At 35.6% G+C, this 72089-nt stretch overlaps 5 protein-coding genes across 5 annotated transcripts; 4 read left to right on the top strand and 1 right to left on the bottom strand.

Moving 5' to 3' along the window:
* Window positions 1-31374: 31374 nt before the first annotated feature.
* On the top strand, window positions 31375-33552 carry LOC130935490 (serine/threonine-protein phosphatase 7 long form homolog). Its single transcript, XM_057865258.1, has 3 exons — window positions 31375-31437; window positions 32413-33137; window positions 33468-33552. The coding sequence occupies exons 1-3, from the start codon at window positions 31375-31377 to the stop codon at window positions 33550-33552; spliced, it is 873 nt and encodes a 290-aa protein (XP_057721241.1).
* Window positions 33553-35119: 1567 nt separating this feature from the next.
* On the bottom strand, window positions 35120-37716 carry LOC130935482 (uncharacterized). The gene is made up of 3 exons (XM_057865248.1): window positions 37101-37716; window positions 36019-37017; window positions 35120-35940 (listed from the first exon to the last, which is right to left on the bottom strand). Exons 1-3 carry the CDS (start codon window positions 37714-37716, stop codon window positions 35120-35122), a joined length of 2436 nt encoding a protein of 811 aa, XP_057721231.1.
* A 692-nt stretch (window positions 37717-38408) lies between these two features.
* On the top strand, window positions 38409-41350 carry LOC130979931 (uncharacterized). Its single transcript, XM_057903521.1, has 4 exons — window positions 38409-38608; window positions 39183-39860; window positions 39945-40043; window positions 40611-41350. The coding sequence occupies exons 1-4, from the start codon at window positions 38453-38455 to the stop codon at window positions 40968-40970; spliced, it is 1293 nt and encodes a 430-aa protein (XP_057759504.1). The 5' UTR covers window positions 38409-38452; the 3' UTR covers window positions 40971-41350.
* Window positions 41351-43531: 2181 nt separating this feature from the next.
* Window positions 43532-46065, top strand: LOC130939056 (probable methyltransferase PMT2). The gene is made up of 6 exons (XM_057867201.1): window positions 43532-44109; window positions 44197-44398; window positions 44492-44780; window positions 44960-45313; window positions 45396-45473; window positions 45553-46065. Exons 1-6 carry the CDS (start codon window positions 43594-43596, stop codon window positions 45782-45784), a joined length of 1671 nt encoding a protein of 556 aa, XP_057723184.1. The 5' UTR covers window positions 43532-43593; the 3' UTR covers window positions 45785-46065.
* A 13633-nt stretch (window positions 46066-59698) lies between these two features.
* On the top strand, window positions 59699-62662 carry LOC130980310 (NAP1-related protein 2-like). The gene is made up of 10 exons (XM_057904025.1): window positions 59699-59892; window positions 59987-60109; window positions 60221-60271; window positions 60381-60452; window positions 60608-60721; window positions 60827-60888; window positions 61136-61196; window positions 61359-61415; window positions 61591-61635; window positions 62367-62662. The coding sequence occupies exons 1-10, from the start codon at window positions 59770-59772 to the stop codon at window positions 62454-62456; spliced, it is 798 nt and encodes a 265-aa protein (XP_057760008.1). The 5' UTR covers window positions 59699-59769; the 3' UTR covers window positions 62457-62662.
* Window positions 62663-72089: the final 9427 nt, after the last annotated feature.

Raw genomic sequence — 72089 nt, 5'->3', positions numbered from 1 at the left:
TAAACTTAACTTAAATAAAACTCATAATCACCCGCAGCTTCAACTGAGTCTCCGAACCTACGTCACTGAAAGAGTGGAAGATTTTGGGGTAAGAACAAACCACACGTTCTCAGTATGGAATGAGAATGCCGTAAAAGTAATGAATTTAATGCAAATAATTAACTTAGTAAAACTATTTTGTTAAACCTTTGAAAATTCTTTTATTTCTACTTTAGATAAATAATTACTTTTCTTTAAATTTCAAAACTCAAAACAGATTTAATCACAAAATTAGTCATACTAACCATCTCTTGGCCACATAATCATATTTCAACCACAACATCTCACCTCAATACATCCATGAACTAACAGCACAAGTAAGGGATTCAAACCAACATACAAACAAGTCAAACAGCACAATCACAGAGAAGTAATACAAACAAACACAATCAAATACAAATGTGCAAACAACATGATGCATGTCTATTCCTAATGTAGGCCATGAGCTCATGTGTTGGTTGTCTACCCGCTCCCGACATTACCCGGGTACAAGTCCCAGATATGACTTTCAAGATACATACAGTGTGCTTATAAGTCGTACGACTAGGGTGCATATAGTGTGACTTTAAGTCGTACGGCTAGGCCGCATACAGTGTGACTTTCCAAATCAGTAAGCATACATCTGGAAAACAGTTCTCAGTGTGTGGGCGTCCCTACTTTACATTTGGCACTAAGGCTCAAACAATGTCACATCTGCTCTCCTGTGGCAAAGATCATTTTAGTTAATATATTCTTTAATCTTTATTCTCTGCTCTCCTGTGGCAGAGATTCCTTTAATTATCTTTCTTTCCTTTACTTTTCGTTCTTATTCTTCTTTTCTTTCTTATCAAACCGAATTCAAAACATAACTTAAAGCAAAATCCCTTCTCAAAAGATTGAGTTTAAAACATCATACTTTTCTTAATAAATCGGTTTGAAAACAAAACTCTTTTCGTAATAAATCGAAATTAAGTAATATTCTTAAATTAGATTTGCTTTTAAATAACACTTTAAATAAAGTCTTAGAGTTTTATAAAAATTTGGCAGCATTTTCTTTAAAATTCGAATTTTGCCATCCTTCAAGGGTTCCAACCTAACCACCTTTCAAACCATTTTCAAAACATTTTTAAGTAACAAATCATTTTCAATATTCACACCGTTCAAAATATCAAATAGAATCAAATCATTTTCTTTAAAACTAAGCCTCTTTCTATTTCAATAAAATTAGCCCGTTTCAAATCTTTTGCTTTTGAAATTAAAGGAAATTCATTTCTTCATTCAGACTTTACAAATTCCTCCGACCATACTCGTTTAACATTTAATACAACCAAAATCACATTCTTGCGTATTTTTACCAGCCCTTCATCAGCACCTATTCACCATCATACTAATACCAAAATCAGTTACCATCCACGTCCATAACCATAAATTCCAGCATCGAACACAGTCTCAATTCATAAACTCAAATCACATTTCAATTTAAGAAGCAATACCAAATTGACCAACACTCACAATTACAACCAATTCTTATCAATTAGACACACAAAATACGTGTAAATTATTTGCAATTACTCAATAAGTTTTTTGGCATTTTTAAATTAAAAATTTGTAATTTTAAAAACAGAACCCCCTACCTCTATATGAAATTAAAATCAACGAAAGCTCCTAAAAAACTTTTTGATCGAGCTGCTGAAGAGGAAAGCGTCAGAAATCATTTGTGCCTCCTAGAACTCCAGTTAGCCAAACTCAAGGGAAGGAGAATTTACGTCACCGTCAACTTCTACTGGATAAAAGTAACGCCAATATGTAGAGAAGAAGGATACAAACACTTTTATCGAATTAGATTTTTTTATTGGAGTTACAAATTTAAAGAAATTGAAGTCAAAAGGTTTAAGGGTTCCACGGTTTCTCTCTCACTCTCGGTCAGTATCTTCTCACCGTGCAAGAAAATGAAATCCAAAGAAGCTAGATGATGATGATTAATGTTATAAGAAAGGGTTAGGTGTCATGGTTATTTATATATATACACATATGTATATATGCCTTCAAGCCACGTTTCTCACTTCTTTTTTTTTTCTTTCCTAATGACTCCACTACAAGAAAAGAGAGCTATTTTAATATTTTATTTTTTAATATCATAATTAAATATCAAAATTAGTATATATTTTTGACAAATATTACAAATGTCAAATTCTTTATGTTTTTTTTATAAATAATTTGATCGTAGAAAATTACTTCTCAATTTTGACGCTCGTTTATTTTCAATTTACTTCACTATTTTTCTTCTTCTCGGGGCTCAATTTTGACATCACACTGCTTTCAATTTGAGATCATACTACTCATTCTTTATCTTCAAAATCTCAATTTATTCTTCAGTTTCAAGATTTCATCTCATTCTTTGTTAAAAATTTTTGTTGAGAATATTTTATCGTCAATAAGTGTCAAAATAAATAGTATTTTTGACGGTTAATAAGTATCACAGAAAATATATTCTCAAATATTTTTAACAAATTATTTTTGACAGCCAATATTTATCAAAATAAATAAGATTTAAACTTTTTTCACAATTACTTATATGTTAAAAATACTATTTTTGACAAAACTTTTATTAACATATTTTGATAGTTAAAATAGTGTCAAAATTTATTTTTTGACAAATTTTAATTCTTTTTTTACATATATAACCCTAAAAAAATAATCTATATTGTTGTAGTGTAAAAAAAGTTACATTATAAGTTATTTTTAGTCCAAACAACACAAATCAAAATAAGGTGTAATTTGTCCATTACATATAATACTGAGTAAAATATTTTAAAAAAAATACAGAAGAAATTAAAATATGACATTTAGATAAACTTATCCTATTAGATATGCTTTATCATCACTGTATCCTACTTGCTTCAGATTTGTGATATCAATTTACCTTGCTTCATCATTACTATAGCAACTGGAGTGTCAAATGTCATATTGGATTAGATGATGATTCATGTGAACCATTCGATGCATTTTTGACACGAGTGATCATAGATGAGCTTGACCAAGGATTTGCAGTTGTGATTCTTTTTACCTGAAATACATATAAAAAATTGTAAATTATTATGAATTATTGTAAAATCCGGCTAATTAACGGTTAATTAACCCATAAATGAGAATTTATTCTAGAAATCCAAAAATATGATTTTTATGGCTAAATATGATAGAGGAGATTGAGACGAGAATTTTGGTACAAATTTTATAGAAATCGGACAAAGATTGGACCGTACGGGCCAAACCGGGCCAACTAGACCCAAAGTGGGCCCTTGGCCCAACTAAACTAAATCTAATACACTCATTTCAGCACTCTCTCCTTACTACACTCAAGAAACACGCTGAAATGGAGGCCATGGAGGGAAGAACACTCTCTCAAGTTCTTTCTCTCATTTGATCTTCAAACCACCATAACTTTTGATCTAGAGCTCCGATTGCCACACCGTTTGCGGCCATGCTTTCACTGCAGAGAGCTCTATAAAACCCATACAATCAATCTTGAGGTAAGCCACGTTTTGCTCTTCAAAATTCCAGCCCTTATTTTCGAGTTTCATTGGTGAAATATTGAGATTTTGGGTTCTTTGATGTTATAGGACCCAACTCTCTTGAAGGAGAAGATTAATCTTGTCTCCTTGAACCTTGGGTAAGGTAAGATATCTCAAACCCTAGTGAGAATATTGAACTTGTGGTTCTAGGTATTGAGCTCTTGTGTTTTGGTATGATATTGTGGCTTAGGCATTTTATATATGTGTATTGGAGCTTGATTGGTGATTTTGGAAAGCTTGTATGAGGGTTTTGTATGCAAAAATCTGTTCTTGGAGGTGTTGAGACCTTGAGAGCTTGAGAAAAAGTTGTTTGGAAGTGCTCCGGTTGAGCTTGGGAAATCGGCTAAGGTATGGTCTCGGTTTCTCGTATCTAATATATAATGTGGTAGAAAATACTTAGGCTAGAGGCCCTAAGATAGGCATTGAATTGTTGATGTTGTTGAATGATTGAGATATATGATGTAGTCATATATGTGATTAAGATTATTGATGCCTTGATGGTATGAAGTATGAGAAATATGCATGTTGTGATATATGCTTGATTATTGATTGAGGTTGAATTGTGGGTAAAACCATGTAGATGGTGAATATGATATTTGTTATATGCAATGATGGTTAATTAGAAATGGTGTTGTTGAAAATTAGCATGAGGAAGAGTATATGATATGTAAATGTGTTTGACTTTGAGCCACTTGGGTGAAGTGGGTTAAAATGGTGGGATGATGTTTTGGGGATTATGATAAAGCGTTAAAGTGTGAGTTGAGGAGGCTTGATGTTGTTTTTGGTATATTTTGATTGATTTCAAAAAGGGATGAAATTGGCATGTTTTGGTTGATTTTAAAAAGGGGTTGAAAATGGCTTGTTTTGAAAATGGCACTTTGTAGTTTTGTATGAAAATATAGTTTTTGGGAAACTTTGATGGGACATAACTTGGACTCTGGATCCTCGTTTTGAGTCAAATTCATTTAGAAATGAAATTAGATCCGGGATGTTCATGCCGTTTGAAGAACGGACGAAAAATGTTTTGAAATGAAGGAGTTATGTCCGTTGAAAGATTGGGGGTTTTATATGTGGGTTATGCAGCTTTTAACTTAGAAAAATTTTAAGCAGATTACCCACCCACGCGTAGGCGTGCTTGACGCATACGTGGTGTTTTTCAAAAAGGCACCATCCATGCGTGCGCATGGCGTGCGAGTGCGCGTCGATGATTTTGCACCCAATGCCCAGCCATTTTTCCGAGAGTTGTGCCAAAGTTGTGCCGGTTTTGTGTCCGTGGCACAAATGTACCCGCGCATACGTGTGGCTGATGCGTACGCGTCGTTTGGATGTTTTTCAACCCACGCGTCCGCGTGAATGACGCATACGCGTCGATGAGCTTTGTGGCCATCCACGCGTGCGCTTGAAGTACACGTACGTGTGGACCTGTTTTCATCCCAAAGTTGATTTTTGAGTTTTAAAAGTCAAATTTCACACTTCTAAGCCTCCGATCTCATCACCTATGTCTTAAATCATTATGATATGCCTAGCAATGAGGAAAGGAGCTAGTGAATGTGGTAACTTGCGAGTGAAGCAAGGGAAAAATGAATGATCAATGAGGATCAAAGATGATTATGTGAGATGCGGAGGATGGCGGTGGAAGTGCTTGTTATGCCATGGGCCGAAGGGCCGTAATTGTTAATGAATTGGCTGGTTATGGATTTAACCGTGAGCCAGATGGCTAGATTATTGCCGTGTTACTGCGGAACCATGAATATGGCTAAGAATAAATGCATATATGTTGTTGAATGAATTGTGAATGTTACACTTTCACTATCAGAGATAAGAGTTTTCCTGGGAGAAAGCAGTGGCTAGTCACCACGTGCTCCAGGTTGAGACTCAAAGCTCTTTTGACCCTATGTCGTCAGGGTGGCCGGGCACTGTGAAAGTCCCGGATGAGCTCACCCCCGTAAATATTCGCCAGTGAGGGTGATGGATATGGATCATGATTATGATCACATTTATATTGAGTATAACTTGAGTTGGGGAGACACGACAGAGGGACAATCCAATGGTTAGCTACCAGGACTTGTCGGGTTGGCTCTATAACCGACAGATGATATCATCAGCCATTAGGGACAGGCATTCATCATATGCATACTATGTAAATTGTGTGAGATTGCCTATTTGACTTCATATTACTTGCTATTTGTCTAAATACTTTATCTGTTCCTACTTGTATATCTCTTGCCTGAAATAATTGTGTTTGCTATATTATACTTCTGCTGGTGGTTGGGAGGTCTGAAGGAATTGGAAAGGAAAGTATTAGTTAGACTGAAGGATCTTTAGTTAGTTGCCATTTATGGTTTAGCTTGTTTATAAGCTTTGATTTTATCTGGAGGAAGATCTAGGATTGCCTTCGGCATTCCTCTAATATTTCATGTTATATATGTGGGGGCTGTTACCATGCTAGAAATCTCTGGTTCTCACTCATGCAGATTTTGTGGTTTTCAGATGCAGGGCGTGAGGTTTCTTCCTGAGGCATGCTGGAGACTTCCGGATTAGCAAAGATCTTTTGTTCTCGGGACTATATCTTGGTTTTATGTTTTCTCTTGGATACTTTTATCTCCATTAAATAATACAAACTGTGATGACTCCTCTTATAGGAGGTTTGGAGAATAGGTTTTCTGTATTTGTGTCCCTTTGGATTTTCTTTGGGGTTTCCTTATCCTATTATATGTATATATTGCTATGCTCGGACCAGTTATCTTCGTAATCGGATTTTGAGTCTTGATATTTCTGTTTTTGACACTCTTGTATATATATATATATAACTTACGTTATTTTATTCTTGTTCGCTATGTTATCGATCGGAGTGTTACGCTTTTCGAGTTACGATTTTTTTGTTGTACCCCTTTTTTTCAAAGGCTCCTAGTTATAAACATCATTCATACTACTATACGTACTAAAATTTTATTTTAGAGGTCGTAATACCTTGCCATTTCTGAATTATGACTTAAGCATAAGACTCTGTATGGTAGGATGTTACAATTATTATGTATATACAAAGGAATGATGTATGAGAGAGCACATGGCACAATTCTCAAATTATCATATTCTTGAAAGTCTATGCAATCTAAACTGTTATAATACTATGATCAAACAAAAAATAGACTAGCAAAATAGAAAAGTCGTGCCTACCTTTACTTTCATGTTGAGGTGATTATGTATGCAATCAATAAAGTGAAATGGAATCACATCAAAATTTGAACACCCACATCAATGGATGATTGCAGCAACAAGGACAAACATTATTGTATTATACCAAAACACAGAGTTGAAATATGTTGAACTATAATTTAAAATTAGTAGCAAAAAGTCAGATGGGTTAAATTTATCATCAGAATATCATACAAGAGGCACAACAAGTCATAAGAACTAAATTTTAAGAACCGCTATCACTACAATAATATAGATTATTTTTTAGGATTATATGTGTCAAAAAAGAATTAAAAATCGTCAAAAAAATAATTTTTGACACTATTTTAATTATGAAAATATGTTGATAAAAATTTTGTCAAAAATAGCATTTTTAACATATAAGTAATTGTAAAAAAAGCTTAATCTTATTTTGATAAATATTGGTCGTCAAAAATAATGTTAGAAAAATTTGAGAATATATTTTTTGTGATATTTATTAACCGTAAAAAATACTATTTATTTTGACACTTATTGACCATAAAAAATTCTCAACAACAATTTTTTACAATTATTAACTGTGAAATATACTATATCATGGATATTTTTTGACAATTTTTTACCATAAAAAAAACTCAATCATATTTTTTTTTGGCATTCATTATTATAAAAGTTAAGGTTTCACCTATTATTTGTTTTTTAAATAAAAATTACTATAACAATAGACAACAAAAATTCTACCACTATGACATAAATATGCTTTCACTTTATCATACATAATCATTGTATAAAATCAAACAAGAACTTTGTAATTTTGATCATTGATCATGATTCAAAACTAGTACAAATAGCATTCCTTATTTAGCATTTGACAAGTATATCAACAACAATTAACACTAAGTACCAAAACCAATAGTCAATATCATAATATCATATTAATGTTCTTTTTTGTATAGTGCTATATGAATCACACATAAACTCATCAAAGTCTTGAGCATTAATCAAGTGAAGTAGGATTGTTATCACTTTGAATTATAGGCAACCTTCCATCCAATAGTTGCTCAAGTATTCCTGCCACATGATCTACCTTTTTCTTTAAATCTTTCACCTCTATTTTAGAGTCTTCATATTTTTTTTCTGCACATTGAAGTTTTGTTTGGAGATAAGAAAATATGAATGATCTAGAACCCCATAACTGTGTAGGTGTCACGCCAGCCCCATAACCACGAACTCGTCCATGTTGTTCAGTTCCAAATACTTCTACCATCACCTCATGTTCATTCATCTCTAATGTTCCTTCATTTACAAGAGATGATAATTCCTTAAGTAAATTCTAAAAGGGATCAAATCAACCTAATAAAATCAATAAAAATATATGTAAACATAAATATAAAATGCTTTTAAAACATAAATATAAATATCGACATTCACCAGAACATTTTAGCATTAAAATTACTTTTGACTGAGTAGTGAGAACCAGAGGATAATTTTGTGTGAGAACCATGATAATACCAAGACCACATTTAAATGTAATAAAATTGTCCTTAAATTTTGGTTAAAAAATAAAATTAATTAGCATAAAAATATAGGTATTCTGATCTTTTTTCTCTTAAAATAAACATAAAAATAAAAATGAATATTACATTCCATAGCTTTTAATCACACTTATTTTCTTTTGAACAAAGCTACAAAATCAACGTGTAACTCTAGCTTTATTATCAGACATGCAAATGTAACTTTAGTCTCACTTAATCAATGGGATCTACCTAGTGAATTAGAAACTTGTTGTATTTTTAAAACAATTTTTCTTTTGAATACAGTTAGAGTGATACTTTAAATTAATTAATCAGTTACTATTTTCTAGAAAAGAACACTAAAGGAAAAAAAGAAAACACGGCTGCGCTTATTAACTGAAGATGAGTTAATTAAGTAATTAACAAAACCTTCTCCATTGAAGCAAGAAGTATACTACTATTTTTTTTAAATAGAAAAATTTCTCTGATTAACTGCAGTAACAACAATAACAAATTTGATTACAAAAAATAACAGAGGCAAAGAGATAGAGCAAAAAAGAAAGAATGCGTAACAGGAGCACAAGTAAAAACCTATTTGTTATAGAACACTATTTAAACAAGTCATGAAAAATATTCTAATTAATCCTAATATTTTACATTATATTGTAGTGACATTGTAATCGTATACTCTTATTATATCACATAAATTACAGTTGAGGGAACAAATGTGATCATGAATATGCTAAAAATTCTTTAAGTTTAACAAAGAGTAAGTTTCAATAATAAAAAATACTTGCCTCAACTGGTTGACTTTGTTTCTTTAATAGCAATTTGGAAGCCATTGATAAAATTAATTGACCTACATTAAGCAACTATACAAATAAGTAATATCACTAATGAAAACTAATATATTATAGAAATTCAAACTCTCAAAGTAAAGCTAGATACTCCTATTTGATATGAACCTGTGGTTTAGAAAAAAGAACAAACACATGGTGTGCAAAAATTAGAAAGAAAAAAAAATGAAGGATTAAAAGTCAAATTAGATAAAATATAAAATGAATAGAACTCTGAAACAGAACAAACAATAGCATTGCATCACCAAGTAACAATTATCTTTCTCTCATTTTTTTATTATGAATAAAAAAATAGAAAAATCAAATGAAAAAGAGCAAAAACTTTACCAAAATTACAGATCAATTTACACAAATTAGATATGAGGAACAAATTCAAGAGCAATTAGATATGACGAACAAATAAAAAGTACGAATTATAGAACAGCTCAATAAGAAGCCAAATCAAAAAATATAAATTAGGGAATAGATCTGAGAATCTGAACTTACCTTAATACGTATTAGTAATAAGAAGTTTGAATAAAAAAATTTTGACTGAAGCATCAAAACTTAAATTAAATCAGATTTATGAAAGAATAACAAATTTTGAGAGAGGAAAAAGAAATATCTAACAAGACCAGGTTGATTTTGGAGCTAAAAAATGAGATGAGATATTAAAACTGAAGAGTAAATTGAGATTTTGAATATGAAGAATAAGTAGTGGAATCCAAAACTGAGAGCCTGAGCCAAAGAAAGAAGAAGAGCCCGCTGATCCCAAATTTGACAGAAGAGAAAAAGAGGAGCAGGGTCGTCGACTAGAGAAGAAGAGGAATGTGGTAAGTTAAAAATAAAGACCGTCAAAAATGAGAAATAATTCTTTACGGTCAAATTAAATATCAAAACAAATATGATAATTTGATATTTGTAGTGTATAACAATGAGCTGTAAGTATCTTGAACTGATGAAGTAACAAGGCCATTGAAATAATATAAAATCTATAACATGTCATATTCTCTCAACTGAAGCCAATCAACTAAATGCATAAAATCACAACCATATAATTGATATTACCAGTTATACTAGAAAAAAGATCTCACCTCAGAAAATAACGTATGATAAAAGGAGAAGCTTGATAATGCCAAAAGAATAAATTAAAATGTACTAATATGAATGTATTATCACCAGTAACTAGCTAAAGATAACCAACATTAGAAGAGACTATACAATCTTAGTTGAGTAATTGCACCTAACATACTATCGTGTTATAATAAAATTGATCTAATACAGAAGAGATACCTATAGAAGAGAATGAAATGCAAATTTAATGGATATTGAGCATTAAGTAGATTAAGGGAATCACATTAGAGCATTCAACATTCAAAATAAATTCAATTGCCATATAGGACCAACACGGTTATTCTAAACTTTCGTACTCACAACACTCAAAACTTAATGCCATGCACGGGGCTCCCGGATGGTGACTTCCACACCTAGCACAAGCTTGCTCATTCTATGGCTGCTTCCCAAACCTTTTCCCTTGGGAGTTGTTGTTGTTGGGCCTCCTAAAAGAACCTTCCCGCTTGAAAGGAGGACCTCTAGGTGCAAAGCTCTTCCCTCGATTCTGTAGGAATGATCCCTTGTCACTCTCTCTCTTAGCAGCTGCCTTCTTCGCACACTCTTCAGCAACCCTACACTTATTCACCAACACAATGAAAGTTCTGATCTCCATTGGTTCCTGAGCTCCATTTCCATCATTGCCATGGTTGTTCATCTGTTGTTCAAGAGCCTCTGCAGTGGCATGCATAGCCGCATCTATGTTTTCCAATGCTGCCATAAGGTCTACCGGGTCATTTGAGTTGGTGCTCGATCCCGGAGGGTTAGTACGACCTTTCTCACGGCCTTTACCGCGTCCACGAAGTGCCATCTGGTCTCTATACACACCAAACAAACGATATTAAGTTGATTAGTCTCAATATCGGCAGTTTAGTGCTTCAAAGTCCCAAATGCTTGCTCATGAACGTTTATGCCAGTTATATAGAGTAGATATACTAATAGCACATAACACACACACAGAGAGAATATACAGAAGCATAGTCAGTCCGTCCCTCAGGCTCTACATGAACAAACTGCTCTGATACCATAATGTAACACCCTACCATACAGAGTCTTATGCTTAAGTCATAATTCAGAGATGGCAAGGTATTACGACCTCTAAAATAAAAATTTAGTACGTATAGTAGTATGAATGATGTTTATAACTAGGAGCCTTTGAAGAAAAGGGGTACAACAAAAAAATTATAACTCAAAAAGCGCAACACTCCGATTGATAACGTAGCGAACAAGAATAAACTAATGTGAGATTTTATATATATATATATATATATATATATATATATATACACAAGAGTGTCAAAAACAGGAATATCAAGACTCGAAATCTGGTTGCGAAGATAACCGGTTCGAGCATAGCAATATATACATATAATAGGATAAGGAAACCCAAAGGGACACAAATACAGAAAACCTATTCTCCAAACTTCCTATAAGAGGAGTCATCACAGTTTGTATTATTTAATGGTGATAAAAGTATCCAAGAGAAAATATAAAACCAAGACAGAGTCTCGAGAACAAAAGATCTTCACTAATCCGGAAGACTCCAGCATGTCTCAGCAAGAAACCTCACGTCCTGCATCTGAAAACTACAAAATTCGCATGGGTGAGAACCAGAGGTTCCTAGCATGGTAACAGCTCCCACATATATAACATGTAATATTAGAGGAAAGCCGAAGGCAATCCTAGGTCTTCCTCCAGATAAAATCAAAGCTTATAAACAAGCTAAATTATAAATGGCAACTGACTAAAGATCCTTCAGTCTAACTAATACTTCCCTTTCCAATTCCTTCAGACTTCCCAACCACCAGCAGAAGTATAATATAGCAACACAATTATTTCAGGCAAGAGATATACAAGTAGGAACAGATAAGGCATTTAGACAAATGGCAAGTAATATGCAGTCAAATAGGCAATCTCACACAATTCACATAGTATGCATATGATGAATGCCTGTCCCTAATGACTGATGATATCATCTGTCGGTTATAGAGCCAACTCGACAAGTCCTGGTAGCTAACCATTGGACTGTCCCTCTGTCGTGTCTCCCCAACTCGAGTTATACTCAATATAAATTTGATCATAATCATGATCCATATCCATCACCCTCACTGGTGAATATTTATGGGGGTGAGCTCATCCGGGGCTTTCACAGTGCCCGGCCACCCTAACGACATAGGGTCAAAAGAGTTTCGAGTCTCAACCTGGAGCACATAGTGGCTAGCCACTGCTTTCTCCCAGGGAAACTCTTATCTCCGATAGTAGAAGTGCAACATCCACAATTCATTCAACAGCATATATACATTTATTCTTAGCCATAATCATGGGTCCGCCGTAACACGGCAATAATCTAGTCATCCGGCTCACAGTTAAATCTATAACCAGCCAATTCATTAACAATTACGGCCCTTCGGCCCATGGCATAACAAGCACTTCCACCGCCATCCTCCGCATCTCACATAATCATCTTTGATCCTCATTGATCATTCATTTTTCCCTTGCTTCACTCACAAGTTACCACATTCACTAGTACTGTTCCTCATTGCTAGGCATATCATAATGATTTAAGACATAGGTGGTGAGATCGGAGGCTTAGAAGTGTGAAATTTGGCTTTTAAAACTCAAAAATCAACTTTGGGTTGAAAACAGGGCCACACGCACTTGTGGATGGCCACAAAACTCATCGACGTGTATGCATCATTCATGCGGACACGTGGGTTGAAAAATATCCAAACGATGCGTACATGTTAGCCACGCATACGCACGGGTACATTTGTGCCCAGGCACAAAATCGGCACAACCCTAGCACAACTATCGGGAAAATGGCTGGGCATTGGGTACATCACATCGACGCGCACGCGCACGCCACGCACACGCGTGGATGGTGCCTTTTTGAAAAACAACGCGTACGCGTCAAGCACGCCTACGCATGGGTGGGTAATCTGCTTAAAATCTTTCTAAGTTAAAAGCTGCAGAACCCACATATAAAACCCCCAATCTTCCAACGGACATAACTCCTTCATTTCAAAATATTTTTCCCCCGTTCTTCGAACGGCATGAACATCTCGGATCCAATTTCATTTCTAAATAAATTTGACTCAAAATGGAGATCCAGAGTCCAGGTTATGTCCCATCAAAGTATGCCCAAAAACCATATTTTCATACAAAACCACAAAATACCATTTTCAAAACAAGCCATTTTCAATCCTTTTTAAAATCAACCAAAACATGCCAATTTCATCCCTTTTTGAAGTCAATCAAAATATATGAAAAACAACATCAAGCCTCCTCAACTCACACTTTAATGCTTTACCATAATCCCCAAAACATCATCCCACCATTTTAACCCACTTCACCCAAGTGGCTCAAACTCAAACACATTTACATATCATATACTCTTCTTCATACCAATTTTTAACAACACCATTTCCAATTAACCATCATTGCACATAAAAAATATTATTCTCACCATCAACATGGTTTCACCCACAATTCAACCTCAATCAATAATCAAGCATATATCACAACATGCATATTTCTCATACTTCATACCATCAAGGCATCAATAATCATAATCACATATATGACTACATCATATATCTCAATCATTCAACAACATCAACAATTCAATGCCTATCTTAGGGCTTCTAGTCTAAGTATTTCCTACCACATTACATATTAGATACGAGAAACCGAGATCAAACCTTAGCCGATTTTCCAAACTCAACCGGAGCACTTCTAAACCACTTTTTCTCAAGCTCTCAAGGTCTCAACACCTCCAAGAATAGATTTTTGCATACAAAACCCTCTTTCAAGCTTTCCAAAATCACCAACCAACTCCAATACAAATATATAAAATGCCTAAGCCACAATATCATACTAAAACACAAGAGCTCAATACCCAAAATCACAAGTTCAATATTCTCACTAAGGTTTGAGATATCTTACCTTACCCAAGGTTCAAGGAGACAAGATTAATCTTCTCCTTCAAGAGAGTTGGGTCCTATAACATCAAAGAACACAAAATCTCAACATTTCACCAATGAAACTTGAAAACAAGGGCTGGAATCTCGAAGAGCAAAATGTAACTTAGCTTAAGATTGATTGTATGGGTTTTGTAGAGCTCTCCGCGATGAACGCGTGGCTGCAAACGGTGCGACAATCGGAACTCTAGATCAAAAGTTATGGTGGTCTGAAAATCAAATGAGAGAAAGAACTTGAGAGAGTATTCTTCCCTCCATGGCCTCTATTTCAGCGTGTTTCTTGAGTGTAGTGAGGAGAGAGAGTACTGAAATGAGTGTATTAGGTTTAGTTTAGTTGGACCAAGGGCCCACTTTGGGTCCGATTGGCCCGGTTTGGCTCATTCGGTCCAATCTTGGTCCGATTTCTATAAAATTGGTATCGAAATTCTCGTCTCAATCTCCTCTATCATATTTAGCCATAAAAATCATATTTTTGGCTTTCTAGAATAAATTCTTATTTATGGGTTAATTAACCGTTAATTAGCCGGATTTTACAATAATTCATAATAATTTACAATTTTTTATATGTATTTCAGGCAAAAAGAATCACAACTGCAAATCCTTGGTCAAGCTCATCTTTGATCACTCATGTCAAAAATGCATCGAATGGTTCACATGAATCGTCATCTAATTCAATATGACATTTGACACTCCAGTTGCTATAATGATGATGAAGCAAGGTAAATTGATATGACAAATCTAAAGCAAGTAGGATACAGTGATGATGAAGCATACCTAGTAGGATAAGTTTATCTAAATGTCATATTTTAATTTCTTATGTACTTTTTTTAAAAGATTTTACTCGGTATTATATGTAATGGACAAATTACACCCTATTTTGATTTGTGTTGTTTGGACTAAAAATAATTTATAATGTAAATTTTTTTACACTACAACAATATAGATTATTTTTTTAGGGTTATATATGTAAAAAAAGAATTAAAATTTGTCAAAAAAAATAAATTTTGACACTATTTTAACTATCAAAATATGTTAATAAAAGTTTTGTCAAAAATAGTATTTTTAACATATAAGTAATTGTGAAAAAAGTTTAAATCTTATTTTGATAAATACTGGCTGTCAAAAATAATTTGTTAAAAATATTTGAGAATATATTTTCTGTGATACTTATTAACCGTAAAAAATACTATTTATTTTGACACTTATTGACCATAAAATATTCTTAACAGAAATTTTTAACAAAGAATGAGATGAGATCTTGAAACTAAAGAATAAATTGAGATTTTGAAGATAAAGAATGAGTTGTATGATCCCAAATTGAAAGCAGTGTGATGTCAAAATTGAGCCCAGAGAAGAAGAAAAATAGTGGAGTAAATTGAAAACAAACAAGTGTCAAAATTGAGAAGTAATTTTCTACGGTCATATTATTCATAAAAAAAAACATAGAGAATTTGACATTTGTAATATTTGTCAAAAATATATACTAATTTTGATATTTAATTATGGTGTTAAAAAATAAAGTGTTAAAATATCTCTCTTTTTTGTAGTGTTTATTTAGATTTTTTGAATTTCTCCTTTTTAGACTTATTTTGTGATTATGCTTTAAAAAACAAATCTCAAAAAACAGAGTAAGCTATGGTAATAGTTTTAAAGTAGGGTGTCCATAGATAAGCTATGGTCATGTTAAAACCGTAATGATAGATAAGGTTATGGTCACATTTTAAAATAGAGTAATCATAGATGAGCTATGGTCACGCTAAAAACTATGATCATAGATAAGGCTGTAGTCACAATTTTTCAAAAGAGTGACCATAGAGTGAGCTATGGTCATGATTTTTCAAAAAGATGACCATATAGTGAGCTTTGGTCATAGTTTTAAAATAGAGTGTCTATATATAAGGCTATGGTCATGCTAAAACCGTGACCACATATCAGCCTATGGTCACTGCTTAAAATAGGGGTGACCATAGATCAGCTTATGGTCACGATTTTAAAATACGGTGACCATAGATAAGTTATCGTCATGCTAAAACCATGACCACAAATAAGCTATGGTCCCGGTAAAAAAATGTGGCCTAAAATATCAGAATTTAAAAATTATAACTATGACCAGAGTTAAAAAAAAATTGTGACCATAAATCTATAACTACGGCAAAATAGGTCTAGGTGAAAAATTAGTGATTATAGGTCAAAAAGTGTGACTCATAGACCATTTTTTTGTTAGTAGTATAACATAATATATAATATATTTTTAAATTCAATTAATTTTGGAATAAAGGTATAAAAAAAATACTATAAATGCTGGGTTTTCAAAATGCAATTTGCTATTTATTGTTGATATAGCATTAAGTAGTAGATGCGTGTGTGAATTTGAATGGTATCAACTAAAAATAATAATTTTTATTCTTAATTAATATGGATAAGTAAGCTTTTCATAAAAAATGTTTGGATTTAATAAAATCTGAATGTTATTTATTTTAATTTTGTAATTAATATGCTCTATTAATGAATAACCTGATATTTAACCTTTCATATTATTACTTATTCAAATAAACTAATACTTGAAATTAAAATAACTAATTGTAAAATTTTGTTAGACTAAAACCAAAAATAACTTTTAAAGCCTTCATAAATTGGCAAAATATAAGAATGTGATCGGCAGCAAATTATAGCCGACTTGGAAACACTACTGATGTATGTTGACTTCATTTAGTTTGTTATATAACCCTTTTTTTTTTCGTTTTTATCACTTTTCACTTAGCATACCACATATCCTGGTGAATTCGAAAATGATAGAAAGAAAACGCCACAATTTGATCCGATGCTGTCTCTAAGTTAAAACGTGTGGTTCATATTAATAAAAACACGTGGGTCTTGTATGTTCCAGTTCATCCTTTCAATTATGTCTCTCCTTGTGTCTAAATCTATGAGTGAAATCAACAATAATATTATAAGTGTAGCAATAATATTACAAGAGGAGGCAAGTTTGCTAGCTAGCTACTACTAGCTAGTTATTATCTGAAAGTAACATCGAAACACTTAAAAAGACACTAGCATTGTTTGCGTTTTTCATTCAACATTGCTCGATGATGAGGTGAATATACAGCCACACGTACCATAATATCGAACATACTCCTAAAGAACCGACCAACTAAAAATTACAAAATCCTTTGATGATTTTGTGCATATTACAACACAAGTGGGTTAGTGAGTTTTTCTCAATTAATTGAGGAGGGACAGCTTGTAAAGCCTTGTCTTGCCAAGTACACCATATATTATAATAATAATATCTAGTATGTTTCCTTTGGGATTATTTTTTATTTAAGTGAAATAAATATAAAAATTACGGAAACGCATAAAATATAAAGTAATTTTTTAAATGTACAACATATCGCATCTCGGATATTAAGAGAAAAATTAAAAAATAAACAAATCTCGAATATTTAAACTCCGTTCTGTGACACAATGACAGTTGACACATTTAGGGTGCATGTTAAGCGGAGAAATGGGTACTAAACATTTGAGATAAGTGTAAACGTTGAATAAAGTCTCAGTATTCGAGATACGTGTAAACGCCTAATGCGGGTCTCAGTATCTGAGATACACTCAAACGTATAATGCGGATCTCAGCACCTGATATATGTGTATTATGATATAGGTGTTTCTGCATTCTGGATATTTTAGAAAAAAAACTCTATATATATCCTTCCATCCTCAACTATACCCTCATCATTCACAATTTAATCTTTTTCTTTCTCTTCTCTCTGTTTACCCTTTAACTTTGTTCTCGTGGAGAATAATCAGTTCTTTTTGTGGTAATTTATCCCGATGGAATAGTAAGAAACGGTGGTGAAAGAATAATTTTTATAACCACTCGCATTTTTGAAAATCTAAATAGAAAAAAAATTCCAACTTATTTTATTAATTTGGGCTCTTATTTTTAGAAACTAACTTATTAAAAATAATTAAATTGATTTTTTAGGAATATTTTGAATTCTAATTTTATTTTATAAAAAAAGATGATTAATTTGATTATTGTAGTTTTAAATTTAAAATAAATATTTAATTTGTATAGTCACCACCGTCGTCACCGCTAACTTCATCCTTGTCAAAAATGTAAAATCCTCTCCTTTTTATTAATTTCCTCTTTTTTTTATTAAGTGATTTTCAATCGATTTAGATCTTTCTTATTCAAAAGGATCAATTTTGATTCGTTTCTATGAAATTCGAAGCTGAATCATGATCTGAGTTCATAGAAATTTTTTAATTTTTTGTTTTGTTCGTGGCATTTTATGAGGTTTGTTTGTATAATTAAGACTAGCTTCTATTGTGCAATCTGCTATTAGCTATGATTTTGTATAGTTTTTGTGAATTAAACTGAAATTTTTTGTTCTTTCAATTTGATTTTGTGTTGTTCACATTTGTCCTGTAAATTTTGGGAAGTAATCATTTTATTTACCAGAAGATTAGAAATTTCTATAGTGAAATTGAAAAATATATATTGATAATGATAATTAAATCTGAGATGGAGAATCTGTTTCATATTGTTTGGTTAAGAACTTCTAGGAGAATCATTTATAAATTATAACTTATGCATTAGTTGTATCATCAATTAATTCAAATAAGTTGCTTGGTGGAAAATGTAGAATAAACAGTGATGGTGGGACTGCAGAATAAACAATAGTGAAATGAGATATCTTCATCTTTTAAAAAATTATTTTATTTAAAAAGATGATTTTAATACTTTTTTTTTTAAAATAAAGGAGCTCAACATACTAGGTAGAGCATTCAGCGTCAAACAACAAACAGAAGGTAATTCCAAAGGTACCAATCAAACTAAAGAAACTCACATGTCATTTCCAGCAACGCCATCAACAACACTTAGGAATGGGCATCTCTCCACTCGTTGTAGCTGAGCATGGTCATGTGGATGATATCTTCTACACCTTTCGTTTGATTCTGAAATATCCTCCTATTTCTCTCCGTTTAGATATGCCAAATGATCGCACAAAAGCACCTCAAACGCTGCTTGCAATTCTCTTTCCTACTCGGCTCATCTGTCCAATTTAGGAAGTGGTCCTTCATCAACCCCAGAAAAGACCAGAGCCGGCCAAAAACAGATAAAATATAGGAACCTAATTAAAAATTTTGCAAAATTATAGGGACCAACAGAATAATTAAACCTATTTACAACTCTAGTGTGACTTTATAAGTCATTGATTTTGTTATTTACAACTCCAGAATCTGTAGTGAATTTTTCGACAATGTTTTTGTTTTGTAGGTTTTTTGTAGAGACTTTGCAAAAGGAAATGATGAAGCTGTGTTTGGTTGTTGTCCAAGGTTAGTGGGCAAAGTAACGCGGTGGGACAAAAGACTCTTGGCTGCTCGGACAGGATGGGCATGGATTGAGAGGGAAGAACTGGTCTCATTCTTTTTTGGTATTGTACTATTGTCATTTTGCCCCTTTAAAATATAAACCTTAGAATGCCTCTCTTCCTATAACTAAAAAATATGCATAGACGCAAATTTGTGTCTCTGTTCCTACTTCCACTGTCCTCGCCCAAGAACCAAACACAGCTTGAATTCCACTGTTCATTCTTTTCTCAACTAAACATTGAATGAAAATAGGAAATGAAACCTTAAACCATTCAGATCTTTAAATTTGAAACGGTGTCACTGTCTTCCAAACGAGTTTCTAGGAAACACACGGCCTATATCATGTATAACTAAATCTTTTCATGGTATCTCTTCATCTCAAACTGCTTGCATACTCCAATAACTGAATCTTTTTGCATATGAGCTAAATGTTAAAGATTGTTTTCTTGGGAGTGTTTATGGGTTTTTGATTTTATGGGGAAAGGAAAGGAAAAGGAGGGAAGGGATTGAAATTGTAGGTAAAGTGAAGTCCATTTTACTTTTCAGACCCTTACATTCCTTCTCCTTCCCCTCCAAAACCCTTGTATCTGTTCACAATTTGTGTATGTGTCACAAGTCTTCATGAATCTTCTGCATTTCCAGGTGATAATTTTGAGAATTAGAATCTTATTCATTTTAACAATTTGTAATGACTTGAATTGCTCAAAATTGAAATTTTAATGGTATTATGGTAGCATTTTTCAGGCCTCGGAAATAAAGAGATTCTAGTTGTAGTTGGTATTTAATGATTTGTGGGACTGATTATTTGATTTAGATGGCAAAAGTTTATTTGAGTCTGAAGCCGGTTTTCTTTGCCCTTTTTCCTCCATTGTGTTTGATTGACAGCATCAACTCTCTGAGCTAGTATGCACATCGGAATTACTCATCCTTAGTGATCCTTAATATTAGCTTCTAGGTTATTATGTTCATTAGAAATGAACCAATGAATCAGGTTCTGATGTTCAAGGTAATGGTTGCAAGCACTAACACGTTTTAAATTGTGTGCCAATGTGCAGTTGTTGGGAGAATTGACTATTGGACTTGGTCATTCTCAAGTGATCTTTATGTTTTTATTTTACTAGTTACTTGCATGTTCCAATGTTGTGATCTTCTTGTTGGTGTATCATGTTTTTATTTAAACATGCATTTGTAGTTGCCTGACACATTTAAAAAAGGTAGCTACTCCAATGAAAATTTAATGATTGTCATTATGTGAAGATACATTATTTTGACTATTGGATGATAGATCGTAAGACTTGATTTTATTTGAAGTAAAAGTATTACTTTATTTAAAGTATTGCTAAATAAATAAGTTACACAATTTAAAGAAGAATCATCATAAAAAGATATTTTTGGTATTTTCATAGGAGTAGTTACCTTTAAAAAATGCATGTAACTAGTGCTGGTGAACCTACTTGATTTATTTGTTTTTATGATATTTGAAAAATTCGAAGTATACGGTGGAGTGTAAGATCTTGATACTTCTTTTATTATTGTTTTTGGGAAAAGCAAGTTTAAATGAAAAAAAATCAAATATAATGTTTGGAAGTAATTATACAAAATAAGCATGACATGAAATTAATAAGTAGGTACTTATTTTATGGAACTCAAATAAAACTAAATTTAATTTCGTTATTTTACTTATCTATATTCTTGTAATCTTGTTCGTGTAAGTTGGGTTTTGTAACTTTAGTCTATTTTAACTTCACTAAATCTAAAATTCAAATTCTGCTATTGTTCGAAGCGAGTTTACGAACTGATGAAGTGGAAGCTGGAACTGGAGATCCCAATTTCGTCACGCGTAGAACCAGACTAGGTGGACAACCTGCAAGATACTCCGATACTAAAGTCAGTAGGGTGTTAGGCAGTGAGAGTCTTTTTTCCTATACTTACCTATTGGTTGCCTTATCCTTTTAATTTTGCCCTTTAGAGCTTCCGTTTTTCCGGTATTTAGTGCTAATTGCAGCGTTTTACTATTGAGATTCAACGGTTATGAGCTTTAATAGTGTAGCCGTTATGGTGATTTTGTCGTTACCTCATGATGTCGATTACGAGTTAATTGCCTCGTCGGTTACGCCTTCTTTTGTCCATAACAGCTATATTTCAAAATCAGTGTTATGTTAAGGTATTAAAGAAATCAAATACTAACAATTCTAACTTTAGATTAGGGACGACAAAATGAGTCTAACTAATTAACCAGTCAAACTCGTCTTTGGCTTTTTAGATAAGGTAACATATTTGACAATCTTGAGTTTTTAATTTTTTTATTTTATATTTTTTTCGGCTTCTATTTCCGTTTTGAAATCCAATTTAAATTTTAAACGTTTTGCCCCTGATGATGACGATGAGGGTCCTCTGTTAGCTTCGGGTAGCTGTGAGAACTCTGTGCTTACTCTCCTTGCTTCAACCCTTGGCCGTTCACCTTTATTATAGAAGGGGAAGCTTCCAAGGTTGAAACCGGTTCAACCAAGCTATCAACATCTTCTCCAACACACAGCAGGTTCGGACACAGAGAAGAGAGAGGAAAAACCGAAATCAAATCAACATGCATGTACCTCTCTCAACCTTTTTCATCAAGCTTCTTCAATCTGAGCCTTTGATCTTGACTTTGGCTCCAAGAAAGAACACTGACCCTTGATGAACCTCTGATCTTTGACATCTCCTTCTTTTCCATATTTGCTTCTTCCTCTTCATAGCTCCAGTAGCTACCTTCTCTCTTGGATGAATAAAAATGGAAATGAGCTTTACCCACTGAGATCTTCTTCTCTGACCGAGATAGATCTTGTCTATTCTTGGCATGAAGATCTTGAAGCTTCTTCTTGAAATCTTGCCTTCAATAGTAAAGATCTTAGCCACACCATGCTTCGGATCTTCCTTCTTTAGAAACCATCATTAACCTAGCCTTTTTCTTCTTCATAGCTTCACTGTTTTCTCTGATAACTTGTTCACTCTTCTTTCCTGAGTGAAGTGACAACCGAAACAACAAAGAGAGAGAAGAGAGAGAAGAAAAAAAGCATTCAATGTAAAATTAAATGAAATTGAATTGTGGACTTCGGTTACCTATGTGAGCATTTAATCAAATTGAATTTTGTGTTCCAGTAACCAATGCATGCATTAAATTTATTTAAAATTTGAATTCCATCATCAAAAGAGAGTGGATAACTGAACCACTTCTCTTTTCATTCCTTCTTTCTTCAATTTCAGACCAAAGGCTTTGTTGTTCTATCAAAAAGATTGTTTTGTGCTGCACATTGGTTTCCTGGCCTAATTAGCTTTTGATTCAAAATGGATTTTCACAAGGCTGTTCATCATTGCTCCAATTTGGGCTTGATCAAATTCTGGCCCAATGCTAAAACTGCACACTAACCAAAATCCATTAGCTAAACAATTTGAGAATAATAATTTTATAATTTTTCTAATTAATATATTAATAATAATGTTTGATCATCACAAAGAATTCAAGTTTTTCAAACTCAACAGGTTGAACCTTGGATATTTTGATATTTAGAAGTATGCATGTTTGACTACTGTTTATTTTCATTTGCGCAATTGTTTGAAAGTAGAATAGGAACAAGAGATCGTTTATTCATACGTCAGTAAACTCTCTGTCCTTGTAATAATTGACAATTGACATATTGGGCGTCTAGCCTCATTAAAACCCTCCTTAGGTAAAATTCGTATTTGGGAAAAAATCTCTAAGGAAAAAAAAAAGAGTACCTTCATCTGCTGATTGAAAAGTTTACAATCTATACAACTTTAGTGAAGAAATATTCCAGTTTCCCGATAATGAGTCGCCTTTTGGTGTTTGTAGCTGGTAAGCCCCCATTCCAAGTACTTTTGCAACCCGGAATAGTCCTTCCCCATTTACTGCGAGTTTGCCATGTGATGGAGGTCGTCTTGCTTCCTCTATTCTTCTGAGGACGAGGTCTCCTTCATTGAATGTTCTGGGTACCACTTTCTTGTTATGTTGTCTTTCGATAAGTTGCTTCATTGCTCTTTGTTTTATAGCTGCAATTTCTCTATCTTCCTCCATGAGGTATAGTTCGGCTTTCCTTGTGTCAATATTGTGGCTTTGGCTGTATAGCTCGGCCCTTAAGGTAGTGATGCCGACCTTAATTGGTATTAGTGGTTTGTATTATTGTGTTATAGCTCCACAATATTTCTGGGATTAAGTCTGCGCATTCACCTTTCGCATCGGTGAGCCTTTTTCATTGCCTGCAAGATTACTCGTTAGCTGCTTCGGCCTGTCCATTTGTCTGTGGGTGCTCGACCGAGCTAAAATGATGTTGTATGTTAATTTTTTTCAAGAATGATGCAAGTTTGCTATCTGCAAATTGCCTACCGTTATCCGATATTATTTCTTTAGGTATTCCAAATCTACATATGATATTTTTTCATATGAAAGACTGTACCTTTTTTGCTGTTATTCTTGCTAATGGCTATGCTTTTGTCCATTTTGAGAAATAATATATTGAAATTAAAAAAAATTTACCTGTCCTGGTGCTTTTAGGAATAGGCCGAGGATATCGAGCCCCCATCTATAGAAAGGCCATCTTACCTCCATACTGTGTAACACTTCGGCAGGCTTTATTGAAATAGCGACATATTTTTGACAGTTGTCACATGTTTTTACCTTTGCTATGCAGTCCATTTTCATTGTTAATATCCTGTTCAGACAATTTTGGCCGCCAGTGCTCGTCCTCCTATATGGTTGCCACACACGCCCTCGTGGACCTCGGTCATGACTTCGTTGGCTTCGTCCTTGCCGAGGCATTTTAGTAGTGGTTGTGAGAAACCACATCTGTACATTTCTCCTGCCACAGTTGTATAAAAACTTGCTTTTCGTCTAAAGATTTAAGGATTAGTCTCGTTTCTGGGAATGGTCTCTGCACTAATATACTCAAGAAAAGGCATTCTCCAGTCATTTGTATGAGTGATGTTCATTATGCACAGTGATTCGATAGGATTTTCTAGTGTAAGTTGTGCTAGTGCCGACGTGTGTGTGTTTGCTCTAGTAGCGGTGAGTTTGGACAATATATCTGCTCTAGTGTTCTTCTCTCTATGCACATGCGATATAATGAATTCATCAAACTTTGAAATAAGATCCTTTGCTATGAGCCAATACCGCTCTAACAGAGGATCTTTTACCTGGAAGTCTCCTTTGATTTGCTGAACTACCAATAGGGAATCACAGTATACTGTTAGGCGGTGTACATGGAAACTGAGGGCGAGCTTTAGACTTGCTATGAGCACCTCATACTCAGCTTGGTTGTTGCTTGCCGAGAAGTGGAACTGAAGTGATTGTTAGGCCATTACTGTTTATCCTTCCTTTAGTACTATCCCAGCTCCACTTCCCTCGCGGTTTGATGCTCCATCCACCTGTAACTTCCAAACCTGTTCGTCATATTGCTCATTGGCGGTAAGTTCGAAAACAAAGTCTGCCAAGATCTATGATTTCAGAGTTGGTCTTGATTGAAACTGAATATCAAACTCAGAAAGTTCAATGGACCATTTGGTCAGCCGTCCTGCCAATTCTGGCTTTGTCAGTATCTGCCATAATGGTTGGTTCATCCTTACGACTATTGTGTGGCTCTGAAAGTATTGCCTTAGCCTCCTTGCTATTGTTACCAATGCTAGGGCCAATTGTTCTATTCTGGGATACCTTTTTTCGGTTGGTTGCATGACTCTACTAACGAAGTATACTGGTTTTTGTGCCTTTCCTGTCTCGATAACAAGAACTGGACTTACAGAATGATTAGAAAAAGATAAGTACAAATACAAAGGTTTGCCGATATCTGGACTTTGTAGTACTAGTGGTGAGGATAGGATAGCCTTAAGCTCAAAAAATGTTGTTTCACATTCTTTGGTCCATTTGAACTTTTTATTCTTGGAGATCGTCTGGAAGAAGTGGTATGATCGGTTTGATACTGCGGGCAGGAATCGTGACAGTGCGGCTACCCTTCTTGCTAATTGTTGTACTTCTTTGATTGTTTTTGAACTTGCCTTGTTGAGTATTGCCTCACATTTTTTAGGGTTCGCCTTAATCCCATGTGAAGTCAGCATAAACCCGAGGAATTTTCCTCTTTGTACCCCAAAAGGACATTTCTTTGGATTGAGTCTCATATTATATGCTCGGATCTGTTTGAATATTTTCTCTAGGTTGTCACAGTGCGATCCTTCTGATGAAGTCTTGGCTACCATGTCATCTACATAGATCTCCATATTTCGACCTATTTGCTGATGGAATACATTGTCCATTAGTCTTTGATATGTTGTACCTGCATTCTTTAGGCCAAATGGCCTTACCTTCTAACAAAAATTTCCATGTTCTGTTATGAAAGCTGTTTTGCTTTGGTCTTCTGGATGCATAAGAATCTGGTTATAACCAGAGTATGCATCCATGAAGCTTCAGCTTTTAAACCCAGAAGCGTTATCTACTAGTTTGTCAATACAAGGCAATGGGTAAGCATCTTTTGGACATGCCTTGTTAAGATTTGTAAAGTCAACGCACATGCGCCATTTACCTGAGTTCTTTCTTACCATTACCACATTTGAGAGCCATGTGGTGAAGCAGATCTCTTTGATGATGCTAGCATTAAGGAGCTTCGTTGTCTCTTCCAGGACTGCCTTCGCCTTTTCCACTCTGAGGTTTCTTTTCTTCTGAGCCATGGGTCGGATTGTTTTGTCGATGGCGAATTTGTGGCAAATGATGCTCAGGTCTATCCCTGGCATGTCTGATGGGGTCCAAGCGAACAAGTTGGCATTGTCTTATAGTACCTTTATTAGTTTTGATTTCTCCTCTCCTTCAAGAGCTCGGCCAATATACGTAAATTGTTCTGCCTTTGAGGTCAGAGGAACCCTTTGGAGTTCATTTGCTGGTTGAGGTCTTTCCTGGGAATCTTCCTGAGGATTGAGTTCTACTAATGATAGTACTTCGTTTGTGCTGTGGACAGCCTACACTTCTTGTTGAGGTTTTCCTCCTGTGTTGGCCCTTTTTAGGCTTGCATTGTAACATTGCCGAGCTTGTTGTCGATCTGAGTGTATTGTTGCTATCCTGCCATCTGATGGGAGAAAAAATGCCGGTTAAGAATTTCTGAAAAATATTTTCTAAAATAGCGTTGCAAGTACAGTCTTAACCGACGAAATTTTCACTATCAATTTAAATTGTGTCACAATTAATAATAAATAACCGGGAGTAGAATCCCGGGTCGTTTCCCTAAGAGTTGACACGAGATGCAAATTATTGGTTAGAATTTTTTTTTAATATTTTCTGAATTTGAGAACGGAGAAATAAATGGCTAGGAATTAAAGTAATGAATGAATAACAAGAGGTTATATGTATTTAAAATAAAAAGCCTTGGTTAGGGGAAAGAATTGGAGTTTCTATCCTTGTTGTCTTTCCCAAGTATAATAGTAAAAGTTCATTGCTCCCACTTAGTTATCCTCTAACAGTTGAAGGAAAGTCAAGTGGCTGTCACTAACTCTGACTCACAAGTCCTAGTCACTTCATGGGAAAGGACTAGAGTTGGTGAAAATCGAGTTAGCCAGCAATCCCCAATTACAGATTAATACTTGAGTATCACAACTCAAGTGTTTCCAATTACCCAACCCCCAACCAAGTTGGGAGTTTTACTCCATTAACATGAATGCCATTTTCATAAACACATAATAGGAGTAAATAAAAGACATGATAATTATGAAAAATTAATTAAATAAAAATTGGCACGAACAATAATTAACATGAATCAAACAAGTAATAAAAATAAATATAAAGATACTCCAATGCATTAATAAGATTCAAAAGTGACAAGATCAAACATGAATTCAATAATCAAATGGAAAAGAGTAAATAAGGGAATTTAAGAAGAAACTAGGAACAAAATGATGAGGAATGAAGGTAGCCTTATCTCTCTCAAGATCCAATTCGAAGATAAAACTAAGAATGTCAAAATCCTAGAGAGAAGTAGGAGTTTTTCTCACTAGAATTCAAAAACCAATAAAAAACTAAAGTGAAAGTGAAAGTGTAGTCAGTCTCAGCTCCATCCCTGCCTCTAGTCTGTGTTTTCGGGCTTGAATCTGGGTTCAAATCAGCCCAGAAATCACCCCCAGCGAGTTCTGTTAAGTGCAGCACGTGACGCTCTGTCATGCGTACGCGTCGGCCACACGTACGCGTCGACCACGCGTACGCGTCGCTGAACCTTGCACCTGGCCATGCGTACGCGTTAGTCACGCGTACGTGTTGCTTAACGACGCTTCTAGTCATACACACGCGTCAGCCATGAGTGCACGTCGCTCCTCGTTTCTCAACTCTTCAATTTCTTGTGTTCCTTCCACTTTAACCTGCTTCATCTTCCTCCTTTAATCCATTCATGCCATATAAACCTGAAAACACTTAACAAACACATCACGGTATAGAATGGTAATAGAGGAAGATTAAAAATTAACAATTTTAAGGCTTAGGAAGCATGTTTTCAATCATAGCACGAAATTAGGAAGGAAGCTTAAAAACATGCAATTTACATGAATAAATGTGAGAATAGTTGATAAAACCCACTCAATTCAGTCCAAAATATATCATAAAATAGTGGTATATCACCATCTTGTACCTGAAACTTAACACATAGATGTAAAGTAGATACCACTGCTCTGAATGTGTTCAGAGTAGGTCTTTTTTTTAAGGATAATATTGTAAAGACTGGGGCAGTCGACTATAAGGTATTGGACATCAATAGTCCTTGATAATGAGGTGTTTCCCATTGTCGTTTTTAACCATATGTAGCCTTTTATTGGGACCCTTTCCCCAGAGAACCCAACCAGTTCTCCGAATGAAGGTTGCATAGTTTTTTTAGATAGTTTCATTTTTTGGAAAGTAGAATAAAATAGGACATCAACGCTACTACCTGGGTCCAAGAGGACCTTTCTTACCAACAACTCTCCTGTTTGGATGGAAATCACTACTGGGTCGTCGAGGTTTGGGCCTGGTGAGGATAGGTCGGCCTGGCTGAAAGTTATTTTGGGTTCTGTTGTATCACCTTTCTTTGGGGTACTATTTCTTCAATTGCCAGCATTGCCCAGTAACTTCGTTTTCGTGCCGCATTTGTCTCACCTCCCCCAGTAAATCCTCCAGATATGCAGTTTATGACCCCCTTGGGTGGATTAAGGTTGGACCATCTACTGTAATCTTTTTCTTCCGAGGTTCGTTGATGCTCTTCTCGGTCCCGAGTACTTTCCCTATTTCTTCATCCTTCGACATACTTGTCTAGGAGACCTTGTCGGGCTAATCTCTCTAATAAGTCCTTGGCAATTATGCATTCGTCCGTTATGTGTCCATACTTCTGGTGAAAAGCACAGCGTTTGCTTTTCTCTATAAATCGCTGATCCTGGTAACTTCCTGCTCGGGCAGGAGGCTTTATTATTTTGGCATTGAGAATCTCTTTGATTATTTTTTCTTTCTTTATATTGAATCTGGTATAAGCATCGAATTTTGGTGTGAGCTTGAAAGGTTTCTTTGATTCCTTATTGCTTGGTAATTTGAAAGCCTTTTCCTCTTCTCTTCTGGGCAGTTGTCTGTCCGTTTTCTGAGCTTCACGGAGTTCTTTGACCTCCATTTAACCTACAACCCTTTCTCGGAACTCTTCCAGTGTCTTTGGTTTGGTTACTGCAATCGTCTCCCGGAACTTGCCAGGTTTGAGGTCGATTTTAAGGGCGTGTAGGTGGACTGCCGGGTCTAAGTCTGGAATCTCCATGGTTGCTTCAGCGAACCGAGTCATGTAGTCCTTTAGGCTTTCGTGTTGCCCTTGTCTGATTGTGCCTAAGTAGTCTGATCTGTGCACATATATTCTTGATGCGGCAAAGTAATCGATGAAAGATCTCGCCAGCTCCTTAATGAAGAAATTGAACTTGCAGACAACTTGGAAAACCAGAGTAATGCAACACCAGCAAGATAAGTTGGAAAAGCTCGACAAAGCACATGTTCATTGTTAGTGCCATTAAAAAATATCATAAATTGAAATTTCTTAACATGAGTGCGGGGATTACCAAACCCCTTGTATGGCTCAAGGGCGATGGGTAACACAAAGTTTTTCGGCTTCTGAAACTTGGTGATCTCTTCGGAGAAAGGGTTGTCTAAGGTCAACTTTTCCTTTGGCGGGCTGATGTTCAGAGGGTCCGTATTACCCTGAGCCAAGCTTTTGGAGTTTCCTTCCTCATGCTTTCCAGCATTATTGGCGGAAGATAGCTCGGCTATTCTCTGAACTTCTGCCTGAAGCTCAGCATTCTAAGCTAGGAGCTCTGCTTGTATGGGTTGTTGGATCCCATTATCGGCCATGCTTGAGGATCGGAAATCCTGCAAAAAAGAGTAAAAAGCTAGGCAAAGAAAATAGTAGGGTTAGATAAATTTCGGCCCCACAGTGGGCACCAAATGTTCTGTTCATGTGCAGCCGAGGTATGAAGATTCCTTCCGCTGACGTTCAGCTTCGATGGAGAGTTATACGTCGTTCTAGGCGAAGGATAAAACACATCGGCAAAATGAAACACCACGGCGGGAGCACCTGCAAAAAGCACTCCGACGCTCAAGTTAGAATAAGGTGTTAAGAAAGCAATGCAAAGAAGAAATAAAGTGGATTGTGTGACTTGTCCTTCACTGAGCTTATTGGCTCGTTTATATAGATGAGTGAAGTGTTTGCTTTCTTTTGTTTGTTCTGATCTTTTAGTAATATTGTGAGTGCCGTTATTATTGGTAACGGACTGCAGATAATATTTGACTAATTTAAAACTGCAACCGAGTTGCGTAATTGAGCTCTTCTACTAATTTTTCCGAATTGTCTGGTCAGTTTCGATTTGATGTCATTTGCGAGTTTATAGGGTACACATCAGTTTTTATTGTTCTTGTTCTTGATTGTTGCTATTTTTTATAGTGTTGTTTATTTGCTATGTTGCTGTTTTTCATATTTTTGAATTCTTATGCTGTGTGCAGTTTAATTTTTTATATTCTTTGTATTGTACTTTGATTATTTAATTGAAGAATTGCTCCTAACAAAGTTAAAAGATATGTTTAAGAGTAATAGAAAAATTATTATTTGGGAGTATGTGATCCAACGAAGTAATCGAAGGTTCTTGAATATAAGTCTTTTGATTTTGATGATTAATAATAAATTTTAATATTTATTTTTAATATTTGGATATTTATTTAGTTTGTATTTAAAAGAAATTATAACATTTTAGGTGATATAATACTTTTAATTTAGATACCATTTTAAATTTTATGTTAAAATATAATTATGTTTTATAATTTTAATGTATTATTTATATTTTATTATAAAATAATATTTCGACTGAACTACGGCGGAAATTAATTTCTAAATGGAAAACAGAACGGTGAAGTGCAGATAAATGGATGCATGGGGTGATGTCCATAAATGTGGACCTGTGAAGATCAGAGACCTGCAAAACGCAGGTAACGTTTTGCAGGAACAAGAAACAGAAAATTGCAGGCCCTGCAAAACGCAGGCTGCGATTGGCGTGGAAATGGAACAAGAAATTGAAACGTGTCCTGCATGCCGACAGGACCAAAACTTGACCAACTTCGAACTGAGCAAAACGCAAAATGCGTTTGTCAGTGAACCAGAGCAAAACGCTGGTTACGTGTTTTGCAGGCTCTATACATGCATGCGTGCAGGGGGTTCAGCTGGGTCCTTATAAGTGAGAAACACAGATTGAAGAAGCATAGTTACTGAGTATGGTATAGGGAAAAAAAATGGTGCGTGACTATACCAAACCAGAAGATCATATTATTGAGTATTTGGATCATCCCCATTTTGTAAGTAAATTTTTTTAATATTTAACAATAAATATATAAATTTATTTAAATTTTATTTATTTGTGTTGTAATTAGTAGTATTGAGGTTATTAATATAATATTATTATAATTAATATTTTGCGTTACGTCTTAAATTTTTTAATACCGGTATTATTATTATTATTATTATTATTAGGCAAATTATGTTATCATGGTAGAAAGAGTTTAGGAAAGAAACGAAGAATTATTTAGAAAAGTATTATTTTTATTCATATTTCTCATTTGTGATTACAAAGTTCTTATCGATATATAGACCAAAAGTACGCTAAGAGTACACTCGTTATAAAATAATATCCTAATAAATTAATCTCTTTATTGTTAGTAACGTTGTTGTTATTATTATTATTATTATTATTATTATTATTATTATTATTATTATTATTATTATTATTATTATTATTATTATTATAGTGGATCTGTTAATGAAAATAATTTATTAATAATATTTAATAAGAATAATGTGTAATAAATTATTATTTTTTAGTGATTTACTATTATTTTTTATGATAGTAATAATAATAATAATAATAATACTGTCATCAACAGTAAACGGTTTTGTTAATAATGTTTACGTTGAAAAAAAATTATTATTATAGATATTATAATAAATGGTTTTTTCAGTAATATTTTGTAATAAAAATTAATACTGTATGTTAATAATAACAAGCCTCGTAGGCTATAGTTATTATAATAAATGGTTATTATTATTGTTATTATTGTTATATTTGGATAACTATTATTATAGTTAGAGTGTTATTATGATTATTTTATAATACTAGTTATGATAGTGAGAAAAAATTATTATTAATTTTTAATAATTAATAATACTGTTTAATAAATAATAGATAAATATTCGTGATTTTTTAACAGTTTATTATTATTATTATGTTTTAACCGGTATTATTTAGAATTTAATAATTATAATTTTTTTTGCAGGCTATCAGAAATTTGTTGTCCAGAAAATTGGATCCGCCAGATACGTTGAATGAGGTAGTTACAGCGACATTGGCATTGACTGGTTTTCAACATGTTTCGCGAGTGGGTGAAATGAGAGGTCATTCTGCACTACTGAGTGCTTTGGTGGAACGCTGGAGGCCGGAGACTCACATGTTTCATCTTCCAGTCGGTGAAGTGACGGTAACACTGGAAAATGTGAGCTATATTCTTGGTCTCCTGATTAATGGGGATGCTGTTACGGGTAGATCAGATAGCAGCCACCAGTTTTTGGTGGAGAACTGCATTGCGTGTTTTGGTCGGGAGCCCGGTCCGGACGATCACGTGTTGGGAAAGGTTAATATTGCTTGGGTCCCGCGGTGCAGAGACACCGAGCCGTGTGATACTCAAGAGTCTCTCGAGCGGTACGTCCGAGCGCACATTTTCTGCATGCTCGGTACAGTTGTGTTTCCGGATAAGTCGACCGTTTCACTGAACTCGAAGTTTCTACCGCTACTTAGGGATTTCCACCGGATTTCAGGGTATAGTTGGGGAGCAGCCAGTCTGGCACACCTATACAGATCGTTGTGTCGTGCCTCACGATACACCTGCAAGGAAATGGATGGCCCACTGATACTGCTTTTTATTTGGGTGTGGGAGCGTATGCCGTTCCTGACACCTATACCCCGCGATCAACTCGGCAATATTGGTGTTCCACTAGCGCGACGGTATTGGCTTTTAGCGTTGTTGTTATTGTTATTATTATTATTAAGCTTATTCATATTGTTATTATTATTATTATTATTATTATTATTATTATTATTATTATTATTATTATTATTATTATTATTTTGTTCTTCTTATTAATAATGTTATTATGTTTTCGTTAGGGGGAGTCATTGGCGCCGATATACGAGATATATACGGCGGCCCACTACGCATTTTAGGCGAGGTCTCGATGACATGGGAATTGACGACGTAAGTTGTACCATTAATGTCCAATGTTTTTATTCAGAACAACAGTTTTTCTAATCGACCTCTTGGTAACTATTATGCAGTTTATATGGCGGCCATATATGGGAGTGGGGATTCCGGATGGCCTCGAACCCCATATGTTCATGTGCTCCACTCAGTCGCCTTTAGTGTCATTCGAGTGCATAGAATGGCACGCGACAGATCGGGTCAGACGACAGTTCGGGATGCAGCAGCTACCAACAGGCCCCGCGTTCAACCTTGGTCGTGATCACTGCAAGCGGCTGACAGGACATCAGAACCATGACTGGAAACAAATTTACAGTCAATGGGTTAACAGATGGACATTTGACCGCTATAACACATTGCAGCAAGGCGAGGAGATTATTGACTTCCATCCTCTCCCAGTGTACTACGACTGGTACACGCAGTAGTATGGGATTCACCTGCGGCTGTCAGATAAAGTTCCAGGCGGAGAGATAGGCGCCGATGAACCGCAGCAGCAACAGGAAGAACCAGCTGGCCCTCACCAGGGTGTCCCGCCTCATGAGCAACAGGAACAGGTATTGTTTTTAATTCCTAGTATTATGGTTATTAGGTTTATAAATAGTTATCAGTAATTAGTATTACTTGTATTTACTTGTTAATTAGGTGCCGGCATATAAGCACCACTATCAGGTCCCGGCGCATGAGCACCAGGTTCAGATGCCGGCATATGCCCAGCAGTTTCAGGACCCGACATATGCCCAGCAGTTTCAGGACCCTGCATATGTTCAGCAGTTTCAGGACCCGGCATATGTCCCGCAGTTTCAGGATCCAGCATATGCCCAGCAGTGGCCGGCATATCAGCAACAGGCAGCATATATACCGGAATCACAGCCGCCTCAGGCACCTGAGCCCTACATACCACATCTGGTAATTCCAGCCTAGGGTCACTTTAGTCCGTTGGGTGGATTGGACACCATCAGCTTCTCTAAGGTCCTGAAAGATACAGATTTTCTCGGCCCGATGCAACCGCAGGAAGGGCCTGCTACATCTCATCATTCTACTGGTCATCGCGCCACTTCAGGTCATGCTAGTGACTTTGACTTTGATCACTCGACGGGTCATGTAGATCCGATCGGTCCGTCCGTACCACCACGTGGTCAGTTGTTTGATTTGAACGAGTACCCGCAGCAGGACGAGGGAGACTTGGGGTCCGACTTGGAGCAGTGGTATGATCTTGGTGGAGCGAGTGCTCCGGGGATGAGTGGCAGCGGTTTGTATGACACTAGTGCTGTGAGCATGACAGATTTAGGTAGTGGTCCTGACGTTGGCAGTGGGCTGGACGCCGGTGTGTCTCAGGGTCATCCGTATAACTTACGGACACAGACTGCGCCTCCGGACAAATACACCCCATCCTTGTATTCGAAGAAGGCGCCGAGGAAGTAGTCTACTGTAGTTGATGGGTGATTCAGGGTTGTATTCATAGTTGTATTCGGCATTCGTATTCAGTATTATTATTATGACATATTTAGATGATTCTGTTAAGTAATTATTATTATGACATATTTAGCTTTGTACCCGTGTAACTCTAAAAAATGTTAACTACGTTAAAAACTTTATTTATCATAACGAGATTAAAAACTTTATTTATTATAAATTGTTAACTAGGTTAAAATACATGACGATATTACATAAAAAGTAACATATAATCGTGACGTAGGTGATAACAAAGTTACAATGAAAAGTTTAACCACTAATGACCTTCAGCGGAGCTTGGACCTGCGCGCTGAGGACATCGGCTGCGGCTATGTCCCTCGCGTCCACATATAGTGCACCGGCGAGGACCACGCATCTCACGTGAATCCATCTCATTCAAGTAGCGGGTGGACTTCGGTCTACCTTTCGTCGCGCGCCTCAATGTCCAGTTGGCGATCACCTTCGCTCCTTCGTATCTATCCCATGTAGATGGGTCACCCATCGGAACAAACTCGCCTCTGTAAACCTTGCAAATTTTAGACATCTTGTACACATCGTTTACGTACACTTGCCAGTCGAGATGCTGATTGGCGCAACATGCAAGCACGTGGTGACATGGAAGTCGTTCGACCTGGAAATGGCCACAGTCGCAATGTCGTTGCGCAAGGTTGACCGTGTAAATGGTACCATCTTGCATTTCGCGAACCTCAAACATCTCATTGCGCCTGTCAAACCGGTTGACCACAACGTTTCCTGCACGTCGAAAGCTTTCCTCAACTCTCTTCATTGCAAATTCTGAATACGTGAATCCGTTGCGGTGACGCTCATGAGCCTCGGTACTCTTCCGAGTGAACAACTCATTCAGCCGATAAAAAGTTGACCGGACAAGGGCAGTTACGGGAAGGTTGCGTGCACCCTTCAGGACAGAATTTATGCACTCTACCAAGTTTGTTGTCATATGTCCCCAACGATGACCACCATCGAATGCCAACACCCATCTCTCAACACCGATCTCATCGCACCATTGAGTATATGCCTCACCCCGCTCTTTAAGCCTTTGGTAGTTTTTGTTGTACTCCTGCTCTGTCCTAGAATAGCCTGTTGAACAAACCATTTAATCATAAGCAGATGCCACAAATTTACTATGAATAGAACCATAACAGCAATTTGAAATACCTGTATTCACCACAAGTTTGCGCAAATATGGAGCCTTGAACCTCCTTAAGAAGTTGGACCCGATGTGCCTGATGCAATACATGTGCCACGCCCTTGGTGGTGACCATGCACCGTTACTGCGAGCTATTGCAGCGTCGATGGAGGTATGGCGGTCAGAAATAATACCCACACCATCAATGGTAACAACATATCTCCGCAAATTGGTTAGAAAAAACTCCCACGCGTCTGCTATCTCGCCCTCGACAATCGCAAATGCAATAGGCACAATGTTTTGATTCCCATCTTGTGCAACCGCTACGAGAAGTGCTCCTTTATATTTTCCGTACAGGTGCGTGCCATCAACCTGCACCAGTGGCTTGCAGTGTCTGAATGCTACAATATACGGATAAAAGCTCCAAAAAACACGGTGCAGAACTCTTACACCTTGAACCTCCTCACTCTCGCGGTAAACGGGGAGCGTTTTAATTTGAACACGAGACCTTGGCATCTTCACTGTCATTGCTTTCAACCATACTGGCAGAGTCTGGTAAGAAACTTCCCAATCGCCGAAAATTTTTGCGACAGCTTTCTGCTTTGCCAACCAAGCCTTACGGTAACTCACAGTATAGTTGAACTTGCCTTGAACTTCTGCAATAACAGACTTCACCTTTATCGAGGGATCTGCTTCGACCAATGGCCTAATGGCATCTGCAATTGTGTCTGAGTCCAACTTTGCATGATCTTGTGAAATCGTGCCCATGGTGCACGTGTGCTTGCCATTGTATCTCCTGATCTCCCAACAAGCTTTTTTTCGAATCAAGCTAGCTCGGATAAGCCAGTCACACCCTGCACCATACCCCTTGCATTTCGCATAGAATGTCTGCGGCTCAGACTCATACACAGTGTAATCAACTCCTCTAGAGATGGTGTAGCTTTTGATTACAGATATCACCGACTCTCTCGAACCAAATTCCATTCCGACACTAAACTCGCCATCTTCCGCCGCAATATTGCCTTCACCTACGACATGCGCACCGCCATCAGTCAGACAAGGCAAATAAAATAAGCACTATAGAAAACTTCAGTTAATAATTATGACATACCTGTATTCGCATACTCAGGAAATTCCGGAGCATGCATGGCTTCGAGATCTAGAGTCCACATAAAAGACGGAACACCAAACGGGTGCTGGCTTACAATCGCATTTGTTTCATCTTGCACCGCCGAATTGCCTGCCAAGTCTCCGTCATCGTTTTCGTCATCGACTTCATAGTTAGCTTCGAATTCGTCTTCACTGTCATTATTATCTTCTTCCCAATCTATATCCCCGAGCTCATCAACATTGATCTCGTCGTCGACCATACTCGTCCCCGGCTGCTGTTCAAACTCAACGTACAACTCTATCATCGGCACGTGAGATCGAGTTTGTTGATAAATATACAACATCTGCTGCATACTGGCATCGTCAATGATGGGCATTATTTGAAACTGTATTAAGCCACCAAATACTTGCACAGGACTTCTGTATAAAAGATTGCTCACCCTTTTCAAAATGTGGCTTTGAATGTTATTACAAAGACCATTTTGCAACTCGACAAAACCCATGGTACATGGAATGGCAAATGACAACGGACATTCACAAACAAAAGTGACTCCTTCATGTGTGTTTGTTACAACCTCACCGTTATAATATACTCGCAAGTTTGCAACACCTTCCATAACTTCAGCCTTAACTAACTATATTTTTTTGACACAGTTATCTGCAAAAAAAGCACCTCTCTAAAGACTTTATGCAAGAAAAAACAAGAGGAGAAGTGAAGATGAAGATGAACATCACCGAACTTCATATTTATAGGCAAACTTGTGGATTTAAATATTATTTTGTGTACAAAACGCAACTTGCGTTTTGGGGCTTCCAAAAAAAAATTTTTGATCCTAACAAAACACAACCTGCGTTTTGTGGGCTTCAAAAAATTTTTCCTTTTTCTGACATAGTAAAACGCAACTTGCGTTTACTATTAAACAAAAAAAAAAAGAAAAACCAAAACGTAAACTACGTTTAGTATATTTTAAAATTAAAAAAAATAAATAAACACAAAACGTAAGTTACGTTTTGTTACTGACCCATAGCAGTGCAATATTTTGCAATGCATCCATTTCATGGTGTTACTCCATGAATTTTTTCATTTGCAAAAAAATTAGCCGAACTACGGTCGAATTGGTCGGAGTAATAAATTAATAAATTATTAACTAAAGAAGTTAATGAAGATTTGGTTTTCAGAATCTTGGTTCATAGTGTGATTGCCACGTCATAAAAAAAGTGGGGTCCTCGAGTGGGTCTTGGATTGTTCACGTGGCAAGATCATAATGGGTGCTTAACTGCTTATATAAATTATGTAAGGACCGCGATGTAGGGAATCATTATTTTGCGATTTTGGGAGAGAGATAAAGAGGAATGGGATCGGCGGGGGAGTGGCTGGAGAAGGCGCTGGTGGAATTGTGTTCGAAGATAGAGACGGGATTGGGTTTGGGTTTGGATGAAGAGATTATAAAGGGACTTGTTTCTTACTGTGACCTTGCTGAGCCTCGCGATGCTAAGGAGTACCTTGATGTAAGTTATCTCTTCCTTTCAGCTGGAATATATATATATATACACACTTCGAATTATGTTTTACGGGATTTAGGGTTCAATTGCTATGAATTAATTTTGTTTGAGAATCTAACTTACTTTCTAGTTTATTTTATGTTTACTTTATACTGCAGAAAGATTAGGATGCTGTGTAATACCAATTTTGGGCTCTTCTGATGTTTCTTTGTTTGATTATGTGTAATTTTGATTACATTAAATTGTGATTAAAAATTCGTGATGAGATTAGGTATACTGCATCTGCTGAATGCATTTCTCTTATATTGGTCAACAATGAACATCATGATTTAGCTTGTAATTTGAGATCTAATAGTTGGATTCAAGAACCTTGTTTCATAACTGAGCTTTACAAATCAGTCACAAATCTATGACATAAGGCTTTCATGTACAAAAATAAACTTTATGGCACCTTAATATTTGGTCGTAGAGTAGCTTTTGCAAAAGAGATTATCTTTTTATGAGTGGGTCGTGTCTTTTAGTGTCTCACTTGAGTAGAAGATTTAACTCTGAATTACTTTATCTTTATTCTCCTCTGCAGAATATAATTGGTCAGGAAGCCGGGAAGCCTGTGATTGAAGAATATTTAAGACGGAGGGGTCACTTAGAACTCACAACCAAATCCAATGTTCCAACTGCCCAATTGCATGCCTATGTCAAACCTTCAGTTGAGGCATCTGCAGGTGGAAGTAAGAAATCATCGAGAGCACCAAAAGCAGTTACAGTCCAAAGAAGTAATGCCGAACCCATCAAGAATGCAGTTCCCAGCAATCAGAAAAATCAGGTTCCAACTTCAGGCGGTGAATCGAGTACATCACAGAAAGGAAACCAAGGGAATTCCAAAAAGAAGAAGGCTGGGAAAGCCATTTCGCTTGCCGAGGCAGCCAAAGGGTCAATTGTGTTTCAGCAGGGAAGACCGTGCTCTTGTCAAGCTCGTCGTCACAGGCTGGTCAGCAATTGCTTATCATGTGGCAAAATAGTTTGTGAACAAGAAGGAGAGGGGCCTTGCCATTTCTGCGGCGCACTTGTGTTGAAAGAGGGCAGCTCGTACGCTGGTCTGGAAGAAACATTGCCCCCTTTATCGAATACCGAAGCTGCTGCTGAAGCTTATGCAAAGAGGCTTGTCGAATATGATCGAAATGCTACTGCTCGTACAACTGTTATCGATGACCAAAGTGACTATTATGAGATTGATGGAAACAGTTGGTTGTCAAAGGAGGTACTATATTTTACTACTTGTATGCAACTTGCAATGATGTATACATCTGGTAGTCTGATCAAATTTTTTCTTCTTTTTCTTCAGGAGAAAGAGATGTTGAAGAAGAAACAAGAGGAGATGGAAGAAGCTGAACGAGCCAAACGGAATAAAGTGGTTGTGACTTTTGATCTGGTTGGACGCAAGGTTAGTATTTTGCCATGTCTTCCTGCTTAAAAGTTTACTAATTGGATTCACTGCGGGATGACATGAATTATCCTATGTCCTTTGAGTATGACTAGAAATAGATACCTTTCACCATGATATTTTTTCCTGTTATTTATATATGTATCTCAAGTTATCCTGCTTTTTCCATTTCTCTGAGGTTTCACATATTATTTGTTATGTTGTTTACTGAATGGAAGTCTTGAAGATGACATTAAATACTCATGTAACAAGCTTTGTTGTTTTTGCTATAACTACAATTATTGATATGTAGTTTAGCCTAAACTGTAAAGTACCTAGGATACATGTTTTCTTCTCTGCCTTTCTTTAATGGCCCTTATAGCAAATTAGCAACAAGTTCATGTTTGATTCTTCTTTTGTATAATTGATTTTGATGCAAAGTGATTACCTTTGGAAGTTCTTATAAAATTGATTCTGACACAATAGAAAATTTTCACTTCTCGCTGCAAAGAAAAGATCTGTTATGAAACATGCACTTGATATACTTGTTTACTGCGAACAGAGTTTAAAGGGGTCTGCTTTTTGTAGGTTCTTCTGAATGAAGATGAAGTTTCAGAACTAGAGTCTGACAATAGAATACTACGTCCACCAAATGAAAAGGAAGTGAACCGTATCAGACCAAATCCAAGTCTTAGAGTACAGCCCATTTTTGTAGACCTAGGATTCACTAAGAAGCATACAAAAGATAGGCAAACAAACAAAGGCGTAAGCAACAGTTTGTGCCTGGAGATTACTGGGAGGGTGCAACATGAAAGCAATGACATGAAGTATTTTATGATGGACAACCAATTGGCAGCAGCAGCTTCAAGTGAAAAATTTTGGAAAGCATCTTCTGCAAATGGAGTATACGATGATGATGATGGTGAATGTTTTAGGAGTAACCAATGAACTGAATTATATGTAGCTTTTGCATACTTCAGTCTAAGCCTTTTGGATTCTACGAAGGAAAGGAAGTAAATGAAGATGAGAATTTTAGGCAGATCTTTTAATACCACCAGGATGACACTATCAATCTATACGTGTTATCCGTTTCTATTTTAGATTTTGCGGTGTGACTGTTTTAGTGAAGTAAATTTGCATGACTAGCGTACACCGTGATTAGCAATGAAATCAGAAGGGCCAGTGGTGTTTGAACAACTGAAAAAACAGTGCAACAGATTGTTAGATGTTTTGTTGTTCTGTTTAATGCTAGCCTAAATTATTTATTAAGAACGCTTGTTAAAGGTACTATAATGGTAAGTTTTCAACCAAATTTACTATTTATTTCACATGCATATTTCCTTTCCTTTCTGATAAACTAAGGTTTTTGAACACGTATCAATACATTTCATTGCTACTATCCCCAACAGCAAACAGTTGCAATAAGTAATTTAAAAGTACGACATATTTACTGTAAAAGCAATCTATATTAGCTTAATCAAGTACAAAATGGACATTTTTTTCCCAAGAATAATTGAAGTGTCTTAACCAACATAATGAAGTATATGAAACAAGATAATATAAAATTTGAATTTGAAAAAGTATATGGAAACAAGAAGTGATTAGCCAAAAAGTAAACAACTTAACTAATTTATAATTATATTTAATTAAGTTTATTTGTTTTTTAATTTATAATATTTGATATTAATTGCTTTTCACTCCAAATTAAAATTCTGAATAATACGTTGGAGAAATAAGGGCAGGGATCACCGAACTTCCAACAATCCTAATTCTTAGTATATAAAAAAATTTATAAAATATATAAAAGAACATCCATTTAGTATGAAAAAGAAACATTCTGAATACTTAGTAGAAGAAACATCCTAATGCCTAGCATAAGCATCATTTACGTAGAGGTTTTGGATTCACCCAGAGCTATTTGGTTGATTTTTGTCTGATACCTTCTTGGTTCCCAGCATTGTTGATAAAATTTTCCTGCTGAAGCTAAGTTTTTATGTATCTGGTTTTCTAGTCATTCAGAGTTATGAGTGAGATGTGAGCAATTTTGTGCTAATCTGCTCCTGTTTCCTGTTGCATCTTTCATGTGAGAGGCCAGCCAAGTATTTCCAGTGTGTATAAATTGGCAAGGGAAGACATTAATGAATGCGAAGATCCCAAAGCTGTGGGAAGATGCAAATCCACTAGGGCAGTTCCTCTAAATTGTTACATGAGATATGGTTACTGTTTGCATTGAGGCTAGGCAGTTAAGGAACTGGCAATCAAGGTTGTCCCTCATTTCTCTAATAAGCAACTCTTGCAGAGCAGCATCATGAGGAAGATGCTGCATATGCTGTAGGCTTGGTATTCCCACAACTTGCCGGTTTCTCAGGACAAGTCAAATTGCGCATCCATTACAAGATAATTATTTTAATAAACTCAAAATATATTCATTAAAAAATTTATTAATTATTATGTTTTAAATGAATAAATGTTTTTTAATATATCAAAATAAAAGTTATTGATTACAAACCTCAACTTAATAATATTGTTATTTAAGTGGTGAACAATATTTTTACTTACAATATTAAAATATATAAAACCGTGTATTCCTTATAAGAAGACTTGGTTACAAGGCTCTATTATCTCACATGTGACTCCGTCACAAGTATCACTAGTCATTATTGGAACAAGTTTTACCAAATTTTGTCAAGCTGCTCCTACCTAAAGAAAGAAGGATTAGGTGTCGAATAACCATTCCACAAATAAAAATGTTTTTATTTCTTTATGAAATAGCATCTGTATGCTATAATCCACCTTGAAACTATAATCTCTTGTTATGTTTTCATTGTTTTGGTTCATTATACTCTTTAAATTTGTTAAATTTCCGTTATATTTTTCATATTAGTGTAACCATACATATTTATTGATAAAGAACATAAACATGGCTTCTTCAATGTTAGTTCTTGTATTCATATTTTGTTTTTATATTATAATTACAGTATTTATTAAAGAATAATAATTTAAATATTTGTCATATTCAATTCACAATATTCTTATTTTATTAATTTTATTCATAATTGTACTATTGTATTGTAACTTGTTGATTTTTATTTATATATGCGATATTTTAACGTAGACTTAAAAAGAAAATCATTGAAAATTATTTATACGAAAGATATAGTATATGTTTAATAATTATTTAAGAATATCTATACAACAAACATAAAATATACATATCAAATAAATTATTCAAGAATATTTATACAATAAAATAGAATGTATATAAATTAAACAAATTAATAAAAAAAATAAACAAAAAATCCTCTAAAATAAAAAAATTATAAATTAAAAATTTATCAATTTTATTTTAAAGATAATTAGACTCGGTTTTACTATTTTAACAACATTTTTCAATTCAAAAAGCTTAAAAACGAAGTGAAGGGTTGTGACTGGTGAAGAGTTGAACCGCCAAGTCAACTAACCCAACGGAATGCATACAAGAAGCAGGCGCAACAGTTGAGTGTTTCAACCAACTACTAATCCCCATTATACGATACATATTTCTGCAGTTCGGAGAAAACAAAGAATCATCATGTTAACAAAGGGCAAAGTACAAGGAGGAGACACCATTAAAAAGAATTGTTCATTAACTTCAGTTTTGATTGTAGTTGGATTGTGCGGTTTCTTCTACGTAGTTGGTTTATGGCAACGAAGCGGTTTCGGAAAGGGAGATAGAATAGCCATTGGAGTTATCAAAAGAACAGAGTGCATTACTCTCTCTGATCTCATGTATGACACTCCCAACAATCACAATGATGGTGATCATATCAAGGAATACAACTACAAGCCGTGTGATGCAAGCTTCATCGATCACACGCCGTGTCACCGTCGCAGCGGCGAAAGCCAAGAAAGGCACTGCCCTGCTCAGCAAGAAAAGTTGAAGTGCCTCATTCCTGCTCCTAAAGGGTATTCAACACCGTACCAGTGGCCCAAGAATAGAGGAGGAACACGGTTTCCTCAAGAACTTGATGCATACATTGATGAACTTTCATCTGTTATACCCTTCCACACGGGAATGATTAGAACTGCATTGGATACTGAGTGTAGGGTAAGTCTTGTTTTTCATGAGTTTAATTTTCATATAATTAATTGCTTTCTACCTTCTAGACTTGGAATAATTTTTTATGGATGTTAGGTTGCTAGTTTTGGTGCATACATGTTTAAGAAAAATGTAATTACTATGTCAATTGGAGGACATGAATCTCAAGTGCAATACGCAATGGAAAGAGGTGTTCCTGCTATCATTGGCGTTCTTGCAACCATGAAGCTGCCTTTCCCTTCAGGATCTTTTGACATGGCACATTGTTCTCACTGTCTCATTCCATGGGACACAGAAGGTGATGATAAACTATGATACGATGCTCCTTATTTACTTACTATTCACTGGTTCCTTGACAAGATCTGAAATTTTGGAACTTATTGTTGCACAGATGGAATGTACATGATGGAGGTTGACCGAGTTCTCAGGCCTGGTGGTTACTGGATACTTTCCGGTCCACCTATCAATTGGAAGAATAACTACCAAGAATGGCAGCGTTCCCAACTGGAACTTGAGAAGGAGCAAAGGAACATTGAAGATATTGCCAAACTTCTTTGCTGGGAAAAGAAATATGAAAAGGGTGACATTGCCATATGGAGAAAAAGATTAAATTGCAGCCAACAAGACACTCCACCCATGGCGGCAGCAGTATGCAAATCCACCCATGCTGATCATGTCTGGTAACTTGCTTCACTTCAACCTCATGAGCAGTTGAGAAACATTGTTTCAATGTGATAGATATATAATCATTCCTGTATTTTTTCTATCAGTTTAAACTTTTGAAATAAGTAATTTTTTTATATGATATCACAGTTTCTATGATCTCTAGAATTTGATCTTTATTGATCCTGTCTACTAGGTACAAGAAGATGGAAAAGTGTGTAACTCCTAGCCCCGGACCAAGCCGTTCATGGAAACCATTCCCAGAGAGGCTCAACGCCATTCCATCAAGAGTAAGCAGAGAATATGTGGAGGTATACAAGGAGGACAGCCGATTGTGGAAGAAGCATGTAAATGCTTACAAGAGGGTCAACAAAATCATTGACTCAGGAAGGTATCGCAACATCATGGACATGAATGCTGGTCTGGGAAGTTTTGCTGCAGCTCTGGATTCAACCAAATTGTGGGTTATGAATGTTGTGCCTACCATTTCTCAAAAAGCTTCTCTTGATGTTATCTTGGAGCGTGGATTGATCGGCATTTATCATGATTGGTAAATTTAGACATGCTTTCCTTTGTGTGAAGCACAACATTTTCATAAACCTTAATTTGTGTAATTCTGCTGCCTCTACAAGGTGTGAAGCATTTTCCACATATCCAAGAACATATGATCTGATCCACGCAAATGGTGTTTTCAGTTTGTACAAGAATGTGTAAGTTGGTTAATGTTGTTTCTGTTATTTCATTAACAATCACATGAATGTGTAACTGAAATGAAATTGATTTATGCAGATGTAGTGCAGAAGAGATGCTACTGGAGATGGACCGGATTCTGCGGCCGGAAGGAGCAGTGATATTGAGAGATGAAGAGAATGTGTTGAGGAAGGTTCAGAGAATAGTGAGGGGAATGAGATGGAAGACCAAAATGGTGGATCACGAGGATGGTCCACTTGAGCAAGAGAAGCTTTTGTTTGCTGTCAAGCAGTATTGGGTTGAAGGTGACACCAACATCACCACCACATGAAAATATCACAGGGCATGTCTTGTATTTCTAAGAGAATATTTGACTTCACTTAGATTATTTTCCCTCCATTCATAATTATGGTCAAAGGCATCGCCTTTACCTCAATTATACTAAAGAACCTAAAACAAAAAAAAAAATCATTTATTAGAAATTTATTACGAGTTACGAATTTCATATTTAGATAATATATGAATCTAAAATAGACATTGTTTACGAGGAGTGCAGAGGTCAGCAATTTTTGTGTTTTGTAACTATTAATTAGTTATCAATAGTATTTTTAATAGGGTAAGATTATATTCAATGGTGAGAGATTATTCACTTTTTTTATGATTAAGTATTGGCCACAAAAATATAAAAGTTACTGATTTCTAAACTTTTTCATTGTTTATTACTTTATTTATCTTAATTTAATTATATATGAATATCTTTTATTCTTAATTTATAGGATTAATAGTCTCTTAAAAAAATATCATATGAGATAAATTAATCTTTTCATTAATTTTTTTGATGATGTGTCGTTGATAATCGTTAATGTGTAAATTCAAATTCTTATCTACACTTTTGGTCTTTTATATTAAGTCTAATAGAACATTTTTAAAGTATCACTTTTAATATTTTTAAAAAATAAATTAATTTAAAATTAAAATTTGTATTAAAATTTATAAATGAAATAAAATAAATTTCACCTTAGAAAAACGATATGTTAGTATCACTTTAATAGAGAACCAATAAAATTTTATTATTTATATAATTATTTTAATAAAATGATTAAAAATAATATAAAATTCTAATTGAATCGAGACACAATATGAGAATGACAAATCTCATTTTTAGTTTCTATTTCGAGAATTACCTGAAATGTTGATTTGGGTATGAATGTGAGGTTCAGACTCTTTATGAGGCATCATCCGACTTGTTGCGCTGAGGTGCCACTGTCCGAGTTCCTCGTGAAGAGGTAGGGGATGGTACCTACGAGAGACTCTGATGTTTAAATTAGCAAGGATTTTAAGTAGGGTTTTAGTAGAATAGAGCGTGTGTATACTTGAGGGGGTGTCAGTGTATTTATAGTAGAGTTTGATGACCACATTTTTTGGAGTAGTTCCACTTCCACCTTTAATTTATGGATAACCGTTTCTTTTATTTTTGGGAGTTCGTTGGGATCTATCTTTTAGGAGAGACAGAAATAGCAGCAGAGATTCGGGGAGGTAATTACTTATTTAGATAAGTAACGTTGGTCCTTGTCGCCGTATCCGACCTCTTAAAGAGGTCGGGTAAATGGTAAAGGGTACCCTTTTTGGATGGGCCTTTTTGTCCTTGTTGAGCCTAGCTCTATGTTTTGGGCCAGGATATGAATAGTGGCCCTGTTTGAGTCCGAGCTTTTATGAGTTCGGGCTCAAGCATTTCGTGGCTTCAGTTTTCGTTGTCAGGTACGCAGCCTTCAAGAGGTCGGGTACTCGATGTGTTTTGAAATTTTGAACATTACCACTTTAAATGAGGGGCGAACGTTACGTGGCAGTTCCCTTGCAATCCGCACATGGTTTTAAAGAGGGATGTAAAATGACTGTTTTGCCCCTTCTCTCCTATATAATGCTTCGCGCTCTCCTTCTTCTCCTATTTCCATTTCTGAAAACGCTCCTTTTGCTTCCTTCATTGCAAAAAACTCCTTCAATTTCTTTCTTTGTTTTTTGTTTCGTAACCATTTTTCAGTTTCAAGATTTTCTCTATCTTGATTCATTTGAAGAGTTCTTGGAGCTTTCGAAGAGGATCATTCGTGATTTTGCTGCTTAACGTGCCCTTCAATTTTTCAAATTTCATCAAGGTTGGTGTTTTTATCCACTTTTGCTTGTTGTCTCGATTGTTCTGCATTCATGACACTGTTCTGAATGGTCCCCTGAATAGTAATGTTGGTGATGAATTTTGTTTTTACGTTATCGATACTGGCGTCTTGAGATTTTGATAACTTGTTTAACTGTTGTTGCTTTGTTTATTGCTAAAAAACCCTTTTGAAACTGTTTTGCCGTCTGGGATCATAATTATGAATTTTGGCTGTGTCTCTGGAATTTTTGAAAAATTGTTGCCTTTTATAGAATGCCATCGTGTTGTCCCCTAATGGCATTGCTATTGCTAGTGCAGGAGTGACACCATTTCTAAAAAGATCTTTTGAAATCGTATATTTATTTTATTTTGCTTTACCTAACTTCTTTTGATTGGTGTCCAAGCTCTTTAGTGAGGACTTCTTTTTGTTGCATTTGTAGGTATAGCTTAATGTCTCGATCCATTATTCACAACATGTCAACAAAAGTCCTTCCTTCCCTTTTAGCTTGGGAAGATACTTCTGTCCTTACCATTGTTCCTATAGTCGATAGAGAATATGCCGAGACATTCTGTAGACATCATAGGCTCTGTGAGAATCGGGAGGATTAGCGAAACTATGAAATAGTAGTGGCCAATCCCGAAGAGAGGGTATGCTTTTCCCCCTTAGATAAGTCGGAGCGTCCCTTTTTCTATGCTTATGATTGTTTTTTTTTTTCCGAAACTAGATGTTAGGCTTCCTTTCTCTGATTTTGAGAGTAATGTTCTTTGGACTTGTAATGTTGCCCCTTCCCAACTTCATCCTAATTCTTGGGCATTTCTCAAAATATACCAACTCCAGTGTCGGGAGCCTGATATTCGACCTTTTCTCAAGGTCTTTTTTTACCTCTTTGTTCTGACCAAGCCCTTTGGTTCAAAATAGCTAACTTGGTTCCTTCTGTGCCATTTAGGGTAGGAATTTTTTTTTTTTATTTTTGATGAGTCCTTCCACGACTTCAAAATTATTTTTTCAAGGTCTGAGCGGTAGAGAGTGTCCGATCTTTCTTTTTGGATGAGAATAATGAACCATGTTTCCCATTATATTTGGAGAAAAAATCCGTGATAGCTAAGTATAGTGTAGATGCCTTAGACAAGCTTGAGAAGGCCGTAGTTGACTTGTTTGAAGAGTGCTAGGGCCGAGCTCCTCACTTGGACACCAAAAAATTCTTAGGGGACCCCGGTCAACTTCGGTCCAAGCTAGGTAGTTTTCTTACTTTTGGCTTTTGATTTTTGGTTGTGATTTGTGTTAGTAATTAATGTACTTTTACTTTTGTTTTGCAGAAAAAATGGCTCCAAAATCTGCTGCGATGAAGACAATATGGGCCACAAGAAGAACGTTGTGGCTCATGGTATTCAGCAGAAAGAAGCCGGGGGTTCCTCTGTCCGATCTAATCCCAAGAAGTTGGACTCGGGTCCTTCAGCTCTAAAGGAAGTTATCCCCGTTCTAGCTTCTCGGATAATTTCTCCCGATTCTCCTTCAGGGAGTGCTGGGGACCGTCCTTCTCCTTCATCCTTGGAACCTCCTCCCAAAAGGCAAAAGACTGTTGAAGCGGAGAGTATTTACGATAAGGGTTTTGACGGACTTGTCTGGAGTGAGAGAAATATTCTCTCTCATAGCCGTATCAGTATGGAAGATGTGGCTATTCAAAACCACCATCAACACATGGCCCGACATGGAATTCAGATGCGGGTGTGTGTACTGCTCTAGCTAGGGAGTTAGAAAAGACTCCTATAAGCACCACACATAGTTCTCTAGTAGCTTCCCGAGTTGAAGTGGAGAGGCTAAAGGAGATCAAGTAGGAACTGGAGGAAAAGATGGATGGACTGACGTCTGATTTGGAAAAAACTCGGCTAAAATGAGGAAGGCCAAGGTATCATTGGCCATGGCGGAGGGGTTGAAGAAGAAGGCCGAGGAGAGCTACACCTAAGTTTTGGGAAGAAGCTCGACCTCCAAGAGGAGTTGAATAAAACCAAGGAAAGATATGCCATACTTAAGGAGTCTCTGGTTGAGGGGATGGACGAGATATTCGCCAACCTGAAGGCCCAAGTCCAAGTTCTTGTCCCAGAGGCCGATCTTTCCTTGTTTAGTGGTGCGGAATTTCTAACCACAAACTATCTGTCAAGTACACCGGGTCGTACCAAGTAATACCTTAGGTGAGTGAGGGTCGATCCCACGAGGATTGATGGATTAAGCAACGATGATTGATTAATTTACTTAGTTAGGCAAACAGAAAATAATGTTTGAGAGTTCAAAGGCATTAAACAATAGAAAGAATATTAGAGAAAGGCACGTAAATAAGTTGGGAATAAAATATGGAGAGACAGTTAAGGTTTCAGAGTTATCTATTTTCTGGATTGACTTTTCTTATTAATTTATTCTAATCATGCAAGATTTAATTCCTGGCAAACTATATGTGACTAGACCCTAATTCTTTAGACCTTTCTAGTCTCCTTTAAAATTTATCAACCGCCAATTCCTTGGTCAATTAATTCCAATTAGAGGGTGAAGTTCAATTCTAGTTTATGTGCCACAAAAATCCTAATTACCCAAATATAAGAGGATTATATGTCACGTATCCCGTTAAGTCCAGATAATTAAAATTTAGGAGAATATGTTTTCAAGCTGTTGTTCAAGTAAAGAGCTTTTCCAAGTTATACAAGAACTCAATTAGAAAGAAAGTCATACTTCTGTTCCATCCAAATTCATAAAATAAAGAACAAAAATAATTCTTGAAATATAAATCAGTACATGAATTAAAATAGAAAAATAATAGTATCAATCCATACAATAGACAGAGCTCCTAACCTTAACAATAGGGGTTTAGTTGCTCATGGTTCAGAGAGAAAATAAGGATTCTGATAAAATGTATTTTGGTAGTGTGGAATCGGCATCCCGGTGGAATAATTCCCATCCCCTTTTATATCTAATCCTAATTAATTTAAAATCTATTTTCTAAAACTAGAATAATATCTTTTCCTATTTTTAAAATAAAAATTAAGTTTAAATCAGAATTAATAAAAAAATCAGCAAGTCTTCAATTGATGGATGGGGACCACTTGCTTTGTAGGGTCCATGCTTAACTTGGGAAGTAACGAAAAGTGTTCCCTTGAATCCTCCATTCTGCAGCCTCTAATCTATGTTTTTTGGGCCGAAAACTGGGTCAAAAACAGCCCAGAAATTGTCCCCAACGTTTTCTGTGAATTCTGCACGTGACGCATGTCACGCGTACGCGTCAGTCACGCGTATGCGTCATTGATCTTCTTCGCGTGTCACGCGTACGCGTCAGGTATGCGCACACGTCGCTGAGCAACTTCGCTTTTCACGTGTACGCGTCAGGTACGCGCACGCGTCGCCATGGAAAGCTCCAAATCACGCGCACGCGTCATGTACGCACACGCATCAGGTACGTGCACGCGTCGCTCCTCGTTGTCATCTCCTTTAATTCTTGTGCTGCAGAAACTCCATCAAATCCATTCGAATGCTACCTAAAATAAACAGAATTGCACAAGACTCAAAGTAGCATCTATAGTGGCTAAAAGATAATTAATTCTTGATTAAACTCAACAAATTAAATGTAAATTCACTAGGAAAAGATAGAAAAGATGCTCACGCATCACAACACCAAACTTGAATTGTTGCTTGTCCTCAAGCAACCAAAACTAATATAGGCTTTAGATGTGAATTTGCATGAGAATGAGAGTTCGATTAAGCTCATGTCTCTTCTTATAGTGGGGTTTACAACTGCAATCTTGAATAGTTTTGGCATCTCACTCTCCTTTGAATCAGAAGGATGTCACTGTCATTCGAAATTAGAATCCGGATCATATTATGAATTCTCTGATATTTTGTAACTCAATTTAACCCTTGAACACAGCAATTTTTCTTTTCTTTGGTGCTTTGCACCTTGAGCCTAGCCGTGACTTTAAATGTTTTGTCTCAAGTTTTACTTGACACAGAAACACCACAAGCACTTAACTGGAAACTCTTTTGAAGTTCTGATTTTTCTTTCAGTTACTTCCAGATAGTGGTGCTTTTTGCCAACTTCCTGTCTTAGGACTTTTTTCATAATGGGTTGAGTTTTTTCATAGGCTTTTTGGGCCTTTTGCTTCTGTGGACCACGTGGGCCAACCTTATTAGGATCTTGAGTCTCTTGCAAATTATGCACATTAGCTTCCTACTCATTATCCTCATGCAAAATGCTATATCTCGAGTTGTTGCCCGTACCATGGTATTCTAAATCATAATCATATCCATTCTTCGAATCTGAATCATAATCCTTAAGATTAACACCTTTCACAACATGATTATTTTCTTTTTTCCATCTATACTGCCTTCTCCCTATCACCCATGGGCCAAAATTTAGTGAAAATTGATTATTTTCTTATATCACCTCGTATTTCTATGGCATGATTCTTTCCCAAATTTTGGTTTTCATCTGCCATATTCTTATTATTTCTTGAATTGTTGTCCTTGGAATTCTTTTCTCTCCTCTGGTTAGTCTCACCCCGGAGTCCTCGCCGTCAATAACCATTGTTTCGCTGCATATGTTTAACTGGTGACCATAAACTCCACAGGAGAAGCATATCTGAAAAAAAAATCTTCGTACTTTATGTTCAATTCACAATCAAGAACAAATATACAAGGTACCAATTTCTTATCTAGGTCAATCTTAACACATATACAAACAAATTTGCATCTAGTATGGATAGATGTTGCACGATTGATCTTGAACATTTGGCTTAGAGTTGAGTCCACCCACCAAAGGAAGCTGTGATTGTGTAGCTTGATAGGCAAATTAGGGATGCAGATCCACGCCGCACTCTTTTTAACCTCCTTCTCAGAAGTAAGGAAGAACGTTCTCCACTTTTGAACTATGAGATAATGGCTGGCTATCATCATGGTTCTTCCATAAAAACGTATTTATAGTATTCTTCTTCTAAAAAGTAAAAAAAAAAATAATCACGATCCATATCAATGATATTTATTTTACCTTCTTTTACTCAATTTCTGATGAGCCTTTGCTTTTATAACAAATGAGCTATAAACGGACATTTGAGAGTTGGTCGTTAAATGCTCTAATATGCCAAGTCCCACTTAGGTGGAAAGACCAAGGTTGCGAGAACCAAACCGATCAATGAACCGATGGAATGACTAGTTCAATGGTTCAAAGGTTCAACTGGAGTTCAATTGGGGTTCAACCAGTTTAGTTAAATATAAAATATAATTATTAAAAATTTAATATATAATTTGAAATATTTAAATTCAATAATTTTTAAATTGAAAAAATAAAAAAATTTACAATTTTACATAATAAATTATCAATAATTTATGATTAAAAATGCACAAACAGCTTCGAACATCAACCTTTATAATTAACAAAAGTCAAAATACACATAAATGACAAAAAAATGATGTTCTACCACAAAAAATTATTCCAGTTTCATAAAAATTATAAAAAATAACAATAGAATCAGAAAAACCAACCACAGGAATCATAATATTCTACAATGGCAATATCATATTGTTGAATACTATTTCTTGTGATGTTCTCCTTCTTCTCATTCTCCTACAAATTTTCAAACCACATCAATTGAGAAAATCAGTACAAAAACAAAAAATAACAACATTATCCACTTATATTGAGAACTTTACCAACATTTAAACCAAAAACTTTAACAACCCAGTACAAAAGGACTTGCTTGAAATTTTCAATGCAAAAAAATTTGAAACATTCTTCTTCACCAGTCTGTTAACGCAACAGGCATACTGGTGCGCGACATTGAACTCGTACAACTTCACCGGTAAGTGTACCGAGTCGTCCAAGTAATACCTCAGGTGAGTGAGGATCAATCCCACGAGGATTGTTGGATTGAGCAAGCAATGGTTATCCTGCAGGTCTTAGACAAGCGGATAGAAAGATAGTGGTTGTTGTTGTAGGCGCATAAAACGAAATAGTAAAGAAAGCAGTAAGGAATTGCTGTAGAAACAATAGTGAGAAATCAGTTAAGGATTTGGAGATGCTTTATCTTTTCAGATTAATACTTCTTACTGATTACTTTAACAATGAATAATTCATTCTATGGCAAAGCTGTAAGTGATTAACACCATTGGTCATGGTCAATGAATCTCCTCTAATCCATATCAAATGCCGTTGTCAATGGTCATTTAATATGAACGAGGATGGAGCTCACGCAATTCACTCTTCCTTGATCCTACTGAAAGTGCCACAGACAATGTCAGATCTTTTGGATCGGAGAATGAAGATCAATATTCTAGCCTTAGCACCACAAAAACCTCAATTACCCATAACTAACGAGATTATATGTCACATATCCCAATTAGCTCAGATAACTTGTTGGTTTAGGAGATGTATTCTCAAGCTATATAGCTCAGTATTATCCGGGTCAGGACTCGCAAGAACTCATGTAGAATAAGGGGCAGATTCGTTTAGATGAAGAACGATAATACATCATAGAATGGAACCAAACATATATTAAAATAGAGAAGTAATAATATTAATCCATAGGATAAGTAGAGCTCCTAACCTTAACCTAGGAGGTTTAGTTGCTCATAATTTACAGAAAAAACAGAGAAGATATGTCTATCAATTCGTAAATTGATATTTAATCCTTAGTGATCTCCTCTTTAAATAGTAAATACTAACCCTAAGAAATGTTAATTTTAAATTAAAAAGTACAAAGATAGGACTGCATCAGCTAAAGAGTGCTAAAATCCACTTTGGGCCCACTTTAGTTGAGTGTTTCGTCCAAGCCTGGTGTTCAACTTGGAGAATGGACGTTGAACGCCCATTAGGGGGTGAATGAGCTGCTTCCTTGCTCCCTTGGTGGCGTTGAACGCTGGGCTTGCTCCATTTTGGGCATTGAACTCCAGATGTGGATGTTCAACGCCAGTTTTGGACAGTGATCTGGAAGAGAAATATAAACTATTATATATTGCTGGAAATCTTTGGAAGTTAGCTTTCCAACGCCGTTGAGAACGTGTCAATTAAACCTCTGTAACTCAAGATATGCTCGTTGGAATGCACAGAGGTCAGGATTTGACAGCATCTACTATCCTTTCTTCATCTCTGAACAAGACTTTGCCAATTTTGGTAATTTTGCCCAAAAATTCCCTAAAATTATAGGAAAAACACAAGAACTCAAAGTAGCATCCAAATATGAATTTTTGCACTAAAACAAAATAAAATATAACTAAAAACACTATGAAAATGCTATGAAAAAGAGTATAAGATATCCACTTATCACACACTCAATTAGATACATATATTTAGTAACATAGAAAGAGGGAGAAATGGAAACACACTCTTTCTAGCATACTTCAAAGTTCAAAGAAAGTGAATAAATTTGAACAAAAAATATGCAAGAAAGAAATGTAATTTGTGCTACTATAAGATGAGAAATGATGAAAACAATTTTACCATAGCATCAATAACTCAAAATTAGAAAAATTAGCATAAACAACTTAGAATAAGAATCATAGCATAATCAACTTAGAATCAGAATTCCAGTGTAAACAATGTAGCAAAACAGAAATATTGCACCATAGCACCATTAACCACTCAGAATAAAAAAAGTCAACAGCTAGCAACTCAGAAATTAGAATAAATAAAATTAACAAAATAACCAAAAATAAATTGAGGCAACAACGCTTACCAACGGCGAGGGAGTGTAACACCCCATTATCCTAAACCTTACCTCATACCGTAAAGCCAAGGATAACAAAATACCATGACAGATCTAAAGCTCATATAATAATATATATTGAAGGAAATAGTAATACGAGAAGCTCGATGGAGAAATATAGCTCAAGGACATAGAAACAGAAATAAAATGCGCGAAGCGTTACTCACGATAACTAAACGCATAATGGTAAGAAAAGGATCTTGGGATACAAGATACTAGGATTATAAGAGAACTAAATACAGCCTGAGGAGTTTAGGCCGGTTAGCTCAAACTGAAATACAACAGAGTTTTTTGAACTTAAAACAGCATCATACTATCTCTCAAAGTAATGCCACTAAGGCAACAAGTTCCTTATACAAGATAACAAAAGTGAGAAACTATATCAAAAATAAACAGAATATAAAAGATAGAAGCGATCCGCCGCTCTGTCACCATCTGTAACTCACCGAGGTGGGTTACAACCTGCATCCGAAAAACAACAATAATATATGGTATGAGAATCGGAGGTTTTCAGTATGGTAACAGTGCCCAATATGTAAGATATAAGGTTCCAGGACGCCAAAGGCAATCCTAGAACTTCACATCAATACAGATATTCAAGCTTAACAAAATATAAAATATAAACTGTAATTAGAGGATTTCTAACTAAACTACCCTCCGTGCGATCCTATCGCCACCGCCTACCGATCCTTCTCAATGCCAGTAAAACACATATAATGCAAACAAGTAAAGCACAAGTAGTATACATATACAGCAGGTAAATCAACTAGCATTTAGGCATGTTATTCAAATAGGCATAACCCAAGTAATCAAAGCAAGCAAGCATGTAAAAGATGTATATGATGAATGTCTATCCTATTTGGCTCGTGATATCACATGTCGGTTCAAAATGCCAAATCGACACATCCCTGGGATGTCGCCTTTTTGCAACGACCAGGGTTATAGTGCCCTGCTCACTCTTTCTTTCGCCTCGCGAGTTATAGTGCCCGGCACACTTTTTCAGGTTATAGTTCCTGAGTTCACTCTGGCGACAAAGAAGGTTATGCATGTGGGAGACTGCCTTAGTCCTCACATCTCAATGTAGGTAGGAAACTGCCTCAGCCCCTACGCCGGCACTGCTACCTCAACAAGCGGGAGACTGTCATAGCCCTTGCTCGAGGCGGATAGCGACTTACCAAATCAATGCATGTCACGTGAGCGAAAGTCTGCCACAGCCCTCACATCCGAACGTCGGCAGGAGACTGCCACAGCCCTACGACGGAGAACAATACATATCACAATCACATACTCAATCTCGGAGATCACTACTCATAGAACAAGTCTGCTTATACTCATCTCATTAACCATAATCATTCATGTTTCTCAATTCATTGTCACCTCAACACTTCGCCCAGCACTCAAGCTATTTCATCCACAGAACTTCCTAAGCCTAATCACCGTCTTCTAAACTTATAACAGAAATTCATCAATTTAATTTACTAACTCACCTCTAATAGTCTTAGGACCTAATTACTAGATAGAAATCTTAAACGGTAATTAAAGAAGTTTAGAGAGCTAGAGAATCCTTGAAAAAAGTGAAGAGAACAATTTTTTAGCAAAACAGGGGTCTCGCATACACGAACCCCTGTCCTTGAAATTTGGGTGTCCGCGTACGCGGCACCCTGCTCGCATACGCGAGTGTTCTAATTTGAATGGAATGCTCGCATCACATGCTAAAATCTCGAGTACGCATGGGTAAAAATTTGAGCTTCCATGTATGCATGCAGTGCCCGCGTACACGAGACTCCCAGGCAGTGGAAAACGCTCGCGTCATGTGCACTGTGTCGCATATGCATGCTATGTCAGACTTAGAAAAATTGTAAAGCTGTAGAAATAAGATTTTTATACCGAACTTCAAACACTCATAACTTCCTCTACAAAACTCCATTTTTCTCAAGCGTTATATCATTTTAAAGCTCTTGAAATCATCTTTAATTTAAAACAAAAATACTAAATTTCAAGGTCCGAGGCTCAAGTTATGATCTACCAAAGTTCGTCAAAAACAAGGTTTTACCAAATTCAGCAAAATTCTCTAGTTTTTAAAACTTCAAAACTAAACCAAATCAAACACACCCAAACACAACCCAAATATCCATAGTAAACACTCTCTAACCATTTCTCAATCATTCAATCACTTACACCATTTAATAAACACCTCAACTAACTCCAAATTCAACCTAAAACACATGAAAGCTCCTCAATATCACCATTCAATATTTCCAACAATCATCAATATCACATATATCAAATCTCTCATACAATTAATCTCATTATCATCAATCCATGTCATACCTCAACATATCATCAATGCTCATCATTAATCATTCATGGCTACCATCAATCTCCTTCCACATAATTAATCATCAACCTCAACAAATCATAATCAACACTATTATCATCATAAATCATCAATCATTATCATATTAGAATCCACCACAATCATCAATGCCATCATTAATCATCCATGGCTACCATCAATCTCCTTCCACATAATTAATCATCAACATCAACAAATCATAATCAACACTATTACCATCATAAATCATCAATCATCATCATATTAGAATTCACCACAATCATATCTCAACACATACATTTTATCCATTCTCCACAATATACATATACCACAAACACAACCCAAACAACCATATGTTCAATTCAATCCTATCTTAAGGTCAACTAGTCTAAGTGTCACGAAATATTACATATTACATAGAGAAAACCAAAATCATACCTTGACTGATTCCTAATATGCACAAAACACCAAAATCCTCAACCAAGTTCAATGAGCTCAGCCACCAAGTCCACTTCCAAGCAACCAAGTCACCAATACACTTCACACAACCAATTTAAGCTAGCAAATACACAAAATTTTACAAATCAAACCTAGGGTTTCATATATAATATGCTCACCTTACTCAACATTGATTGGGACAAAACTCAATAGAAATCAAGTGCTAGAGCGTACCTAAATACGCAAAATCACAAAAATCACTCAACAACTATAGCAAAATTTTTGAAATTCTTAAGGAGTGAGAACTAGGCAAGAATTTTCAAAAATCTTATCACAATACTTAGCTAGAAGTGACGGGCTCGTTAAGAGCTTCGCGTAGCCATAAACGGAACGCGAATCGGAGCATCGTAGCTCAAGTTATGGCAAAATGAAGGAGAATATGAATAGTACAACTCTCTTCTTTCTCTCTTCTCACTTCGGCAGCGCCCCTTTTTTGTTTTAGGGTTGAAAATGAGCTGAATGTTCATTAAAAGGTATTTATATATGTTGGGCTTTGGCCCAACTTGGGTCCAATCTAACCCGTTAGTATTTTAGGTCCGTTTGGCCTATTTTAGGCCAAAACCTTTAAGATTAGTGCCCGATTTTTAATTCTAAATGTTTTCCCAAGTTTTTTCACTGTTTTTATTATTCTTACATAGTACTTGATAGACTTAAATTGATACTGTCGGCTAAATTACCGTTACGCATTTTTACGCAATTTTTCGTAAAAAATTACATTTTCTCACTCAGAAAAATCTAAAGAGAATTATCATATTTAAACTTCAAATTAACATTTCTAAATTTCGAACCTATTTCAAGAAAGTTAATTATTATTTTATTTTAATTAAATTGTTAATTAAAATCCGGTTCTTACAGCGAGGAAGGAAGGTGACGGCGCGGCGAATCCTTCACAGCCGAGTAGAGAGAGACGTCGCAGAGAAAGAGAGAAAGCGCTCGTCGCCTCGAACAGAGAGAGAGAGAGAGAGAGAGAGAGAGAGATGGCCACCAACAGATCTAGCAGAGACGACGACGGAAAAACCCTTCGTGGCGGCGACACCAACAGCTCTGAACAAGCCTTCGTGGACGTCGAGGATAAGAGGATCGAGGAAAAGCGAGTAGACCTTTCACGGGCGACGACGGCACCCACGGTCTATCCTGGCCGGTAGCGACAACACCATCTATCGGAGGTGATGGAATGGTGGTTAGGTAGGAGAACTAGGTTTGTTAGGATTTCCAGAGAGAGAGAGAGAGAAAAAAAGACGGGGGGTAAGGGTGATTGATATATATATATATATATATATATATAACCAGTGAACTAGAAAAAACCTGATCAATTTTAACCAAGGTTTTGAAAACCGGTTCGAACCGGTTCAGAACCTTGGGAAATACACTTCCCTCCTTGACCCGAGTTGATGGATTGATCTCTTCCCTTCTTCTGGGACCATTAACGTATCTAGGTACCTGATCAAAAGTCAAAAGTCAAAAGTCCATGTCATATAGACCTAAAATGACTAAAGTAACCCCACAAATAAAAGCATAAACCCCAAACATAAACCCTAACCCTACTCACTCCTTACTCTCTGAGAGGCAGAAGAACGAACGAGCTTGTACTTTGACGATGGCAGGCGACAGGAGCAAGAAGCTCAAAGCTTCTGAAAAGTCCGAGAATTTGGACGAAGTTCACGGACAGCTCCTCATCAACATCGAGAAATTGCAACAGATCCAAGACGACCTCGAAAAGGTTCTATATTATTCCAATTTGCATTCGTAAACGTAGTGTATGTAATTAAATTGAATTGAATTATTGAATTTGGAACATGAAACTTGGGATGTAGATTAATGACAAGGCAGGTGATGAAGTTCTGGAGATAGAACAGAAGTACAATGAGATTAGGAAACCGATTTACGACAAACGAAACGAATTGATCAAATCTATTCCTGATTTCTGGTTGACTGCAGTGAGTTCCTCTTTTTATTCTCTTTTGGTTAATTACTTAATTTCATAGTTCATGTTTTGTTGTTAATTTTATACTTATAAAATTTTGAATTTATTTTTTCCCTTTTCGCAGTTTATGAGTCATCCCACTCTCTCTGAGCTTCTGAATGAGGAAGACATAAAGGTTTTGCCTCATATCTACTAAAGTTTTGCAATTAAACATTGATACTTACTACTAACACCTTTACTGTATATGTAATATGTTAATAATGAAAAGACTCCTTATTTGATAGATATTTAAGTATTTGGCTTCTCTCGAAGTTGAAGATCATAAAGATGTCAAATCAGGCTTCAAAATCACCCTTGTAAGTTACCCTTCCCTTCTATTAACTATGGAGTTGTGATTTCTTTCTTAGCAGAATTAATTTGCACATTACTGTTGGGTGTTTCATGATCCATATGAAGTAGTTATTCACTATATTGAATAATAGTAAACAGTTTTTATTTAATTCTTGTACAGAATTTCAATCCGAATCCTTATTTTGAGGAAACAAAGCTTGTAAAGACCTTTAATTTCCTTGAAGAGGGAACAACAAAAATTACTGCCACCCCCATAAAATGGAAAGAGGGCAAGGTGAGTCTATGAATATCAAGTATCAACTTTTTTACCTTCTCCCTGTTGGATTCTTCTGTTGTATTCTCTGTGCTTTATTTTGAAATATAATTCTTAAATGTGCAGGGCATACCCAATGGAGTCAGTCATGAGGATAAAGGGAACAAGCGGACTCTTGATGATATCAGGTTATTTTCTATTTTAAAATTTTTTTTTTGGGTACAGAAATATTGAAATATAATAGTCACATTCATACTTGTCTTTTACATTAGTTCATTCATGATTCATGGATGAGATTTTTAATTTTAAAGAAGGTCACTGAGGATGGAATCTTTTCTTGTTGATTAATTGTTACCTAATGTATTTGTGAGAAATATATCGTCATGACTCCTTCTCTAAGACTTCAAAGTTGACTTCTTATGCTATTGAATGCAGTTTCTTTAGCTGGTTTAGTGACTGTGAGCAGAAAGATGATATGGATGAGATTCATGATGAGGTATGTTCTTATCTTTTTTCTCTTGTAAAGTTCTTTCTAGAATTGTCCAACCACCCCATAGTTCGTTTTTATCTCTATAACACCCGCATTATATTTCTTTTAGTTTGTTGCTTTTTCTGCTCCACTCTAATTCTAATTGCAATATTTCTATCTGAATTGCAGGTTGCAGAAATAATCAAGGATGATTTATGGCCAAACCCACTCACTTATGTCAACAATGTTAGTTATCTTGCAGTTCTTTTTTTAGATATAATTTTACCTTCTGTGTGTTGAATACCAATTATAACTTCAGATTCACATCTTACCCATTTTACTTTACCATTTATTGTCCCATTTTCCTGTTGTTTTCCAATTTGTTATGTTTCTAATGGTATTTGATTATACGAGGTAACAGGAGGAGATTGATGACGAGGATGGTGATGATGAAGCTAATGATGAGGTAAATGAGGTTCCTTTTTTCTTTCCAAAACATAGTGAATTGGCAAAACGTTGGAAAATTTCTTTTGAAAACTCCATACAAGTTGAGTCAGTGGGTTCTCAAATTTAATAGTTAAAAAGGCGAAATAAATATCAAACTATCAAAGTACCTAATTTTTTTAGTGCTGCATGTTTCATTGTTAGTATGTGTACCATGTACTGATGTGCATGTGCCTCCTAGCAGTAGTGATATATTTAACAGCAGGTGTTGACCTGAATGCTTCAAAACTCCCCCCATTCTTGTAAGGTGTAGATGCTAAGTTAATAAGTCATGCTTTCAACATTGGTAGAATGCTAAAAGTTTAGTTATATTCATGGTCCACAAGCAACAAAAAATTCCAAACATTTAAGATGTTTGATAATGAACATGGAAAAACTTGTAACCATGGTAGTTCTATTACAAACAACACAGATAAGAATAAAAGGTGAATCGCTGTACCTGGGATGTATAGCTGCGATCACCAAAAAAAAACTTGGTGGAAGTTATGTAAAGTGGTTGCTAATTTTGTTTCTTTGCTGCTTCTTATTTTACAATTCTGATTGGCGGAGGTTCTAGTATCAGTTTCTTGATCCATGGTTGAATATTTATTTTACATGACAGGCAGAGGTCTATTGGTTTCTTGAAAAAGCAATATATTGAACTGCGAAGCAATTCTTTATTGTGTTTCTTTGGTTATATGTTTCACATGGCAGGAAAATGATGAGGATGATTCTGAAGACGATGATCAAGAGGATGAAGATGACGAGGAAGATGATGACAACGATGACGATAATGGCAATTGAAAACATACATTATAGTATTACCTGTTTATTTTCCACTGGTTATGAGTTTGAGTTGGCTATTTAGGCAATAGTGACCATGGCCATTCTCCAGGCTATTAACTCATGTCAACAGGTAGAGTTATGACGGCCAGATAGAGGTTCCCTGACCATAATGATATTTGTGAAATTATTTATTCTGGTTTCATCCCTCATGCACTATTTCTTGATACTGATGGTATATTAGCCTCGTTAACCCCCCCCCCCCCCCCTTTTTTTTTCCTTTTTTGGTCTCTTCTTGTGGAACCACATGGTTAAATTACAGTATTTACTATTTAGTGTATAGTAGTTTGGATATCTTAGCATGAAAACCATCTTAGCTCTAAAGCATTTTACTGATATGTAGTCGTTTCAATGTTAACTTGTTTGCTTTTTTTTCCGTCTACCATTTACTATCTTTGGAATGTAGTAACGATGATTTAGTAGTCTACATTTGAATGTTAGTTTTCAAATTAGAACATTTTTCCATCCATATTTTAGATGCAGACCATGCAGTCATAATTTGCAACTGAGTTAGGAAAATCTAGTAAATTAACTGGCGTGGGAATTATTGAGATATTCTCTCATTAACACAAGTTAATAACTCCTTAATCGGTATGCAAAAAACTTTTCGGCCGTACTTAATATTTCCAAGTCGTCTGAAACAGTATTGTCAGGTCGTCCGCTACCGAAGCCATGAGCATCGCTTTTATAATTTATACTTACCGGGCACCTCGATCAATTTTTTTCAGAGCAACCTATTTTATATTTGTTTAGTTTTTCAGTGGAATCTAATTGGAAGACAGCAGTGGAATTGAATGCTCCAAAGCATTCAGAGACATGATACATGTATAATTGCACTGAATTGAATCCAAAAAAGAAAGAAAATCATAGTTGTTTCTCAGTTTTGTCGTTCTAGTTCCACACATATATGTATGTATATGCTAACCGAATCTCTTTTTCTTAAATTACTGACTCCCTTTGATTCTGCTCTATCAGTTACAGACAGTACAGTCTTCAAAGTTCAAAGCAGCTTTCTTAGGCTGGGTTTGGTGAATAGCTTTCTTAGGCTGGGTTTGGTAAAGCTTTTTCAGGAAGTGCTTGTGCTTTTAAAAAGCACAAGCACGTCATTTTGCGTTTGGTAAATTAAAAAGCTCAAGTGCTTGTGCTTGCGGCTTTTAAAAGTTAGGGGTGCTTTTGAAAGCACCTAGGAGGGAGCTTTTCAAAGCTGGCTTATGCTTACCAAATTTTTTTCATTTTTCCGCACATATTTCCTGCTATTATATTGCCATTAAAATCTTCATATATTTCTAACTTCTCTTCCTAACCTTCATAAAATCTAACACAATCTTCATATATTTTTTATTTTTCAACCTAATCTTCACAAATTTCAACACAAATACATCTCTATCACATATTAGGTATGAACTTCTATCTATTTATATTATTTTTTTGCGTTAATTTTGTATTTTTTCAGTAGATCTATTATCTTTATTTGTTTTTTTCTGTTCTTTGAAACGGGAAGAGGTTGATGAAAACCAATCATAAAATTTTTTTTGCATGAGCATTAGTCCAAATTATAATAACAACATGTATATACATATGTAAATATAGATATATAATCATAAGAGTAGTTTATTTGAGATATGTGTCCCATTTTTTATGATCTGTAAAGGTGAGCCAATATACATAGGTGGGTAATGGACGTACCCAGTACTAACATTGGATTACATACAAATTTTATGATACTTATATAAAATTTTAAAGTTAAAAAATAGAAGAATTTATTTATTATATTTATGTTTATTATGAATTTTTTATTTTAACATTATTTTATTTTAAAATATTATATAAAATTTTAAAGAATTTGAAAAAAAAAAATTATTTTTTTGTTATAAACATGTTTATTATAATTTTTTTAACTTTTAAAAGCTGTTTTACCAAACACAATTATGGTGCTTGTACTTATTAAAAGCCATTTTTAATTTGATTTTACCAAACGTAAGTGCTGCAGCTTTTAAAAAGATTTCATAAGCTACTTTTAAAAAGCAAAAGCTTTACCAAACTAAGCCTTAGACTGGTGAGGGGGGCAAATTGGAGAAAGCATCAGGCCCTAGACTGCTCAATTGGGCCACACCAATCGTAGGGTCCACTTAGATGCAAATATATATATGAATAGGAAAAAGCATCTATACCAAAAACCAGAAAAAAATAAGGGAAAGAAAAAAGTGGCCAAAAAAAAAAGAAAGAAAAAAGGAAAAAATACAAGCTATAGTTTTCTCTCCCTACACCTTAGACCTTTACAACCACCATTTATACCACCTTTACCGGCTTCATGAAGGGCGCCTATGTCTACAGAGGGCACTTCCGGTCACATAACCGAAACTCGTCTCTTAGAAGGAAATAAGACCAATTGCTTCGCCAGGGAAAAAAAGGTAAGAACTGAGGATGAAGCTCCCACTTTTCTAGAGACCTTGAGGCTGCTGCAATTCCCAGAGAAGAGGACTGGATGATTGGTGAAGAAGAGACAACAGCTACAATAATTGTTTCTAAGAGATCGTTTAGCGACACTATAAGAAAGGGAAGGCTTTTGAATGATTCTGATGAGAAAATTAGGCTATTGAGAAAAAACGCTCATACAGAAGCAGAAGGTGTCAAAGATAGTAATCCTAAAAATGAGAAAGAGGAAGAAGGTGCTAAGAAACAATAGTCCGAAATAAAAATTGAGAAAGTGAGGGATATATACAACTTCACCATCAATGAAGCTGCTAGGAAGAAATTGTGGAACCCTTGGTGGGACACCCTCATGTGAAACTGCTTGGCAGGCACATTTCACTAGTTGTTCTCACTAGAGAAGGCTAGAGGCAATGTGGGGAAAGATGAGAAGCATCGAAGTAATAGATCTGGGAAATGATTTTTTCATAGTTAAATTTTTCTCAGGAAGACCTAGATTATGCTTTCATAGACGGACCCTGGAAAAATATTCGATCATTACCTCTCTATCCGTTTCTGGAGACCGGATTTCAATCCACTGGAAACCTCCATTAATCACATTGCAGCATAAGTGAGGCTCCTAGGTCTTTCCATTGAGTACTATGAAGAGTCCATGCTGAAGAAAATAGGGAATGTGGTTGGTAGAACCTTAAAAGTGGATGCAAACACAGCTGATAAAAGCAGAAAAAAAAAATTGCAACACTTTGTGTGGAACTTGATCTAAAGAACCGCTAGTATCTCAATATTCTATCAATGATATGCGTGATGAGTGCTAAGTAGCGGTTTAAAAAACTCACAAGTTAAAAGGCTCAAGTTCGTTGTAGTTTTAAACCGATAATTAACATCAAAGTTTAGTTTAAAAATATGACAAATTAAAACAATAATCGGGAGTTTAATTCTGATTCGTTCTCCTTTAGAATCACAATTTAGTGCATGATTATTGGCTATAGGAGAGTTGGAGATTTGATTGAAATTAACAAAAATTTAAATCACAAGATGTTAAAGAGCAATACAATATCTAAAGGGAAAGAGACATTAAACTAAGAGCAATTAAGACAATTAACTAGGGAATGAAAGTAAATTCAAATTCTAAAAGATTTTGGTATGGATTGAGGGTTAAGAATCACTATCTTTATCACTAAGCATAACATAATAATTACAAAGAGCAAATCTAATTCGTCAACTTCTACAAACTAAAGAAAATCAATTAGGCTTAATTAATCCTAATTCACAAGTTTTAACCAACTTACTAATTAAATTAGTAAAAGATTAACGTTAATAGAAACAAGATTAAGTAACATCTCTAAATTATCAATCAACTTGGACATTAGTAACTCAGGTTCTCCCAAGTTTCTAACCAAGTCAAGAATCTAAAATCTACTTTATAACTAAGTCAAGCATTTTATCAAACATATAGAGTGCATAAACATAAAAAATTCATAAATTACAAGAAATATTAAAATTATGACTACCCAATTAAAAAAATTGACGATAACAACTCAAGTAAGTAAGAATAAAGCATAAAATATCAAATTCATTCATAAAAATATAAATTCAACAAGAGTTCATAAATTAAATGACATAACAAGAAACTAACAAGAAAGTGTTAATGAACTAAGATAGTATAACAAGAAAATATAAATACAACTAAATTAAAACAAGATTAGAAACTAAAACTAGAAAAAATTTGACAAGAAATTAATTGAATCTACCTTAATTCTAGAGAGATGGGAGAACTTCTCTTTCTAAAAACCTATGAACCTCAAAATAAAACTCACCCTAAAATCTCCTCCCTTTTCTTCTTTCATATGTTATCTTTAAATACTCAAAAAATATGAAGTTTGGGGCCTTTTGAAGACCCAAAATGTGAGTCACGGCTTCATTAATGGTGTCATGTGAGACTTGATTCGTGGCGCCAAAAAATGGTAAGATGCACGGCTCATATTTAATGTTCACTATAGACATATACACATCATTCTGAAATCTCGGATGTTAGTTTTCAAATGTCACTGTAACTGCCTCATTTGGACCTTTGTAATGTAGCTCAAGTTATGATCAAATTAAAATGAAGAGGTCAAGATTGACTGCATCTAAAACATTCTTAGCACTAATATTTGGTTATGAATTACACCTAAAATCATTAAGAATTGGAGAAAGTATTCAACATAAAAGTTGTAGAACTTGAATTTTTCTTTTCAACGACTCTAAATTTACTCCAATCCGATTATTATAGCTCTCTGTGATACCTTTTCCTTAAATAATGCCCTTTATTTCAAAATGAATACTCAAACAAAATTTGACACGAGTACCAGTTGAATATCAAACCAATTATTCTAAAATCAAATGCAAAATTCATTCAAATTATCAATTATTAAAATTGAAAGAGAGAATTCAAAACTAATTGAAATTGTATGAAAAATAAAAAAAATTGACTAACATCCAAGTGAATGTATGCTTTTTCTAGTTAATAAATTAAGTTCTATCAAATCATCCACACTTAAACCATTACATGTTCTAGTACAATAATTTCCAAAAGATAATAAAATTTAAAGAGGAAGGCTAGTACCTGAACATCTCAACAAAATATCCTATACCTTATATATAGGATCTAAGAACTTAGTTTTTGAACTTTGACAATATTTAAAACTTAAATATATACAATGAAAAATATTTAATACTTCAAATAATTATTTAAAATTAATTGACTTGCTATTTACTCATTCACGCATTGATCAAAATAGTGTATCACTCATTCTCTCAAGTGTATAAGTTAAACTCTCATCCTACTCAACCTTATAAAATATTTTCCTTAACTTGTCATTCTCCTAGGATTTACAATGTGAAACCATTTACATGCATATATATTCAAGAGGACTTTCAACAAGGTTGAAATGTGGCCACGTCGAGGTTGTGGTAAGGTTTGAAAAAAAAAGTGAGCTAAAATAGCCTATTTCTCTAAAAACTTAGGTTATGTGTATACATTTTCTAGTCAATAAATTGAATTCTATCAATGCACAACAAGATTGAATATGAAAGTTTACATAATATCTAATTTGGATGTGGCATAGTTGGACATGAGAAAGAAAACTGTCTGAAAAGTCAAGACGCTAAAAATTTAAAAGGAACAACCATAGAAATGGAAGCATCAAGGCGGCGAATCAGGCTAGATCAGCAAAAAACAGGAGAGAGCAAAAAATGGCAGCTTTGGAATTATTAGAAAAGACAAGGACAAATAAGTCCAATAAAAAATAATGAAACACATGGGCATAGATGGTGGTTCAAAAAGTGACACGAAAAAAAGGAGGCAAAGGAGATGTTAGTAGCAATGGTGGCATGGATAGTGGGGCAAAAGAAAAATTAGCAGTGCTAGTATGAGGTTTGCAATTCTAAGCACGCAGGACAATGACATGGAGAATGAAGACAATGAAAGAGATCAAAATGTTCCAAATAATAAGAATGTTGATGGAGTGATAACAATGACTACAGAGAATATTCTAAGTCGCACTAACCCCACTCAGCCTCATCCCATACCTGACCCAATTCAAGACAACCTAACAGCTCCAACAAAGAACAAAACACAACTCATCACTTATGAACCAACCAAAAACCTTTTGAATTACCAAGACAAAACTATCAGAATCCTAACCCTGCCCCTACCAAGTCCACAAACCATAAATAGAATTCTAAATTCCAGAACCTGACATCCTTTAGCCCAATACTGATTTAGACAACAACACCTAAGACACAACCCCTAACACTACCTTAAAAATTGGATCCAAACCCAACCCACCACACAGGTCACACCTATGGACGAAATTATGGTGGAGAATACAACACACATGTTGGAACTTGTGGTAGAAAATATAGAACAGATGGAAAAAAGCCCTTGCCACCCTTGACCTAGAGCTTTGGATCTTCATTCTATTGACTCTGATATCATGATCGAAAGCTACAAAGATGTATGAGAAAAATTTCGCTACGGCAAGGAACAGAGAAATCATCCAAAATATACGAAACAATGATATGAAATGTGAAAAAGCATCTAGTGCAGCTAGAGAACAAAATGGTGATGAGCCCATAGGATAGTATGTCCATGCTACCTTTTGAGGTAGCTGCTTTCCTATTCTCCTTTTAATGATAATTCTTTCATAAAATTGTAGAGGGTAACTAGTAAAATTTTATGCTACACCCTAAAGAAGTTAATTAAACAGTTTAAGCCTATTATTGTCATGTTACTAGAGATGAGATGTAGTGGCCAGAAGGACCAATATGTTATTAAAAAATTTGGCATGCAGTTGTATCATTTAGAAGAAGCCATAGGATTCAATGGTGGAATATGGATTCTTTGGAATGACCATAACTTATTGGTCTCAATTCTCGCGAGAACTCAATTTGTTCATATGGAGGTGAAGGAGAATAATTAAAAAAGATGGCTTTTCATTGCAGTATATGCTAGTCCTCAAGAAAGTCAAAGAAAAATATTATGAAAGGAGTTCTTGAACATTGTGCAAAGTATGAGAAGAGAATAGTTCTTAATTGTGGGAATTTCAAAATAAAATTGCTGACACTACAGAGAAAATAGGGGAGATAGAATAGATGTTAATGCTTGTAGGAGATTTGCTGAATGGATTAGAAATTGCAGGCCCATTGATCTTGGATGGGTCAGGTTGAAGTTCACATGGAAAAGTCCAAAGTGGGAAGGATTAGAAAGAGTTTTTTAAAAGGTTGGATCGTGCTCTAGCAAATCCTAGTTGGAAAAATAGGTTCTTAAATGCAAAGGTGAAAGTTCTTGCAAGATCTAACTCAAACCTCCATCCGATTTTAGTCACTCTTAACCCACAGGAAGAGTATTGAAAACATTACCCTTTCGCTATGAGGCAATGTGAGATTTTGACTTTGATCTTAGAGATTGTATAGTAAGAAACTGGGAGTAGTATATTGATTTATTTGTGTCCTTATCTCATTTGATAGAAGGTCTGAAAATCTGTAACAAAGAAATCTTTGGAAACATCCACAAATAGAAAAGGTTTTTTTTAACAAAATTGGGACATTCAACGTGCTGCAAGCTATGGGAGAAACCCTTTTCTTAATTAACTTGAAAGGAAAATTAATAGAAAAATTAGAAGAAAGTCTAGATAAGGAGGAAGTGATGTGGATGCAAAACTTAAGATATTTATGGGTAGTGAAAGATGATCAAAACACTCGCTACTTTCACACTAAAATGATCATACACAAAAGAAAAAAAAATAGAATTTTAAAACTTAGAACGCCCTTTGGAATGTGGGAGGAAGACTTAGACAAGTTAGAAGAAATGGCTATTGCATTTTTCAAAAAGCTATATACAAAGGAAGCACAAGAAGCTCTGCCATTTCATATGCACATCAATTACCCAAAAATAAATAAAGAGATATACACATAGCCAAACAAAGAAAAAATAAGATCTATATTTTCTATTGGCTCCTTGAAAGTCCTTGCTCAAGATGGATTCCCTGCTTTATTCTATAAATAAAACTGGAGCTAATTCAGCGAAATGTCTTTATCTTTATACAACAAATCAGGTGATACCCGAATCTTATTAAACCTTGGAAGGGGTGTGACGAATGGATTTTTGACGGTTTAGAATTTCACAATAAATTCTCGTTGCTAGTATAGTTTCTAAACCAACAAAGAATCTTTTCATACAAAAATTTGGTTGTCACTAAGCAAACCCAATAAAATAAACCGAAGTATTCAAACCTTGGGTCGTCTCTCAAGAAATTGCAGGGAAGTGTACTTATAATTGGTTATAGGATTTTATCGAATTCATAAACTAAAATAGCAACACAAAGTAATCAACAAGGGAAATAAATAAACTAGAAAGCTAGAACAATTAAAAGTAGAAGAGAAACTAAATTGAAATAAGATATAATTCAGAAATTGAAAAGGAATAAAACTAAGAATCCTAAAACCTAGAGAGAGGAGAGGCTCCTCTCTCTCTAGAAAACTACATCTAAAACCTAAAATTATGTGAATCAGAAGTTTGTATCAATCCATGAATCCCCCACTCTGCAGCTTCTATTCTGTGTTTTCGGGCTTGGAACTGGGCAAAAACAGCCCAAAAATCACCCCCAGCAATTTCTGACACGTCCAACACGTGGCTCTGTCACGCGTACGCGTCGATTGAACTTTCTCAAGGTCATGCGTACGCGTAATGCACGCGTGCGCATTGCCTAACTGCATGACAACTATGAAAAATTGCATATCATTTTGAAGCTCCGGATGTTAGCTTTCCAACGCAACTGAAACCGCCTCATTCGGATTTCTGTAGCTCAAGTTATGGTCGATTTAGTATGAAGAGGTCAGGGTTGACAGCTTAACAATTCCTTCAATTTCTTGTATTCCTTCCACTTTTGCATGCTTCCTTTCCATTCTCTAAGCCATTCCTATCCTATAAACCATGAAATCACTTAACACACATATCAAGGCATCGAATGGTAATAAGAGAGGATTAAAATTAGCAAATTTAAGGCAAAAAAAGCATGTTTTCAATCATAGCACAAAATTAGGAAGAAAAATGTAAAACATGTGAATTATATGAATAAGTGTGAGTTTAGTGGATAAAATCCATCAATTAAGTACAAAATGTACCACGAAATAGTGGTGCATCAGGGTGAGTTTAGCATTGCACTTCAAGATGTTTCCTATCATCTTGGTCTGCACATGAAGGGTGAGCCAATTGGGGGTTGTACTAGAGACTTCTAGCAATACCATGGCCACCCCACGTGGGAGTGGGTTGAGGATTTACTTGGTGCCAAGCTACCACCACAGCCAGGGGAAGGAAAGCAGGTTTTCAGTTTGACGATGACCTGGCTGAGGAACAGGGTTTCACACATTCCATATGGGGAAGATCCAGAGACACTCCGTAAGTACGTCATGTGCTACTTGATGATGCTTATCGGGAGCTTTCTTTTCACGGACAAGTTAGCTACACTTGTTCCTTTGAGATGGCTGACGTTGCTGGTGGATTTTGATTGTTGCAGGCAGTTGTCTTGGGGTCTGCACTGCTGGTAGGGGTGGAAACAGGCCAGGCCAGGCCAGGCTTTGCTCTTAACAGGCCTGGCCTGTCATACAGTTAATTGGCCTGAG

The sequence above is a fragment of the Arachis stenosperma genome, chromosome 1 (assembly GCF_014773155.1).
Source record: "Arachis stenosperma cultivar V10309 chromosome 1, arast.V10309.gnm1.PFL2, whole genome shotgun sequence".
NCBI lineage: Eukaryota > Viridiplantae > Streptophyta > Magnoliopsida > Fabales > Fabaceae > Arachis > Arachis stenosperma.
Note: the sequence above shows the minus strand (reverse complement) of the source record. Positions and strands in the feature narration are given on the sequence as shown.

What these genes read in the sequence shown, in the direction of transcription:
- LOC130979931 (XM_057903521.1), top strand. Translation starts at nt 38,453, where the DNA reads ATGGGATCGGCGGGGGAGTGGCTGGAGAAGGCGCTGGTGGAATTGTGT. An exon ending in ATGCTAAGGAGTACCTTGAT is followed by an intron (nt 38,609 to 39,182) that starts GTAAGTTATCTC and finishes TCTCCTCTGCAG; the next exon opens with AATATAATTGGTCAGGAAGC. An exon ending in ACAGTTGGTTGTCAAAGGAG is followed by an intron (nt 39,861 to 39,944) that starts GTACTATATTTT and finishes CTTTTTCTTCAG; the next exon opens with GAGAAAGAGATGTTGAAGAA.
- LOC130935490 (XM_057865258.1), top strand. Translation starts at nt 31,375, where the DNA reads ATGGTGCGTGACTATACCAAACCAGAAGATCATATTATTGAGTATTTG. An exon ending in ATTTGGATCATCCCCATTTT is followed by an intron (nt 31,438 to 32,412) that starts GTAAGTAAATTT and finishes TTTTTTTTGCAG; the next exon opens with GCTATCAGAAATTTGTTGTC. An exon ending in GGTGTTCCACTAGCGCGACG is followed by an intron (nt 33,138 to 33,467) that starts GTATTGGCTTTT and finishes ACTATTATGCAG; the next exon opens with TTTATATGGCGGCCATATAT.
- LOC130980310 (XM_057904025.1), top strand. Translation starts at nt 59,770, where the DNA reads ATGGCAGGCGACAGGAGCAAGAAGCTCAAAGCTTCTGAAAAGTCCGAG. An exon ending in CAGGCTTCAAAATCACCCTT is followed by an intron (nt 60,453 to 60,607) that starts GTAAGTTACCCT and finishes ATTCTTGTACAG; the next exon opens with AATTTCAATCCGAATCCTTA. An exon ending in CACTCACTTATGTCAACAAT is followed by an intron (nt 61,416 to 61,590) that starts GTTAGTTATCTT and finishes ACGAGGTAACAG; the next exon opens with GAGGAGATTGATGACGAGGA.
- LOC130935482 (XM_057865248.1), bottom strand. Translation starts at nt 37,716, where the DNA reads ATGGAAGGTGTTGCAAACTTGCGAGTATATTATAACGGTGAGGTTGTA. An exon ending in TCCTGAGTATGCGAATACAG is followed by an intron (nt 37,018 to 37,100) that starts GTATGTCATAAT and finishes CGCATGTCGTAG; the next exon opens with GTGAAGGCAATATTGCGGCG. An exon ending in CAAACTTGTGGTGAATACAG is followed by an intron (nt 35,941 to 36,018) that starts GTATTTCAAATT and finishes TTTGTTCAACAG; the next exon opens with GCTATTCTAGGACAGAGCAG.
- LOC130939056 (XM_057867201.1), top strand. Translation starts at nt 43,594, where the DNA reads ATGTTAACAAAGGGCAAAGTACAAGGAGGAGACACCATTAAAAAGAAT. An exon ending in CATTGGATACTGAGTGTAGG is followed by an intron (nt 44,110 to 44,196) that starts GTAAGTCTTGTT and finishes TATGGATGTTAG; the next exon opens with GTTGCTAGTTTTGGTGCATA. An exon ending in TTCAGTTTGTACAAGAATGT is followed by an intron (nt 45,474 to 45,552) that starts GTAAGTTGGTTA and finishes TGATTTATGCAG; the next exon opens with ATGTAGTGCAGAAGAGATGC.